This window comes from Bidens hawaiensis, unplaced genomic scaffold (assembly GCF_021521415.1).
Source record: "Bidens hawaiensis isolate Kalapana, Puna unplaced genomic scaffold, B.hawaiensis_p1.1 tig00038211_1, whole genome shotgun sequence".
Taxonomy (NCBI): domain Eukaryota; kingdom Viridiplantae; phylum Streptophyta; class Magnoliopsida; order Asterales; family Asteraceae; genus Bidens; species Bidens hawaiensis.
In genome coordinates, this window is record NW_027496716.1 from 13,471 (window position 1) to 77,381 (window position 63,911).

General features: G+C 34.0%; 3 protein-coding genes and 2 long non-coding RNA genes across 6 annotated transcripts; 3 read left to right on the forward strand and 2 right to left on the reverse strand.

The window, feature by feature from the left end:
• The first annotated feature begins 507 nt into the window (after positions 1-507).
• On the forward strand, positions 508-1,275 carry LOC143590215 (uncharacterized). The gene is made up of 4 exons (XR_013145431.1): positions 508-561; positions 682-732; positions 850-909; positions 1,191-1,275. It is a non-coding gene; the product is annotated as an uncharacterized LOC143590215 (long non-coding RNA).
• A 3,123-nt stretch (positions 1,276-4,398) lies between these two features.
• On the reverse strand, positions 4,399-4,894 carry LOC143590216 (uncharacterized). Its single transcript, XR_013145432.1, has 3 exons — positions 4,802-4,894; positions 4,631-4,681; positions 4,399-4,513 (listed from the first exon to the last, which is right to left on the reverse strand). It is a non-coding gene; the product is annotated as an uncharacterized LOC143590216 (long non-coding RNA).
• A 20,206-nt stretch (positions 4,895-25,100) lies between these two features.
• Positions 25,101-30,661, forward strand: LOC143590217 (putative HVA22-like protein g). 2 transcript variants are annotated; one of them, XM_077070766.1, is made up of 7 exons: positions 25,101-25,251; positions 25,408-25,475; positions 25,582-25,680; positions 27,696-27,752; positions 27,857-27,920; positions 28,002-28,199; positions 29,430-30,661. In XM_077070766.1, the coding sequence occupies exons 2-7, from the start codon at positions 25,444-25,446 to the stop codon at positions 29,676-29,678; spliced, it is 699 nt and encodes a 232-aa protein (XP_076926881.1). In that variant the 5' UTR covers positions 25,101-25,251; positions 25,408-25,443; the 3' UTR covers positions 29,679-30,661. The 2 variants fall into 2 exon arrangements, with proteins under 2 accessions (XP_076926881.1, XP_076926882.1); XM_077070767.1 differs by having other exon boundaries at positions 25,169-25,475.
• A 2,946-nt stretch (positions 30,662-33,607) lies between these two features.
• LOC143590218 (2-Cys peroxiredoxin BAS1, chloroplastic-like) lies at positions 33,608-37,754 on the forward strand. Its single transcript, XM_077070768.1, has 6 exons — positions 33,608-33,896; positions 35,525-35,596; positions 36,131-36,364; positions 36,453-36,578; positions 37,269-37,382; positions 37,476-37,754. The coding sequence occupies exons 1-6, from the start codon at positions 33,702-33,704 to the stop codon at positions 37,590-37,592; spliced, it is 858 nt and encodes a 285-aa protein (XP_076926883.1). The 5' UTR covers positions 33,608-33,701; the 3' UTR covers positions 37,593-37,754.
• A 7,081-nt stretch (positions 37,755-44,835) lies between these two features.
• LOC143590219 (cytokinin riboside 5'-monophosphate phosphoribohydrolase LOG7-like) lies at positions 44,836-50,696 on the reverse strand. The gene is made up of 7 exons (XM_077070769.1): positions 50,540-50,696; positions 49,258-49,355; positions 46,734-46,764; positions 46,193-46,292; positions 46,023-46,093; positions 45,221-45,364; positions 44,836-45,123 (listed from the first exon to the last, which is right to left on the reverse strand). Exons 1-7 carry the CDS (start codon positions 50,648-50,650, stop codon positions 45,028-45,030), a joined length of 651 nt encoding a protein of 216 aa, XP_076926884.1. The 5' UTR covers positions 50,651-50,696; the 3' UTR covers positions 44,836-45,027.
• Between the last annotated feature and the right edge of the window lie 13,215 nt (positions 50,697-63,911).

The window sequence follows — 63,911 nt, forward strand, 5'->3', positions numbered from 1 at the left end:
TTGTGTTTGGCTGGGCAGGGGGTAAGCATACGTGTGTTGACCTCACTGGGGTGTCCCCGTTGGTGAGGCTGAGAGACAGTGGCTTCGTACCGGGACAGGCGGTTTTAAGAGCGGAGTCTAGGAAGGTTGCTAAGCATGAGACATCGTGTTTGGAGAATCAGCACGTGTTCATTCCATTTGCCTTCGACACTTTTGGATCCCTAGCTCCCGAGGCGGTTCGCTTCTTGGAGCGGGTGCAGAAGGTGGTCCACAGTGACTCGCAGAGCCCGAGGAACCAAGGATTTATATTTAGTAGAATAGGCTTTGCGATTCAAAAGGAGATAGCGGCGCAGCTTGTTGCTCGCTTACCCATTATCCAGATGTAGTTTGGTTTGTGTTATATATAAAAGGATCAATATTTTCACCTGAAAAAAAAATCTTTGGCTAAAACAAATGTTTATGATAAAGCTTCAAAGTATAGTTTAAAATCTTGTGATATTTACGTGATTATGTTTGATTTTTTTTTTGAAGGACTGGGAGCAGGGGAAGATGTTCACACTAAATGAACAAATTGATCACAAGGTAATCTTTCTCATATTTTTTTTTTTTAAATTACGATACGGTGTTTGGATAGTTGGCCTTGCTTTTGCCGTTTAAAACCTGAATATTGACATAATTAATTTTATTTTCTTGTTCCCTCAGATCAATTTCATTCACCAGGAATTACAAGCTCTTGAAGTCCCTCTTATTGTGGTGTGTTTATAGTTTATAATATACATATGAAATATTTTATAGTTTATAAAAAATGACACGTTTTTATTTCTTATTGCATCAACTACCTAAGACCGATACATCACATTTTCTTTACAGGTGGGACACTCGATCGGGTCGTATACGTCTTTGGAAATATTTAAACAATTTCCTGAAAAGGTGACCGCTTTTGAAATTTTCATTTACTTTAATGGGAACGGGTCAAATGGGTCGAAACTGGTCAACACATATGACCTTTTAAGTATTTTTGTTTAAAGATTTGGACTTTTGTAGTAATATGTTATTTGTAAATTTTTTAAAAAAACTGAACAAAAATGACCGCTTTGACCCGTTTTGACTGAACTCGTGACCCCGCCAATCTTGACCGTTGTAATATTTAAGGATGCGGTAATTCTTACAACTTACAAGCTGTCTTCTGGTGTTTTGAGATTATACAACAGGTCGCGTATTTTATAGCGCTATATCCATTTTTGGCAGTTGATAAAAGATCTCAGCAACAACCTATTATAAATAAATTGTCAAGGTAAAACAACTATTCACCGAGTTTATGGAGTTTCATTTTTTAATATGAATGTTAAGTAATTTATAATAAGTTAATAAATAGTGTTACAAAATATTTTTAGCCCAAATGTATAATTAACTAATCATTTATTAACAAAAAGATTTAGGCCCACATTCATTATTTCAGGCCTTTTTTTTTCAAAAACTTCTTAGCCCAAATGGTAAACCGAAATCAAAAAAATCGAAAACGTATGGTTTTCAAAACTCAAAAACTGAAAATTCAAACCTAATATCTGCTGCTAAAGTTTATTATTTTTATCTTATAAATATCTTGATTATGTGCTTTTGGAATTGATTATGTGATTATTGAATAATCAGGATTAAATAAATAATTTGTTTAAAGTTGTAATAATGTGATAATTATTAACTTTTTTGTTAATAATATGAAAACAATCCTGATTTTGAATAATCAGAATTAAGTAATTTGAATTATAGTAATCTAATAATAATTATTAAAAGAATTTGTTGATATTCTGATAATTATCCTGATTTTGAACAATTAGAATTAATAATCTGTTAATTATTAATTTTGTTTTGTTAATCCAGGTCCCGGCTTCTATCTAATATTATCAGTGACTTGAAACGTATTCTTCGCATATTTTACTTGTGTTCGGGGCTAAAGATTAATCTCCATAAATCAGTGTTATTTGGAGTAGGTGTAGAAGATGGTGAGATCGATATCCAAGCCGGTTTCATGGGTTGTAAGCCGGGTAGAATCCCGTTTACTTATCTTGGGATTATGGTTGGAGCTAACATGAATAGGGTGGTTAATTGGGAACCGGTTGTGTCCAAGTTCAAGAAGAGGCTTTCTAAATGGAAAGTTAATTCGTTATCTATTGCTGGTCGGTTAACCCTTATTAAATCGGTGCTGGATAGTCTTCCCACTTATTATTTTTCGCTTTTTAAGGCACCCAAGAAGGTTACCAATGATTTAGAAGCTTTGATGAGAAGGTTCTTATGGGGAGGTTCGGATGAAGTGAGGAAGATGTCTTGGGTGGCTTGGGAGGTAGTCACCAAACCTATAAAAGAAGGGGGTTTAGGTATCGCTCGTTTAGAGGTTAATAATCAAGCGCTGATTACTAAATGGCTTGGGAGATTTCTAAATGACCAGCACGCGATGTGGAGAAGAGTAGTGTTGTCTATTCACGGGACCTCGCGCTGTTGGGGGCTTGCTCCGGTTAATAATGGGGTTCCCGGGGTTTGGAAGAATTGTGTTATGTTCTGGAACAAATTTAAGGTTGATGGTGTGGGTTTTAATAGAGTGATCCGGGCCACAGTCGGGAATGGTCGCCAAGTTAGGTTTTGGACGGATTTGTGGTTGGGTTCGGCGCCGGTTATGGACAAGTATCCGTCCTTATATGCGGTAGAAAAACATAAAAATGTCTTGTTAGCTGATCGGTTGTTGGTCACTGGATCTTCTCGTCGCATTGTGTGGGATTGGCTTAGAGCTCCTTGCTCCCATCAGGAGGTGAGCGAGAAGCAGGAGTTGGAAGATCTCCTTCAAGGGGTGGTGATGGTTGACCGTGAAGATTCATGGTCTTGGGCGGTTGGTAGCTGCAAAGAGTTTGAGGTTTCGGCGATTAAAAGATGGATGGTGCGGTCCATTGTGGACGCTGGGAGTTCCAGTTTCCAATGGAGCGATTGGGTCCCGAAAAAATGTAATATTTTTATGTGGAGGGCCGTTCAGGATAGCCTTCCAACCAAGCAGGCTTTAGCTAGACGTCATTTGTATTGTGATGATCATAGTTGCGCTTTATGTGAGAGTAATGAGGAATCGCTCGAGCACTTGTTAACCGGGTGTTCCATTTCTATGGCCGTTTGGAATGCGATTGGTTCATGGTGCAACATCCCTAGACTATTTGTTTTTCATGTCAATGATTTGGTGGAAGTGCATAAGGTTTGTGGTGCGACGGGGAATAAAAGGTTGATTATTCATGGAATTGTCATCATTACTTGTTGGAGGATTTGGCGGGCTAGGAATGAAAAGATTTTTTCGGGCAAGAGCACTAACGTGGCAGAAATGGTTGCGGATATAAAATCTTTGGGTTTTCTTTGGTACAAAAATAGATCTAAGATAGGGGTGGTGGATTGGAAAAGTTGGTGTTTATTTGATGTAACGTGATTGTTGGTTTTGGTTTTTGGATTTCAGCGTCTTTCTCCGTCTTGGTGATAGTCGTTGGTTGTGTCTTTTTTTAATGAAAGTCAATTTTCAAAAAAAAAAAATCTAATATTATCAGTGCAATAGTGGCATTTTTGGGATTTCTACCAATTTCGGTGTCAAGATTTATAGCAAGAAAATCACTAGCGAAGTCGTGGTCTCGTACTGCTATCGATGCACTTTGTACAAGCACGCTTAAGGTGAAACTACTATATTGCAAGAATTCTAAAACTGGTATATAATTATTTATAATAAGACTTTGAAACCTGTTGCAACAAGTATAATAAGTATGTGACATATAAGTACCACTTTATATATTTAGTGTTGATTATTTATTATCTTCAAACATGTATATAATTATGCATCCAAATTTAGAATTATTGTGTCAGTTGGTATGGGTCCTATTTTCCTCTTGTTCAAGTGGTCCATTTAGTCCTTTCTGACTTCATTTTCAAAAGTTAATATCCACAAAATGCAATGTTTTTTTTTTATTTTATGTTTGTTAATAGATATATAATTAATTGCTCTTATGTTAACTATTGTTTATTAATGTTTCAGTATCATACGATGCGCAATGTGCTTTATATGGCCATGGCCGAGTTTGAAGAGGTATACAATCCCGAGCTTATAAACACGTATTTGATTTATTTGTAGTAAACTGTGGTTTTCGTCCCAGTGGTTTGTCTAAATATGCGGTTTTAGTCCAATAGTCCAATAACCCAGTCATGACGATACTTGAATCCCGGCAATTCCTTACAGTGGAGGGCATGCTCACCGAATCTATCCAAACAAGCTTTTAAGTTCAGTCAGAACGGGTCAAAGCGGTCATTTTTGTTCAGTTTTTTTAAAAAATTTACAAATAACATATTACTATAAAAGTCCAAATCTTTAAACAAAAATACTTAAAAGGTCATATGTGTTGACCAGTTTCGACCCATTTGACCCGTTCCCATTAAAGTAAATGAAAATTTCAAAAGCGGTCACCTTTTCAGGAAATTGTTTAAATATTTCCAAAGACATATACGACCCGATCGAGTGTCCCACCTGTAAAGAAAATGTGATGTATCGGTCTTAGGTAGTTGATGCAATAAGAAATAAAAACGTGTCATTTTTTATAAACTATAAAATATTTCATATGTATATTATAAACTATAAACACACCACAATAAGAGGGACTTCAAGAGCTTGTAATTCCTGGTGAATGAAATTGATCTGAGGGAACAAGAAAATAAAATTAATTATGTCAATATTCAGGTTTTAAACGGCAAAAGCAAGGCCAACTATCCAAACACCGTATCGTAATTTAAAAAAAAAAAATATGAGAAAGATTACCTTGTGATCAATTTGTTCATTTAGTGTGAACATCTTCCCCTGCTCCCAGTCCTTCAAAAAAAAAATCAAACATAATCACGTAAATATCACAAGATTTTAAACTATACTTTGAAGCTTTATCATAAACATTTGTTTTAGCCAAAGATTTTTTTTTTCAGGTGAAAATATTGATCCTTTTATATATAACACAAACCAAACTACATCTGGATAATGGGTAAGCGAGCAACAAGCTGCGCCGCTATCCCCTTTTGAATCGCAAAGCCTATTCTACTAAATATAAATCCTTGGTTCCTCGGGCTCTGCGAGTCACTGGGGACCACCTTCTGCACCCGCTCCAAGAAGCGAACCGCCTCGGGAGCTAGGGATCCAAAAGTGTCGAAGGAAAATGGAATGAACATGTGCTGATTCTCCAAACACGATGTCTCATGCTTAGCAACCTTCCTAGACTCCGCTCTTAAAACCGTCTGTCCCGGTACGAAGCCACTGTCTCTCAGCCTCACCAACGGGGACACCCCAGTGAGGTCAACACACGTATGCTTACCCCCTGCCCAGCCAAACACAAGAACATCCGCAGGACACAGGGTAGATCTTCCCTCACGCGGATCAGTCAAAAAGTTAACAGGTGTCTCTTTCTTGGCTGAGATCCCGGCACGTCTAAGCACATCCCATAACACATCTCTAACCCAGTCATGACGATACTTGAATCCCGGTAATTCCTTACAGTGGAGGGCATGCCCTCCACTTGCAACCCCTCAATCAAAAAGGGTGAAAAACGATTTTAGGTTCAATTTAAGCAAAATTAACAATTGAAATTGATCGATTACAAAGAAGAAACAGGTGGTTATACCGCAGCCGCCTAGGGTTCCAAAATGGAACCCTCCGTCACCATGATACACCACCTCTACAAACAGCCGCAACGCATGTCGACCAGCGACCGTCGCCTAGTTTTCCGTTTTGGAGCCTAGCAACAGTCAAATCCTCGCCGTTGCCCAGGGTTTCCAAAATGGAACCCGGCAACAGACGAAATCCAACACCGAGTTACTTCTGCTATCTCGATACATCGCCGTCATAAAAACCGAGTGTTACCTCAAGGACAACGATACACCGCTGCCATATCACCGTCCACCGACGGCCAGTGATACTCACACAACAGAGAGAGAGAGAGAGAGAGAGGGGGGTCCAAAAATGTCTGGAAAACTTGTGGAGAAGATGAAAAAGTGTAAACTAAAAGACATACACGTAAAATGATAGAGAAGCGGTGGAAGGACACGTCCCTAAAACGTGGATGCATACAAATTTAGCAGCTGGATCCCACAATTTAACTGTTAAGAAAGCTGAATATACACTACCCATAGCCAAAGGTACAACTTATACAGCCAAAGTCACCATCCTTCAAGCATTATGTACAACTTTCTTTGTTAAGAAAGTTGTCTTTTTATATATACTAGTTGGGTGCCCACGCAATGCAGCGGGGGCGTGCGCAACTCTGCATTGAACTCATAGTCCGTGTCGGTACATACGTCATCTGGTGACAGTGGACGCGTAACTCGTGCAAAGCCAATTGCATGTAATTGAAGATTGAACACGTGTAACCAGGCGTGAATGCACGTTACCGACATTGAAACATGCTTAACCAACACCACGTGTGTAATTCATGGAGATTAACGGTGTAGGGTGTTGGATTGAGTGCTTACCAATATTGGGCTATGTGCGTTACGTGGTGTTGGACACATGTTTTTCGGCCCCGATATATGTAAACAACGGTATATGCGTAAGTTGTAACGAAAATCCAAAGGCAAATCTAAAAGATACAGTAATTTGAAATAAATCATTTTTTAAACCAACCCCCTGTTCCAACTCGACAGCGTTCTTACTTGACCCCTTTATACTCGAATCCGAACCAAATTAACCATTTTTTTTCTATCGACTCATTCCGAACCTATTGTACTTTTACAAATGACATGAGCTCACCCGACTCGACCCGTAACCCGGTTTTAAATGGTAAGCGCGCAACATGCTAACTTTTTAAAGTTAAAAAACTATATCAATATCATACTCAAATTAAAGGGAATAAAATGCTCGTTTTTATGATGTAATTTATTTGAAAAAACATTAACGTATGAAAAAGTTATTACCGTTAAAAAGTCGTGGGGTAGTTGGTTTTGAATTAGGGGCATATATGTAACTATTATTAAACTTGACAAAAAAGGTAGTGAAGTTGAGGGACCATAATTGTAAGTATAACATTTGTGAGTAAAGACTTAATTATCCTTAATTACTATATTTTTTATGCATTATAAGTTGTATATAAAGCATTGAGTTTGGTACCTCTTAAAATTTAAGAGGTTTCTAACTCATGCTTTATATATAGTATAGATATATAATATAACTAGTTTCACCATCATCATCGGAAATGAAGTGATTATTATTATTATTGTTATTATTATTATTATTATTATTATTATCTACCCGTATTATTATTATTACTATCATATTATATTATTGTTATTATTATTATTACTATTATTATTGTTATTATTATTACTATTATTATTATTTTGGTTAGGTGCCCTATTGCTTGTGTTTTGGTGATTAGTTGCAATCATAGAGCGTAGAAACCATGACTATTACTTGAGACCATGTCCGGAAACGAGGGGTGTAGGAAAGGGTAAAGATAGGGAGTATATATTGCGTTCGGCTCCTTAGAATGTAGGAACACTAAATAGTAAGCTGCTAGAATTGGTAGATGTGCTTAAAAGACGTAGGGTTCAGATAGCATGTCTCCAGGAGACTAAGTGGAAAGGGCATAGAGGGGCTGAGTGTAATGGGTATAAGTTGTGGTACTCGGGGTCTGATGGAGCTAGGAACGGAGTGGGGTTTCTAGTGGTTAAGGAACTACACACTAGTGTGGTGGAGGTGATAAGACATAATTACAGGATTATGGTATTAAGATTAGTTCTAGGAGAGGAAGTAGTGACAGTAGTCTGCGCCTACGCGCCTCATGTAGGCTTAGAGGATCAGGAAAAGAGAGAATTTTGGGATTGCCTAGACGCAGTGGTAGGGGGCATACCTAGGGGTGAGAGGATCTGTATAGTAGGTGATTTTAATGGACACATTGGTAAGGTTAACGATGGTTTTGAAGCTGTTCATGGGGGTTTCGGTTTTGGTGATAGGAATGAGACCGGAACAGATCTCCTAGAGTTTGTGGTAGCCCACGACCTAGGTATTATAAATTCTTATTTTAAGAAAAAAGATTCTCATTTGATACTTTTAGCAGTGGTGGACGAGAAACGCAAATTGACTACCTTTTGATGAGGCAAGGAGACTGACGTTGGTGGAAGGACTGAAAAGTCATACCTGGTGAGACAGCTGTGGCTCAACATCGACTGCTGGTAACAGATATAGGCTTTAGAGATAAATTGACTGTACGAGAGAAAAAAGGTATACCTAGAATTCGATGGGGAAATTTGAAGGACGAAAACATCCAACTGTTTAAGGATAAACTCATACTGCAGACACGAGCTAGACTAAATGGGGAATCAACTCATATATGGGAAGCTATGGCGACAAAGATCATTCAAGTAGCAAAGGAGACTCTAGGGGTCACAACAGGAAAGACAGGTGGGCATAAGGAGTCTTGGTGGTGGAATGAAGCAGTACAAGACAAGATAAGGAACAAACAAGGATGTTTTAGGGAGCTTATGAGATGCACGAATGAGGAGGAGCGAGTGGAGTTGAGGGAGACCTACAAAACGGTCAAGAGAGAGGCGAAGAAGGTAGTGGCGGAAGCAAAGAACGCGGCATATAAACGGATGTATGAACGTTTAGAAACAAAAGAGGGGGAACATGCTATGTTTAAGATTGCCAAAGCCAGGGAGTGTGGAAGGAAAGATCTAGGACCTGTGAAGTTCATAAAGGATGCCGATGGGCATGTACTGGTCAAGGAACAAGACATCAAGCTAAGATGGCAAACCTACTTCCACAATCTTTTAAACAATGGGAGATCTCACCAAGAAGAATATGACAACACAACCTTCCAACGACAACCGAATAACTGCTACTGTAGACGGATCACACCAGAAGAGGTGCAAACTGCACTTAAGAGGATGGGAAGGGTTAAGGCGGTTGGCCTAGACAACATACCCATAAAGGTGTGGAAGTGTCTGGGAGAGGAAGGAGTATGGTGGTTAACTACTCTGTTCAATATTATCCTCAAATCTGGTAAGATGTCAGACCAGTGGAGGAGCAGCGTTGTAGTTCCTATCTATAAGAACAAAGGAGACGCCCAATGTTGTGGTAACTATCGAGGAATCAAATTACTAAGCCATACTATGAAGCTATGGGAAAGAGTGATTGAGGTTAGACTTAGACGGGAAACTTCGGTTACGGTGAACCATTTTGGCTTCATGTCGGGGCGTTCCACCATAGAGGCAATACACCTTATAAGAAGATTAATGGAAAACTATAGGGAGAAGAAGCGTGACCTGCATATGGTCTTTATTGACCTAGAAAAGGCTTACGACAGTGTGCCACGGCAGTTGCTTTGGGAATGCTTGGAGGGTAGAGGAATACCGACGAAATATATAGAGATAATTATGGATATGTATACCAGGAATGCAACAAGTGTCCGGGCGCCCATGGGGGATACTGATTTCTTCCCCATAGAGGTAGGTCTTCATCAGGGGTCAGCGTTGTGTCCGTTTCTTTTTGCAGTAGTCTTGGATGAGTTGTCAAAGTCGATTCAGGGGGCGCTTCCGTGGTGCATGATGTTCGCAGACGATATTGTCTTAAATGCTGAGGGAAAACAAGATCCAAACATGAAGCTAGAGGAAGAGACAAAAGGTTTAAGAGTTAGTCGCTCTAAGACGGGGTACCTACACTGTGATTTTGGTGGGGTAAATGACAATGAAGACGCACAGATCACCATTGATGAGCAGCTGGTTCCGCAAGTAACGAAGTTCAAGTATCTAGGATCATTTGTTCAAAGCAATGGGGAATTAGACAGTGATGTGACCCATCGAGTTCAGGTAGGATGGTGTAGATGGAAAGCAGCCACAGGTATATTGTGCGAGAAGAGTTTTCCAACTAAACTAAAGGGAAAATTTTATAGGGTCGCAGTTAGACCTGCAATGCTATATGGAACGGATTGTTGGGTCATCAAGAAGGCACAGGTGCGGAAGATGGATGTAGCAGAAATGAGAATGCTACGCTGGATGTGTGGGCACACAAAGTTAGACAAAATAAGAAACATTGTGTTTCGAGAGAGATTAGGGGTAGCGAACATATCAGACAAGATAAGAGAGTGGAGATTGAGACGGTTTGGACATGTGAAGAGAAGACAGACGACGAATCCGGTTAGATCCGTAGAAAGCATTACTATAGAGGGGAGGAGGGGTAGAGGACGACCTAAATTGACTTGGGAGAGAGGATTAGACATGATCTGATAGACCTAAACCTCTCAGAGGACATGGTTGAGGATAGGAATTCTTGGAGAAGTAGAATTAAAGTTAACGATTTTTAGAGAGAAATGAACACTTTAGGGCGTCTATTAACCTTATTCTTGTCACACACAATAATGGTATTTTCTTCCCATATATATTATTATTATTATTATTATTACTATTATTATAATTTGTATTATTATTATTATTATTATTATTATTTATTATTATTACTATTTACTGTTGAACTTTGATTTCCTTATATTGCCCCATACATATTAGAGCTGAGGGTCTCTCTGGAAGCCACCTCTTTATCCATTTGGATACAGGTACGGTGTGCCTACATCCCACCCTCTCCAGTCCCTACTTATAGCTTTGATGCTGGTTGGATTTCACTGGGTATGATTGATTGATTGATTGATATATAACTAGTTTTAGAAACCCGTGTATTACACGGGATAAATTAATGTATAAATTACAATAAATAATATAATACAAATAAAAAAAGATAATTAAGTCTCTTTATATAATGTAAAAAAATGTATTACAAATATAGTCGTTTTATATCATTACATATATTTGAATTTTAAATCGACAATGAGTTGTTCCACCATCGATATACAATAATGAAAGAATGCCACTAGAAACAACAATTAAAACAATGAGACATTTCGATGTGAAAGATGTAGCTAAAGTTTTTTTTTACAAAAATGTTATATATTCCATACCCGGCCATAGACAAAAAAGACTAACAATTTTTTTTAACAGATTACATGTTGTCCTTATAACAGACTATTGTTCAACAATCACAATAGTCTTATACTAAATATAAATAATAAAAAATTTGTCTATGATTTTTAAAACTAAATATTTGTAAAAAGGTTAAAAAAAATTATTATAGTTTTCTATAATATGAAAATTTCTCAAAAAATTGAATATTAATGTACTCTTTAAACATAAACTCTTTTATATATACATTTCGGTTTTAAAGAAAATATAATATGTTAATAATTTTTTATATTAAGTATGTTTAGAATATAATTTATAGCATTAATAATTCAATCAATTGAGATTGGCCAATTAATACGCAATGTTGAATTTATAATCAATGCTATATTTAGAACCAATATTTTGTCCTTTTCCATCAATAGAATAAAAGTGATTTTGACGGGAATTTGAAAGTGAGAATTAATCTCAGAATGTCATGCGTCAGAATTATTTTCTTTTATTAGTATATAGGTAGAGGTAGATATGTTGTATTAAAACAATATTACAATAACATACCCTTATATTATTAGAATATATATCAGTTTCGTTACAAAATGTTTACTATCAGAGTTTGGTTTCCATTAATTACACAATTACATCATTAAACTCTACTTCCAATTGCATCTATATAAAAGAATAAAACTTAAGCATTTTAAGCACAACCAACTCAATCCTACCTACCTTAGTAATCTAAATCAAGCCATGGCTCATGGCATGAAAACATACATGTTATGTTTGCTAATTCTTTTTGCACATTCCTTGGTCGACACAACAAATGGTATTTGTCCTCAATTAATCTGGGATATGGGAATCATTAATGGCCTCCAAAGCGGCGCACTTGTAGTCTACCCTACAGACAAAGATGGTGCCGATTTAGGACCTCACAACTTAAACCCGGGTGAAAATTATGGTTGGGAATTCTGCGAGAAGTTTGCTGGAAGTACTCACTGGTATACACTATTTTATTGGCAACCAAACCAGCAAAATTATACTGTTTTTGATGATACAATCCGACATGAGTGTTTTCGTCATCGTGGATCAGAAGCATGTTATTGGCTAGTGAGAGAGGACGGTTTTTATATGAATCCTTGGAACGATCCATATCCAAAGGGTTGGGTGAAAAAATATGATTGGTAACTATGTGTAAACGTTCTTAATCTAAGAAATTACCTTGCTATAATAATGATATAGTTTGATTTCAGTTCACTACTTGAATCACTAATTAATCATAATAAATAAATTATTGGTTTAACCAAGCAAGTAGATTTATGCATGTAATTTGACTCAAATTTTGGATATCGTCTCTAATGTTTAAAAATTACATCTACTCTCTCCAGCTACGTTCTTTGGTCTCATCTTTGTTCAAAATGTTAATTGGGTTGAATTTTGCTTTTTAAGTTAATTGGAATTTACCTTTTTTACTCTTATTTTTATAAAAGATAATAAAATAAATGTATATAAGTAGAACTCACAACCATTACTAAGGACATGTGTAATGGCGATGATTTGAGGCAATAAGTGGCCAAAATGAGCGACAACACCGCCCCCTCGACGATAAATGGGGTGACAAGTGTGGGGGGGGGGGACGGTTTTTGTTGCGTGTTGTGTTTGCTGGTTTGTTATTATTATTATTATTATTATTATTATTATTATAGTATGTGTGTATGGGTCTCACCAAACCCAAATAGCCCGTAAATGTGTTATAACATCTTATTGAATTAAAAATTAATCTCATAAAATATTTGATATGAAAATACTATAAAATAGGGATATACTAAATATTAATATCCGATTTTGTTTAAAAAGATATTATTTATGAGGGTTGAGTTATAATAAGAATATTAGTTTTTGTAGGAATGATAGGAAATAATCTTGTCCATTCATTTTAGACTTGAATTGTTGAGATTGGATTAGAGAGAAAATAAAGTGTAAAACAAGGGTAAGGACATAATATGGATAACACATTTGTTGACTTTCTTTCTCCACATGCAAAGCATGTGTCAAATTCCCCCATCATTTTAAAACGTCCATAACTTTTTTATACGACATTTTTTTCCAAAACAATTTCACCTTAATAACGAGTGTTTTTTTATCTTTTATACGAGAACAACATTGCTATATAAAAATAAAATGAAAATCGTGGGTTTTTTTTACAAATTGTGTTTTTACAAAATTGTGTTTTACAAAATTGTGTTATACAATTGTGTTTTATTTTTTCATTGTGTTTTTTAAATTGTGTTTTTCATTGTGTTTTTGTCATTGTGTTTTTATTTTCATAGTGTTTTTTACATTGTGTTTTTTCATAGCGTTTTCCATTGTGTTTTTTCCGGTGGCCATTTTCGGTTGATCATTTCCGGTAATTGTTTTCGGAGATTTTTCCAGTGAAATTTTTCGGGGATTGTTTACCGGTGACTTTCCGACGAATTTTTCGGTGAAATTTATGAAGACTTTTCCGGCAAGCTGGTGGTGGTGGGCAGTGGTGGTTGTAGGAGATGAGTGAAAATTTAAGTGAGTTTTTAAGATTAAATAAATGGGTTTTTGAAATTAAATTAAGTGAGTTTTCAATATTAAGGTAATAGACTAAAATACTCTCCTTCCTAGCCTTCTTAGAGCATTCTCAGCCTATTCTTTAAAGTTGTCAAACCCATATAATTTATGGTAAATTTTGAGAAAATCATCAAAATCACATCTCTAGTCCATTCCTTATTATATGGATGATTTATATGAGAAATAAAGTAAAAACCTAAATATAGGGACTCACTTTGATCCACACCATATAATATATCAACTATCTTCCAATCACCATATACTATATAACAAAGATAAAAGAGAAAAAAATAATAATATAAGAGTTTATGGAAATGAATAAAGAATAGAATGTAGAAGATTTTTGAAAAATGATAGATAAATTTATGGAATAGTGTTTTTTAACTAAATTATAGGGAAAAATATATGGAATGAGCTGGGAATGCTCTTAGAAAAATCAAACTTATTATTTGAACATTTCTCTTATTTATGATTAAGAAACAATTTTGAAGTTGGGCGACGGGTTTTTGTCGCTTGCTGTTTTTTTTGGTTTGTTGTTGTTATTATTATTATTAGTATAATTATTATTATTATTATTATTAGAGCAATAGTTGTCACAACTTCATAATGGAGAACAACTTATGTTTGATCCTTCAACTATTTTGATATTTGGTCATCAGTTCTTTGCAAGACTCAACAATCTCTCCTTGAACCGATGATGCCAAAACCATTTATTATTTTTTCTCAATTGTCTTATTTCACAATCTTCTTTAGGTTAGGCTGAGTCTTTGATGAACTATAGAAACTCAATGTCGAGACTGTCATCATCTTCCATATCTAATGGAAGGTCTAGTAATATTTTTAACATCTCTTTTTCCAGCATGGGTATATCTTGCAGATCAACCCTTTGTGTATTACCATAATCAAATTCGAATTTTACAAAGGAGCAATTTTTAATTTTACTCCATTTGATAACCTTCAGACTTGATTGGATTTTAGTAGCAACAGCAACCAATGTTGGCAAAGAAGTTGACGAAAGTGTCAAATTTATATCATATAGAAATCTGTAAGGCCCCGTTCCCGGTAGCCCTACTTTAACGTCGGATTTACTCATAAACGCAGTTCTACAAATAAGATTTTATTAAAACTTTCGCGGAATAAAAATCATCAATCATTCGTTACAAAACATTTCGTCTTTCCTTTAAAACCGTAACATAAAACATCATAATTAAAACATCATTTCTTCAATCTTCAGATGCCAGCCTTTCAATCCATGCCATGTGTCATCCTCATGCCATCACGATAAACATATATATCTGTGTGCATACTAAAAGTCAGCTACGCTGATTGAGTTCTAGTTAATCAAGCAACTTGTCATACAACCACTACATACAATATATACGTATCCGAATACACATAGTCCACTATCTCACCTGTTACTGCTTAGCCACTTAATTACCCCTACAGCTTAGCCGCTTAATTACCCCTACAGCTTAGCCACGTAATTACCCCTACAGCTTAGCCACTTATGCCACTTTATGCCAGTTCATAACGATTCACGTTATGCCACTTTGCCACTTTAATAACGAATAACGTTATGCTACTTTGATACCCTTGCTAGACCCCTATCCACTTCTATCACACACTACATCTACTCGTCTATAACCCACTTTCTAGCATAACATTATTTACACAATAATAAGTCACATCATAGCAATCGTACACACTATTAACCGCTTGACAGTCACTATCCTTGACGATACGTGCAATATCCGAAGATCGTTTACGCAACGACAAACATTCATTCATAGCATCATACATACTATCACATCAATCATTATAGCAAACACTTACCACTTAAGGTAAGTGTATTCACACATCACATCGAGTATGCACACAGCCCCGAAAACATAACAAGGAAATGGGGCTAGAAACTCACCTGAACTCGGTTACTTCTTCCGATAATGGTTACTCCTTTCTTGAGTTGTGCGCGTCTAACTATTTAATAATTGAATATCAAATACCACTCTAGTCATTCTCATTGCTACTTAATTAGTCTTACGCATCTAAGCCGGTTTTACTTCATTGAATCATTACCCGGTTAGTTAATCTTTACTCGTTAACCTTTAAAGGCATCTTTCATAATTAATCAAAGTCCAAGGGCTAATATGTAATTATCTCATTCTTACCAAGTCCAGGGACTATTCTGTCATTATATCATACTTCTAGTTCGTTACAGTCCCTTAACGAATTGGAGTTCATTCGTTACTTCTATCTCTGGCTAATTCGTTACTTCATAACGAATTGACCTTCATAACGAATTGAACCTTATAACGAATTGGTCCCTTGACGAATGGCCCTTCAGTAACGAATTGAACCCTTCTAGTTCGTTATCTTCTTTTAACGAATCGAGGCTAATTCGTTATCATTTTCCCCTAACGAATTGGATACGAACTGAGACTAGTTCTCTAAGCCTTCTTTAACGAATCACCAGACGAATTACCCCTAGTTCGTCAACTTCCCGTTAACGAACTAGGGTTAGGTCAGAGAATGTCTGGAACATTCTCTGACATTCCCTTTCCTCGTACCCACATTCTCCGGCGCCGCCTTTCCGGCGCCGCCATCGCTGGAAAAACGTATTCCAGCACCGTTTTCACTGTTTTTCGTCCAGTTCGATCCAGATCTAAGCTAGGGTGACCCCTAAGTTCATCTTAGGTTCGGTTTATACCCGATTCCACCAGGATCTCATGACTCTAATGGTTTAACGGTGTCGTCTCGTCGTTTCGTGACTAAATCTAACAGGTTGAGTATAAACAACATCATACTATCATTATCTCGGGTCGGAAATCAATTCTTCTTCTTCTCCTTGGTTTCGGCTAGAGAGAGAGAGAGAGTAGGATGAGAGAGAGAGCTAAGTGTGTGTTTTAGTGGTGTATGGAGTATGTGTGAAATGAATGGAAAATGGAAATTAAGGTTTATATAATTACGGATCATGGGCTTAAGCCCATGGTGTCTTCCTTCTTTCACAAGTCCATAACCCATATCCATTACCAACACTAGCCCGACCCATACTAACTCCTACTTTATTTATTATCTCCCCACTAACCCGAGTAAACTTTCCCACTAATTTTAATTAATATAATTAATATTATTCTTAGAAATTTTGGGACGTTACAAGTCTTCCCCCCTTAAAGATGTGACAATCGTCAATTTCAGGTTAACTCCGTTAACTCAACTCCGTCAATTCAAACTTTAGATTTATTGAATCTATAACGCAAACCTCATTACATTTAAACTAGGGTTTAAATGACGCTTAACACTTACTACATGTGTAGTCTTTCGGGATTTGCACCGAAACGCAAACAAGTCGACGCAAACGATTGATGAATAAACGAAAAACGTCAAGACACTAATTATGTGATCATTGTGTGTTAGGATTATGTGTTATGTGATAACATTATTGTAATGTTAACTTGATGTGCAAGTTATGATAGAAGGTTCTAGTAATGTTAACTTGATGTGCAAGTTAACATAGAAGGTTCTAGAAAAAAAGTAATACTTAGGAGTTGAGGGGCCAAAGTGTAACATATTAATCTATAAATACATGATAACCTAAACCCTAATCTCCTACTCCCATACCCTAACCCCAAATCGGCCAGCCATCCCCTCTCCCCTCTCCTTGTGATCGATCAATATACACACATACACAATCAAGATCTTTCAAGTTTGATTGAAGATTAAGGTGCTAGGAAGGTATAAACAACTATTCTATGCATCCTCTATGTTTAATTGTTAGTTTTATTGGGTTAATTGTGAACCTTAATGGCCGATTGATAGGAGTTATGATGTCTAGAATGTTCTATGAATGATTTGTTGTATATAGATAGTTGAACTGCTGAGTTTGGATACAAACAGTTTCTGGACAGATTGTGTTGTTGATGTTTGAATGACTGTAACGGGATGTAAAAGTGGAAATTGATTGAGATAATTGATACTACATTAAACTAGGTTGAGTCTAGTTTCTAAAGAATATAAATTTGTAATTTTTGGACATGTGAAGGATAACTTTTATGATTTTACAAAAACGTGGTGCAAAGCTGAGTTGTTAGACCTGCTGTTAGGCTGTTTTGTAAATATTATATCTCATGATCTACGAGGCCAATTGGGTTGGTTCCACTTCTGGAAGTTGACTTATTGAGTTAGGAACCAAACCCAAGTGGTCTTGCATTTATTGGATTTTTCGTTTAACGGGAATTGCAAATAACATTCTGTTGTGCATGAATCTGACTGTTATGAGTTTGCTGTAATGATTTGATGATTGTGAGAAAACTATGTGGAATAAAAATATGATTAAATATGTTCTGGAAACCTAAAACATATGTGCTTCTGTGATGATTTTTGGTAAATTAATTGAGATGCTATGATCGGTGAAATAGTACAATCTTTCTAGTAGGATTTCTGTCTCGGTGAAACTAGCTGCTGAGTTGTGTAAAAATGCATGAAATATGATATTTGTTATATAATTGTTATGTTTTGACCAAAATACCCTTGCGGGGAATAGTTGCTAATTGATTGCCATGATTTGACCAAATTGCCCTTATGGGGAATAATGGCTAGTTAATTGTTATTTGTTGACCAAAATGCCCTTACGGGAAAAATTGCTAGTAATGTACATTATGAATACATGACACATATATGATTGCTTACACATGTGATGTGTCACAAAAACACTTGTTAAAGTCACACACGATTCACGAGCGAAACACGAAACATGTTATGTGCATAGGTATTATGTGCCGGGTCTAGAGACTCGATAATATTCCGACACTTAGAAAAATCTCTTTGTTGTTTTAGAACGTTAGAGAGAGTTTTTCGGTGACGCGCATCTTGGTGATTTATTTTGGGAAATTCTTCGCAAACAGTGAGTTTCACTTTCCCCTCTTTAAACTGTTTTCAAACGTTTTTCACTTGGGGGAGATAACATACTCCACAACGCATTTAAGATTTTGTTATAAATTATATATCACTTGTAAAGGCTAAGTGGAAAACGAAACATTTGAAGTCCTACACATCGAACCGGTTAATATTTATAATAGCGAGTCACTGTTGAGTAGTACTACTGGGTTTGACAAACCCCACCCAACGCTAAACTCGACTGGAGGTCGAGCGGGTGTAATTTTGGCTAACACGTACCATGGTCTGGAGGACCTGGTGACAAGGCACTTACTAAACGAGTCAGCTTCGGTGTCGAACACTTAGTAATACTTGTTGTATAGATTAGCTACCTATCGATATATAATTTGACATAACACTATCTGGTAACGCAAAACGCCGTAACGTGGTTACGCAAAACGCTTAAACGCCGTAACGTGGTTACGCAAAACACTTAACGTAAAACGCTGAACGCAAACGCTAGACGATTTATTTTATATAACTTGTGAACTCACCAACCTTGTGTTGACACTTTTAGTATGTTATTCTTAGGTAGCCGAGGCGGGCGCGCGGTTTAGGAACATGCATTGTGTGATAAACTCTTAACTATGCAAACTTGTTTTTAACTGTTATCCTTGATTTTTAAATCATCCTGCGTGACGTAACATTGTTCTATGGTTTTACGCTTCCGCACTTATTTTCATTTAAACGTTTTTATGGTTTGATTATAACTGATGATTCCGATCCTGTTAGTTCACACCCTCTGACGGTAAAACTCCGTTAGTGGATTTTGAGGGTGTGACAAAAGAGGTTTCGTCCTCGAAACCTAACTTATTCCTTGTAAAAGGAACACTTCTTATATTCACACACTTTATTGAATCGCTCCCGCTTTATGGGTTATCCTTCTTACTTCTGACTTGCAGTCATCGAGCGGTGATCATGTGTTTTAGCTATTAAGGTAGTTTGTCCATGAGGCCCTCGACGTACCAAGTCTCGTCTTGTCTTCCCGAGAAACTTGTTTTATAATAACGCTAACTCCTAAGGCGACGCATTACCGTCACACAACTTTTTATCATAACCAGCATGCATTTAAGATAATTCCTAATTCATTCATACAAAAATCACAAGAAAACACTACTCATTCATAAAATCAAACATAAGAAGGAAATCATTCAAGCTTGCTAAACAAACATATGTTCAACTGTAACATAAAAGACCACTTAACAGCACTAACATAAAACAACTGTGACAAGCCACTTATTCCTCTGCAACCTTCTCAGTGACCGATAAATTTTCTTCTCACGCGTCTCCCCTTCTTCCCTCCACCGCTACAGCTTCCTCACACTCCCTAGCTATGTGACCTGACTTTCCGCATCTGTAACATTTCTGGTCCTCGGTGCATTCATGAGAGATGTGTCCCTTCTTCCCGCATCGGTGGCATTGGTTTGGACCAGCCTTGCACTCTCCCAGGTGCATTTTCCCGCACACCTTACATGTCTCCTTGTCTGCCGTCTTCTGTGTCTTATTCCCCGCATGCTCTACGACATCTGCATACCGTTTGGTTCCTTTCCCTCCATCCTCATCTTCCACTTCCACATCACCTGCTGCCAGATCATCATAAACCACTTGTGCTAAGTCAACTGCAGAATCAAAGGTAGCCGGTTTGCTAGTCTTGACTAACGTGCGGACCTTCTGGGGTAACCCCCTGACGTAGCACTTGATCCGTTTCGCCTTAGTGTTCACCATGTCAGGCACCAGTCTAGACATGCGGTTGAATTCAGTGGTGTACTCGCGGTGTGTCATCTTGCCCGCATTTAGATTTAGAAACTTCATCTCGGCCTTCTCAACCTCGGCATCAGCACAGAACTTTTTCATCACTAACTCCTTCAGGTCATCCCACCTCATTGCCTTAATCTCTTCTCGAGTCTTCTTCTGCTCCACACTCTCCCACCAGTACATAGCTTCATCTCCTAATGATTGAGTAGCATAACCCACAACTTGGTCGGGACGACACTCGCTAATTCGGATAATCTTGTCCATGGTGGTTATCCATTGAAGAGTAGCGATTGCGTCTCCCAAACCAGTTAGCTTCGGCGGGTCGCATTCTTTGAAGGACTTATAGTTGCACAACCTCGGCCTCTTCTCCTGTCATCGTCTTTCACCGACTTAACCCCACTCGAGGCCTCTCCCTCTCCTTCACCATCCTTCCTACCATCACCACCCGCCCCATTAGCAGTTCTCTCACGGCTTCCAGCAGACCCTCCAGGAGTCATATTCTTCACAGTAGTGGCTATAGCTTGAACAATAGCTGCTTGGATTGCGGGATCCAGTTGAACCCCTTCGTTGTTGTTCGGGTTTCCTCTCGCCGCGCTTCCTTCCTCTCCGGTGTTGGAAGCTGCTTCGACCGAAGGTTGTCGGACGAGATGAGGCCTGCCAGTGCGGTCTCCTGCTCCAGCAACTGCCCTAGATCCAGCCATCATATTCTAAAAAGGAAAACACAAACGTCATCACTCGAGGAATTATTTAGCACATGGTTCGTAAGGAAAGTAGTTAATGACATTGATCAGGTGTAATTAACTATTTGCATTACTCCTCAGGTTCTACATACTTTCCTTTATGATTTCACTTGTGCTAGTTTCTACTTTCAAACAGCTAATCAATCAAACAATCAATTAACCCTATCCCTAACCTACACACATTCTTTCCTTAGCAGTTAAGCTAACATTAGCATACTTTACTTTACCATATATTTTACCTTTACGGAGCATGCTTGAGTGACACATGGCTATATTGAACTGGCATCTTCTTTATTTCTCATTTAAATCACATTCTCTATTCGAGTCTAAGCATGTAGGATGCTTAAATCTCTTGAACTTTGCTCTGATACCAACTTGTAAGGCCCCGTTCCCGGTAGCCCTACTTTAGCGTCGGATTTACTCATAAACACAGTTCTACAAATCATAGTTTAGTAAAACTTTCGCGGAATAAAAATCATCAATCATTCGTTACAAAACATTTCGTCTTTCCTATAAAACCGTAACATAAAACATCATAATTAAAACATCATTTCTTCAATCTTCAGATGCCATCCGTTCAATCCATGCTATGTGTCATCCTCATGCCATCACGATAAACATATATACCTGCGTGCATACTAAAAGTCAGCTACGTTGAGTGAGTTCTAGTTAATCAAGCAACTTGTCATACAACCACTACATACAATATATACGTATCCGAAGACACATAGTTCACTATCTCACCTGTTACTGCTTAGCCACTTAATTACCCCTACAGCTTAGCCACGTAATTACCCCTACAGCTTAGCCACTTATGCCACTTTATGCCAGTTCATAACGATTCACGTTATGCCACTTTGCCACTTTAATAACGAATAACGTTATGCTACTTTGACACCCTTGCTAGACCTCTATCCACTTCTATCACACACTACATCTACTCGTCTATAACCCACTTCCTAGCATAACATTATTTACACAATAATAAGTCACATCATAGCAATCGTACACACTATTAACCGCTTGACAGTCACTATCCTTGACGATACGTGCAATATCCGAAGATCGTTCACGCAACGACAAGCATTCATTCATAACATCATACATACTATCACATCAATCATTATAGCATACACTTACCACTTAAGGTAAGTGTATTCACACTTCACATCGAGTATGCACACAGCCCCGAAAACGCAACAAGGAAATGGGGCTAGAAACTCACCTGAACTCGGTTACTTCTTCCGATAATGGTTACTCCTTTCTTGAGTTGTGCGCGTCTAACTATTTAATAATTGAATATCAAATACCACTCTAGTCATTCTCATTGCTACTTAATTAGTATTACGCGTCTAAGCCGGTTTTACTTCATTGAATCATTACCCGGTTAGTTAATCTTTACTCGTTAACCTTTAGAGGCATCTTTCATAATTAATCAAAGTCCAAGGGCTAATATGTAATTATCTCATTCTTACCAAGTCCAGGGATTGTTCTGTCATTATATCAGACTTCTAGTTCCTTACAGTCCCTTAACGAATTGGAGTTCATTCGTTACTTCTATCTTTGGCTAATTTGTTACTTTATAACGAATTGACCTTCATAACGAATTGAACCTTGTAACGAATTGGACCCTTGACGAATGGCCCTTCAGTAACGAATTGAACCCTTCTAGTTCGTTATCTTCTTTTAACGAAGACTAGTTCGCTAAGCCTTCTTTAACGAATCACCAGACGAATTACCCCTAGTTCGTCAACTTCCAGTTAAGGAACTAGGGTTAGGTCAGAGAATGTCAGGAACATTCTCTGACATTCCCTTTCCTCGTACTCACATTCTCCGGAGCCGCCTTTCCAGCGCCGCCATCGCCGGAAAAACGGGCGATGGCTAGAAAAACTTATTCCATCACCGTTTTTACCGTTTTTCGTCCCGTTCGATCCAGATTTGAGCTAGGGTGACCCCTAAGCTCATCTTAGGTTCGGTTTATACCCGATTCCACCAGGATCTCATGACTCTAATGGTTTAACGGTGTCGGCTCGTCGTCTCGTGACTAAATCTAACAGGTTGAGTATAAACAACATCATACTATCATTACCTCGGGTCGGAAATCAATTCTTCTTCTTCTCCTTGGTTTCGGCTAGAGAGCGGAGAGAGTAGGATGAGAGAGATCTAAGTGTGTGTTTTGGTGGTGTATGGACTATGTGTGAAATGAATGGAAAACGGAAATTAAGGTTTATATAATTATGGATCATGGGCTTAAGCCCATGGTCTCTTCCTTCTTTCCCAAGTCCATAACCCATATCCATTACCAACACTAGCCCGACCCATACTAACTCCTACTTTATTTATTATCTCCCCACTAACCCGAGTAAACTTTCCCACTAATGTTAATTAATATAACTAATATTTTTCTTAGAAATTTTGGGATGTTACAAAATCCCATCTTGGTATCTGTGCGTATACCTTCAATTGCTTGTAGTTCTTCTTCTTTAGTTAACTGTCTTCTTCTGGCTGGAAGAGCTATTTGTCTTGCAATGCAGAACTTGGAATCAGAGCAGTTGTTTTAACAAATCTTTGCCTTTTTGAGAGTTTGATTGTTGACAAAGCTTTGGGTGCAGGAAACTTACTTGGATTCTTCTTTCTTTCTTGTACAAGATTTCTATAAGTAACCACTAGCTTTTCAATTCCCCATCTGGATTCTGGCAGTTTCTTTTCTAGAATTAAAATTAGCCTCAACTAATTCAATTGTCATCTTTAAGATCTCTCTTTGCTTTTCTTCTGAGATCTTGAAATTGACTACATCCCAGCCAGGTTCAGAATGATCTTGACTAGGGTCTTGTTTGAGAAGCCTTTCAATCCTTTCACATTCGGCTTGTAGCTCTTCACAGGTACACCCATTGAATTTGTAGAGGGTCAGTTTATATTTTGTGTTATCTTTCAACCAAATGAGAGCACTTTTCTTGGCTTCCATCCTATTGTCAGCTATTGGTCTAACTAAGACTCTTAAGCTTAGCGCATAAGCCTCTTGTTCCAAGTCTCTTGTTTTTAAAAGCTCTTGTTGATAAACTCTTGTAGCTTTTTCATCAGACATCATTTGTGATGCTTCAGTCAAAACTCTTGTAGCTTCTTGTTCTTGTTGTAAGATCAAGTCATCATCATTTTTAAGCTTGAATTTCTTGGCAGGTGGAGTTGGTGGTGAATCTTCCTCTTCATGAAAAATAAGTTTTATTCTCTTCAAACTAACGTCAGAGCCCTTTGTTTGAGTAGGCTTAGACTTCAAGGTTTCGACCAACTTTGGAATAGTAGTTGATTCTTGTGTTACCTTGGGTGCATCAACCGTCTCTGAAACTACTGTTGGTTCTTGTGGAGCACCAATAGTTTGGTTTGTAGCAGCATCATCCGTTTTGGTAATGGCTAGTCTTGAATCAGCTAAAGGTGTAACAACTGATTGATCAACAACTGATTGATCATCAACAGTTTGATTACCTGCTGGTATGTCTTCAGATTCATCAGTAGTTTGTTTTATATTATTTGTTCTAATATTTATTTGTTTTTTGAATTATAATATAATTATGGTTTGATGATAAATCGTTTCACAAATAGATAAGATGTTTTAACCCTGTTTAAAAGCTTTATGGGTTTGATGAGACCCAAAACTCGTTTATTTTATTTACTATAAAAATGATTTTTTAATTTAAAATAATATATATCTTTTTTTGGAATAAATCAGATATTAATTTTTATTATATCCCTACTTTATAGGATTTTTAAATCAAATATTTGGTGAGATTAGTTTTTAATTTAATGAGACGTTATAACCTGTTTAAAAAATATCTGGGTTTGATGAGACCTATACACATGAATTCGGGTCAAATGCATGAGAAGCCCCCATTTAAAAACTAAACAAATCTGGTGACTCCAAAAAAAAAAGGAACGACCATATAGAGTTTTACGGTTTCGTTTATATATATTATAGATAAAAACAAAAGTATGAATCTCCAAACCAAATAAGCATCCAAACAATTTATGAAAAAGGTATGCAATAAGAAGTAAAGGATGCGTTGGAGAAAAGTAAACCCCACTTCCCAACCGCTTTCTTTCTCTTTTATAAATACTCACACATGTTACTACTACTTATATTATATTAACCTCATTCTTCTTCATCACTTCTCATTATTATTATTATTATTATTATTATTATTCATTAGTATTATTCAAGTTCATCATACTAATAATATCTTCATATTCTTGGATCTTCATCTGTTACCCAAAGGTAACTAACCAGCATGTTCATGTTAATTCGATTCGGTTCGGTTCGATTTGAATGCTTTCTGTAAAGATTTTTTATTTACAAAAAGAATTATTCTTTGTTGACTGCATCAATCTTTACACCTTTTGTATAACTGAAGTAACACTTGAATCCAATCAGGTTAAATTGGTATCAGTTTTTATTAACTAGAAGAAGATGTTGGGTGAGCTCATCACAAACAGTCTTATGTAAGTGAATTTGATTTTGATTATAGAATATTGGTGTTTGGACACATGGGGTTTGTGAAATTTGTTAGTTTTTGAATGTTTATACCTTGTTTGTATATGGGTGTAGGTTGATTCTTGGATATGCTTATCCAGCTTTTGAGTGTTTTAAGACTTTGGAGAAACATGGAGTTGAAAATGGTGAATTGAGATTTTGGTGTCAATATTGGTGAGTTTTTAGTTTTTACTAGGAGTGTTTTTCGGGTTTCAGGTTTTTGGGTCAGGTTTTTGGTTGGGAAAAAGTGATTGTATAGCCGACCCATTTAAAGTTCGGATTGGTCGAGTTCGGGTTATTCGGGTTCGGTTTGTTCGATTTTTGGGTTTAGATAATATCATCAAAATTCATACATAATTTGACAACACGATATGATAATATTCAAAAGCCCCAAATAAATTATAATCCTGCAACTCAATATTCAAAACACGTGTATAGAAAAACAAATAATAAATGTTCAGGTTTTTTTCCCGGGTTTCTGGGGTCGGGTTGTTTGGGTTTTTGTTGGGAAAAGGTGACCCAGTAACCTGCCCTGTTAAGGTTAAGGATAGTCGGGTTTGGGTTTTCTAGGAATTCTTTAATTCAGATTCGGTATGGCTTCGAATTCGAGTTAGTTCTAGCCTTCTAAGTTTCGGGTTAAAATAACAGCACAACTTTTTACCTCTTATTATGTGTAATAACTAATAAGTTGGAAGTTCAATTATTGGGAGTTGACTTAACTGGGTGTTTGGTCAACTACTTGGTTTATAGTTGAAGAAGGTCAAAATTGGGGGATAAATAGGTAATTGGGTTTGAAAACATTCATGATTAGAGACAGAAGGTTTGCAAGCTACCTTTTGTTTTAAACTTTTAATGATTGAAAGAGACATGATTGGGTTTGGGTTGCTTGTTCATGTCATAATCAACCAATAGTTTTCTCAAATTTTTTAAGAATAATATTTTTCAAATGTATCGAAATGTTATGTTATCATTGGACAGTTTATATGTTATTATAAGATTGTTATCATTTTAATAAATATTTAATACTGACTCCACTATGAATTGTTTTGGTATTTATAGTGTTGTACTCTTTGATAATAAAATCATGTTTTACAATTAGTTTTTTTCAGAGAATTATGGTTTTCGTCTTTATGGTGTGATTAAATTTGTGGTTTTAGTTCATTAATTTCAAATTTACGGTTTTCGTTCAATAGCTTTGTTTTCTATTGCAATTAAACTGGAGCATATTTGTCATTTATAGCCCAGATAAACCCCAACACTAATTCTCAAATACAATTTTCATCTTCGTCGTGAGAATAAAAGGATAAAATAACACTGATGGTTTAACGACCAAAGTTAACGGAGCTAGTGGGTTCGGATTTAATTGCAAGTGAAAACCAAACTATTGGAGGAAAACCGCAAATTTAAAATTATTTAACTAAAACAACATATCTGGTCAAATCATAAAGACGAAAACCACAATTCTCTCTTAGTTTATGTCTTCTCGTACTCAATTAGTCGTTAATAGTCGGGTTTACGTATGTCTCGCGACTATCTATTGGATCTCATTTGTACCTTTAGGTGGTTAAAATTTACATATTGAAATGCACAATACCCGAAACTCGATATCAAATTTATCCAAAAGAAATGTTAAATATTAAATGTATAATTTTAGCTAATAATTTATTCTAGGAAGTCAATTAAAATGACCAAAATTGAAAAATATTCAAAGTTAATTTACTAGTTTATCTATTTATTTAATAAGATTGACCAAGATGAAACATTTGAGAAAGTTGTTTAGCTATTTTATCATTTTAAGACTAACTATTTCTTTTATGTGACGTGTCTATCGGTTAACCGAACCTTAATTTTAGTGACAATGGATATGTACGCATTTGCTTTTACTTATGTAACAAAAGGGGCCCACTTGAGTCATGCTCTTGGGTGATGTTTTGAGTGATAATCATGAATGACACTCACATGGAACATGTTTGCTTCTATTAACTTCTTTATTGTGTCTTCTAACTTTAGCAAGATGTATAGCAATCTTCAATTCTATATTCTTGCTTATTTCACAAGATATCCATCCTTTTCAACTAATTATATAATATTTTTGCATAAATTTTGCATTTTTCATGTAACGTTTTAAAAGATTGCGTGCTATTGGACCTTATTGGTTATGTGTAGAATAATTGATTGATATTTTTCAGGGTAATCGTTGCAATACTCACTGTTTTTGAAAGAATCGGTGATATGTTCATCTCATGGTACAATTTTTGTACACTTCAAAACATATATTTCATATTTCAAAACTGCGTGAACGTTTTATTTAGGACAACGAAAATAACCGAATTATGTAAAATTTTTGTAGGGTGCCAATGTATGGTGAGATGAAGCTAGCTCTTATTATCTATTTATGGCATCCTAAAACTAAGGTAAAAGAGCATCAAATTGGGTGGTTAATGGTTATACTTTATGCATTAAAAGGTGTACTAATAAAGGAAAGTTGTATGTAGGGGACCTGGTATGTATATGAAGCAATGTTGAGGCCTTTTATAGAAAATCATGAGACAGAAATAGAAAGGAGTTTAAAGGAAATGAGGGCTAAAGCATGGGACGTGGCAATTTATTATTGGCAGAACTCTACAGAATTGGGTCAAACAAAGTTCTTTGAGATTTTTGAGTATTTGGTCTCTAAGCCTTCAAGACCTGAGGTTTGTCATCTTTTAACTTTTCTTTTTGAAAGCACTTTTTTTAAGTCGATACCAGTTTCAATAATATTGGCACTGGTGTCGATCGATATGAGTTTGGTTTGTCATTGGTACTGACACTTGGTATTGTTTACGATAGCAAAAAATATCTTATTTCAGAAACCATAAAACTAAATATCGACACCGATGTTATTGGGTCATATCGATTTGGTTCAGTAAAATAATTTGCGTATTAAAAATTTTTAAAAAGTTTGTTTACAATTGTTTGATTGCATAAAAGTTGGCTCCTGTAACCAAAAGAACAAAGTCATGATATGCTTAAAAGGATATCAACGTGTGTGTTACATCGATTGAAAACCGAAAAACTGAATGCAGATATCGGTTTCGATAATACCGCCACCCGTACATGTTCGGTCGGTATTAGTTCGGTGCTGTCAAGGTACCTCCACCAGCATTCGTTATAGTTGACGATACTAAAACAAACTTTATTTCGAATATAACTTCATGTTTTCATATCGGAATATTGAGAAAAACAAATTAATCCCAAACGAGTGTTTAGTTTTGTTTTTTAAATTTAACAGACGTGAGTTATTAAAGAAAAATAAAATCATTTGTAAGTATAATTGTATAATTGGTGAAATTGAAATTTACAAAAATTATAATAAAACAAAGTATAATAATTATTTCGTTGTGTTATACTGTTATAGATGATAACTTTTTGAATGGTAATTGTATCAGTTGAGAAAAAGTGAAAAACAATTACTTGGTTACATATGTAAACCAATCTTCATATTTATATTTTTCATAAATAAAGTGTTACATGTGTTAAAAAAAATTGTTATAAATTTTACAAATAGCAAATTGGTTTTCACTTATGATATTCTAGAATTTAAATATTTGATAACATTTACAAGACATAAAAATGTAACTGAACTTTTTCTTTATTCAAATTAGTGAATATAATTTTAATGCTTAACCGGATCTTTTTTAGTAATGAAATCAACTACACTGTTTATAACAAAACAAATACATTATGCAAATTTAAAAACCAAACCAAACATAAGTCACACATGGAGATGATATAATCAACTAAATCAACACAAACTACATTTCTATTTGCATAACCAGCATAAAATCACTAACTATTGTTTCATCTATGCATATTTTGCAACATTATTTATTAATGCTAGAACACAGTATAAAAAAATTCATAACCATTTTTCTATTGTGCAGCTTCTACATAACCATCATAACTCCGGTGACGGACGTCCGCCACCACCACCGGTCAATCCAACATCTTTTTTCCGATCAGAGCCCGCAGAAGACACGTGGGCGCCCACGGCGCCCCCGTTACCAAACACCACTCGCCACCGCAATGACCGAGCTGTATACTTAGAGGATCTCCACCTTCCACCATCACCAAATCGATCTAGTTCCCGAGAAACGGGTTGGTTTAGATTCAAACGATCCCGGGGAAGTTGATTAGTTGAATAGGTACTAAATTGTACAAAATGTAAAAAAAAACAAAGAATATAGGAAACTTCTTTATTCAATCAAAAGTTCAAAACAATTTTTTTGTTCATACGAATTGGTTACGATTATGTTATCTCTATGTGTGAGAGAGAACACAATCGAAGAGGGTGGTTATGAGGTAGAGGGTGTCAGAGAATTGGGCCCACATGCGACGAAAGAATGTGGGTCCATTGGGTACAGGGGAGGTGGACATGGGCTTCAGATAAGCCCATGCTGCATGTTTCACAAGGGGATCTCTAATCAGAATTTCGTACCCTGAATAGGCGACGGGGTTGGGAGATTTTGGGGGCATGATGTCGCTTGTGGGCGTCGGGAGGATGTCTTGAAGGGAGGTGTAAGAAGTAGGTTCAATGGGGACGAGCTTAAAATCCGAGGAAGTATCATAAGTTGGCGATGTTGTGGTGGTGGTAGTGGAGGGAAGACGACAGGATTTGGCGTTGCCGTTCCGTCGGTTGATGATGGAGGAGGTGGTGGTGGTGGTAGCCATGGTGGAGATGAAATTGATAAACTATAGAATTGAGGAAGATTTTATAAGAGAAACTTAGAGATGAGATGAAGTTATTATAAGAAAGAATGTTTGTATTTGAAAATCGTGATGTGTTTTGAGTAAAGCTAATAATTGGCGTATCTTGTTGATGTCTTAGCATCATTTGTATTTCTTCAAGAATTATTAAGATATTTGTTTATAAATATATGCAAATGGACCGAATTTAGGTAATTAATTATTCATATCGACAATATGACAGTTGTTATCAGATACGATGCTTCTATCGTTATAACTTATAATCGATTTACACTTTATTGTCTCACTCGATTATGCTTCCATGAATGGTTATGACATTTTTTCTTATAAAGAGATCATGTTGACTCGAATTTAAATATATGATAATTATATAAGACTGGTAAAAGTGAAAGTTAGAAATGTCATAAATTGTTAGTGTAAACTAGCATTAGCTAATATATGTTCTATTAATGCTATATCACATGCTATGTATTTGGAAAAAGATTTATTTATTAAATCTATAGAATTCAATGAAGAATCACCAATTAAATTTCACAGCTGTAAACTGAAAAGAATTAAAAGTGAAATTGAAATTGATTCATGAATTAAATTGAACTTATTATGTATCTACCTTTTCATAAAAAATGAACTTGTTTTGTAACTTGTATAGTTGTAGATAGGCTATTTCTACTTTAATGGGGTGGTAAAGTAGTTAAGATGTGAAATAATGATACTCTGCTTTGAGATAATGTGAGAAGCGTGATGCCTAAGGTTTGAACCACGCATGTGCCAAGAATTTCACGGGAACCTCTTTGGTAGCCCGCTTTGTTTCCAACAAGTGTAATAGTGTATGTCCCTAATAGGCCAGAACACTATTGTTTTAAGATTCAAACTATGATAAGATCGATTATACGCGAGTGTTATTTTGAAATTTTCCGACAATTATTAGTTACACTAAAGTTGTTCAAAAAAGCTATAAGTAAAAAGGTAAGCTTATATGCATTTACTTTAATTTAATGATGTATTCAAATTTAAATCAATAAAATCATTTCCTAAAATCTTATAAAATTACACACACTTTTTTGAACGACCAATCTATAAAAAACAAAAACAAACCAAAAATAGACTAAATACGTATACGCCCCCTTGTGTAAATAACTTAGAATTTAATAGTATAATAAAATTTCAATTGTGCAATGAATTTTCAATAATTATCAAATCTTATTCTAAATTAATGGATGAAAAGATTCGTATAATGTATTCGGATTTTGACAAGGCCGATTCCGAGAAAGGAAAAAAAAAATTTTGGTCGAAGACGAAAATTTTTTGGGCCTTAAGTAAAAGAAGTATTTTGTTGGGTTTAAACAATTTAAATTTATATGGGTTTACTTTGTTATAATTTGGATTGTGTAAAGAACTTTTGTATAAAAAACGGATTAAACATGTGTCAAATGCGACTTGAACTCGTAACCTTTTGGTTAGAAGTAATACCATTTGCCACTAGATCAAACTATTGGTTATGTAATTAAGTTTAAACACTAAATATACATATTGTATTTCATGAAAATACAATATAAATTTTTAAAAAAAAATCCGGACCTAGATGGTGTCGGGCCTGTGGCCGTCGACCACCTTGCCTCACCCCAAGGCCAGCCCTGGATTTTGATTATTTGGTCCTACATTATACTAAGTGAGCGTGAGAGGGGTGAGCGTCACACCATCTTATGCTTGCGTCAATACCATGTTGTCCCTCCTTGACTCTTGCGTGAGTGGTTACTCCGTGAGCACACGACCATGAAGCTTCATTTTTTAATTTTTACCATTAAAGTTGGATTGACCGGTGAACAACAACTATATATATTTTTTAAAAAGATAAAAACTCATCAATAAACACCTCCCAATCCTCTTTACTTTAAACAAAGATCATTTACTAATGGACTCATCATCATCCTCTTATTACGATTAGATTTCATCACACTAGTTATAGTCGTAACACTATTATCAGTACAACAAGCTCAAAGCTCGTGTCTTAGAACAAGAATAGCTAGTTAAGCTAGAACGTTCATGAAAATTTTTCTGATGACTATATCTACTAAATAAATGTTTAGGTGTTGTTTCGAATGAGCCTTCAACTATTCCGACAAATAGGCAACAATTTGCATAGAGACATATCGTGGTTTTAATAAAAGTATGATGCGAGAGGTAGACCGGGGTTTTAGTCCTTTACAAAAGCGTGCATCCGGAATTCATCAAATGGCATACAAAAGTAATCAGATGAATTCTTAAAGATGTCTGAAATAACTACACTGGTCACTATTAAATTTTTTTGTAAATGTGTGACTTTGTAAGTAATCTTTACGATAACAAATGCTTATGAAAACCGACATGAAGTGAAATTCAACTATTATATAAGGTGCATGAAACCAAACATGTCTTTCTTGTATGCTTGGTAATATTGGTCAAGTCGTCCTAATGTGTGATGAGGCCCGTACAAGTGGGGTGATCATCTACACCCAACGACAATGTTTGAAGTTGTGGCATCACATAAACCATGGACTAGCATTTATTCTTTGGGGTTGTCGATTCCAACAATGATATAACTGTTTTGGATCAGTCCCTAATTTTTGATAACGTCATAGATAGAATTTCACCCGAGTCTTGATTTATCTTACATTGTGTACAAGCACATGTATTATCTACACGATGGAATATATCCCAAATACCCTACATCTGTTATGTCATTTACATCTCCAAAAGATATAAAAAGGTTTGAATTTATGCGTAGTTCAAGCAACGGCTAGAAATGATACCTAGCGGCAGCGTTGTAAAAATCCCGAACATGTGTCAATTAATCTCCGATTAATTGTTAGTCTCTAACCACCAATTAATCTCTAGTCTCCACCCCACCAACTTGTACCCGATAAATCCCCATTTGTCCAAAATCAGTCAAAATTAAAAACTTTATATGTAAAATTTGGAATATATATATATATATATATATATATATATTTGAAAATTTACATATAAATTCCAATCCGATTAATGGCTAGTCTCTACCTCACCATCCGACTAGCGCCTAGCGATTTTTACTACATTATATAACGATGTGCAAACAGGTCAAACCCTCGAGACCCGACCTAACCCGTTTAGTGGTATTCTCAGGACCCGGGACCCGACCCTTATTGCAATTAATCAAAGTCTAACTAGTTCAGGTCTCACAGATCTTACCCGATTTAAATAAATACAAAACAGTCATACGTATTTTTAAGACCTGAAACCTATCCTATTGTAAATAACTAGGTGTGATACCCAGATCTCACACGGGTCTTACCCGGTTTATACATTAAACTCATATCAAACAAGCCATAGTAACCAACCCCCACAAAACCCCTTATCTTGTTTTATCCTTCAAACCAATCAACCAACCAACCAACAATCACACAACACTTTGAGAACTCACAAACACAACAATGGCTGCTGCTTCATCTGCTTTTGCAGCTGTCGTTTCATCCACAAACCCCAGGTCTTGTTATTCCAGTTCACCCAAATCTCATGCCTTAAGCTTCTCTAATACATCTTCTTTAACCTTCCAATCCAAATCTCTCCGGTCATCATTTTCTTGCCGGCCGGTAACTGCCCGCCGGAGTTCGTTTGTCGTTAAAGCTGTAAGTACTCTCTGTTTATGTTAATTGAATCTTAATTGCTTGCTAATGGGTTTTGATGGTGGTGTTGTGAATTGGGGGTTAAATAATGTTAGACCCTTGTTCATTAAATACTTTTTAAGACTGACAAACGGGTCGGGTCGGGTCGGGTGGGTTGATTAAAAAAAGGGTTGTTTTGGTTCGTGTCAAAAGGGGTCGGGTGAGTAATGTGGACCCTAAATAGTAGGACTGGCAAACGGGTCGGGTCGGGTGGGTTCGGGTCTTAATGAGTTAGGGTCGGAACGGGTCGATTCAAAAGGGGTTATTTTTGGTTCTGGTTGAAAGGGGTCGGGTGAGTAATGTGGACCCTTATTCACCAAATAGTTAGGACTGACAAATGGGTCGGGTCGGGTGGGTTCGGGTCATAATGGGTTAGGGTCGGAATGGGTCAATTCAAAAAGGGTTATTTTGTTTCGGGTTGAAAGGGGTAGGGCGGGTTCGGGTTGAAATGGGTCGGTTAGAACGGGTTCGGGTCGGGACGAGTTTCGGTTCAAAATGCGTTGGGTGGGTTTCAGGTCATAACAGGTTTGGGACTGAACAGGTCAATTCAAAAAAGGGTTGTTTTGGTTCGGGTGGAACATGTTTGGGTAATGTTTTTTTTTTCTTTTTTAAATTGTGTGCATTTCAGCTTTGCTTATGGCCTTATGGGTATTGAATAATGTGGACCCTCTTTCACCAAATAGTTCGGACTGACAAATGGGTCGGGTGGGTTCGGGTTATAACGGGTTCGGGTTGGAACGGGTCGATTCAAAAAGGGTTATTTTGGTTCGGGTTGAAAGGGGTCGGTTAGAACGGGTTCGGGTTGAAATGCGTCGGTTAGAACGGGTTCGGGTTTAGGGTGAGTTTCGGTTCAAAACGGGTTGGGTGAGTTTCGGGTCATAACGGTTTAGGGTCTGAACGGGTCAATTCAAAAAAGGGTTGTTTTGGTTCGGGTTGAAAGGGGTTGGGTGGAACGTGTTTGTGTCAACACGAGTTTCTGTTCACAACGGGTTGGTTTAAAAATGTATTTTTTTTTCTTTTTAAATTAGTGTACATTTCAGCTTTGCTTTTGGGTATTGAATAATGTGGACCCTTATTCACCAAATAGTTAGTACTGACAAACGGGTCGGGTCATAATGTGCTAATGTCAGAACAGGTCGACTCATATAAAGGTTATTTGGTTCATGTTGAAAGGGGTCGGTCAGAACAGGTTCGGGCCAAGACGAGTTTCGGTTCAAAACGCGTTGGGTGGGTTCGGGTCAAAACGGGTCGATTCAAAAAAGGGTTATTTTGGTTCGGTTCGAAAGGGGTCGGGTCAGAACAGGTTTCGTGTTAGAACGGGTTTGGTTCGGGGCGAGTTTCGGTTCAAAACAGGTTGGGTGGGTTTCAGGTCATAACGAGTCGATTCAAAAAGGGCTATTTTGGTTCGGTTCGAAAGAGGTCGGGTCAGAACAGGTTTCAGGTAATACGTGTTGGGGTCGAGATGAGTTTCTGTTCAAAACGGGCTGGTTTACAACTTTATTTTTTTTTATGTTAGTATCGCGAGTTTGAATGCTTGATTACAGATACGTGAATTCGGTATTGGATAATGTTGATCATCTTTTTACTTGCAGGGACTGCCACTTGTCGGAAATCAGGCCCCGGACTTTGAGGCGGAGGCTGTTTTCGATCAAGAGTTCATCAATGTAACTAAAAGTTTCAATGTTTACTTTATAAATTTATATTTAGGCATGTAAGCGTTCGGCAGTAAGTTCGTTTATTTGAATGGACGAACATGGGAAGTCCATGTTTCATTCGTTCATGAATGCTCACTTTTATATATCCGTTTGTTTAAGTTTGTTCATTTGTGTCCGCTCGTTTAACTTATATAACTATGTAATTTTATGGGTTTAAAAAACTAATAAAAATAACTATATTAAGTAAATGAACGAACATGATTTAGCAGTTCAAAAAAATAAATACAAAATGAACGAACATGAACATGAACATGAACATGAACATGAACATGAACATGAACATGAACATGAACATGAACATGAACATGAACATGAACATGAACATGAACATGAACATGAACATGAACATGATCTTGTTCTTGTTCGTTCGGTTCGTTTACATGCCTATTTATATTATTTTAGTGAGTATCGTGCACCACCAATCCACTAATGTACGTTAAGAAATTGAAAATTTTGTAACTTTGTAAAAAAATGTCGTTGCAGGTTAAGCTTTCGGACTACATCGGCAAGAAATACGTCATTCTTTTTTTCTACCCTTTGGACTTCACTTTCGTTTGTCCAACCGGTGAGTCAACTCATTACTTGTTACACATATTTACTGGAATATCAAATTTACAAATTTTGTTTTGTTATTGCAGAAATCACGCATTCAGTGACCGATATGCAGAATTCGAGCAGATTAATACTGAAATATTGGGCGTTTCTGTAGACAGTGTGGTAAAATTTCTATTACTTTTGACATTTTCTTGCATAAGTAATATCGTTTTCGTTTCAAGAATATTATTATTATTTTATACGTTTGCAGTTTTCGCATCTTGCGTGGGTTCAAATAGATAGAAAATCTGGTGGTCTTGGTGATCTTAACTACCCACTGGTTTCTGATGTCACAAAAGAAATTTCAAAGGCTTTTAATGTGTTGATTGAAGATCAGGTACATATTTATAAATGATTTTTTGTTAGGGGTGTGCAAGAAACCGAAAAAACCAATCCGAAACCGAAAAAATCGAAAAATCCAAACCGAAAAACCGAACCGAAACAAAAATCGACGGTTTGATTTAATATTTTATAAAAACCGAACTTGCGGTTCGGTTTTGGTTTTGCATATAATAAAACCGAAAAAACTGAACCTAAACAAAAATCGACGGCTTGGCTTTATATTTTTATAATAACCGAACTTGCGGTTCGGTTTTGGTTTTGCATGTAATAAAAACCGAAAAACCGAACTGAACCGAATTTCTAGATTTTTATTTTTTTATTCTAAGTAATTTCTAAGAATTTAATAAATATGTAACTCATATATTTTTGGCCAAATGTATGATAGTCAATTAGTTAATTATTAACCAAATTGTTTTATACCTAAATTAATTATTTCGGCCAACTTTTTTTCGGCCCTTAAATTTTCAAGCTCAAATGACAAAAACCGAAATCAAACCGAAACTAAAACGAAAAACCGAAACAAAACGGTTTCAAAAATCCAAAAACCGTAGTTTTGGTTTTTGGTTTGGTTTTAGCCCAAAACTGCACCGAACCGCACCACACACACTTCTATTTTTTGTTAACTTTTCGGCTATTTGTGTAATAATTATTTACTATGTGACAAAATGTTTGTTTTTAATTTCAGGGAATAGCATTGAGAGGGCTTTTTATTATTGATAAGGAAGGTGTTATCCAACACTCCACAATTAATAATCTTGCGATCGGTCGAAGCGTTGATGAAACATTGAGAACACTTCAGGTAAACGTTGACTTGACCCGTTAAAGATAAAAGTATCGGTTTTTTAATATTTGAAGCTTATTGGTTAATTATATTTTCATGTATGTACCTTAGGCGTTGCAATTTGTACAAGAGAATCCGGATGAGGTGTGCCCGGCTGGATGGAAGCCCGGGGAGAAGTCAATGAAGCCCGACCCGAAGGGCAGCAAGGAATACTTTGCAGCCATATAATTAGAAACCGGTTTTGTATTGAATCAAGTTGATTTTTGGGAAAAAAAAACCCTTGTGAAGTCTGGACTGAATTTGTTAAAAAATATTGTTGTAAGCATGTTAAAAGCTCGAAACTTTCGGTGAGTATTTTGATTACAATAAGAGTATGTTCGGTTTCACAAATGTGTGTTAAAAGATACGTCGCTATCGATTTGTAGGTTAGTGCAATTGAAACCAAATTAACGATAAAATTATATTGAAATAATCGACAGTTTGATTTTGGTTATACCTTGTTTCGAATTGGTTCGCACCGAGTGTTTGTCATTCGATTATGGTCCAAAACATGGACTATGATCCATGTTAGGGGTGGCTCTGCCAATAACATCTAGAAGAGTGTATAAAATTATTATTTGTAAATGGTAGATTTATAAGAATAAATAATTTTATAAAAATCTTATGTTCTTGTATTTATAACAAACTGAAGACATACAAAGTTATGGCAATAACAGTTATATGATTTAACAATTGAACGTATCGTTTAGTAGTAGAATTATTATTTGGTGCATAAAATTATTATATATATACATAACACCATCATCATCATCGTACTTAGTATATCCCACCAATAGCAAAGCTATGGTAGGGTCTGAGGAGGGTAAGATGTAGGCAGTCTTACCTCTACCCCCATAGGGATAGAGAGGCTGCTTCCGGTGAGACCCCCGGCTCGATAGTAGTTTTGCATCAAGCCTTGGACATAAGGCACTAGCACTCAATCATCGGGACACCGGCTGATCGGTGCATGTACCCTTATCTTTCAGCTATCAACGCCACTACATGATGCCTGATTAACCGTCCGTCACTTTTAACGTTATTTTCACAAGATTAGTAAAATAACGTCAAAATTAGTGCAATTTCACTTTTGCCCACCCGAGGGTTCACACATATATACATCATATGTGCGCACCGCAAGCAGGGCTAATATATATACATAACACCAATGGTAAAAAAATGCAAAATTGGTGCAATTAGCATGTGCTATTATGCAAAATAATGTTACAAATAATGAAAATAAATAATAAATCTAATACAAAGATAAGAAACATTAATAACAAAAACTTCATAATTGTGACAATCATTTTTGTTAAATTCTTTTATCTTAGAATCTCAAAGGGAGACACCACCAATAACAACCTTCTTTATTAATGTACATTTCACATTTGTACACAAGTCAAGCCGGATTCACGAACAATATTACAAAATGGCAATTAAAAAAATTATAACACTCTTAAAAAAGGTAGGCCCAAAGGCCTAATCAAGAAAAAAATAAGCCCATGACTAATGAGGCAAGTTTTTGGGCCCAGTGCTTAAACTTCTTTTGGGTTACATTCTAACAAAAAGGGGCTTTATATTTTTCGGGGTCCTAGACTAGGCCTTTTTTCTACATGTTCATTAATTTGTCCCAAACAGTTTACCATAAATTTGTAGTGTTTGGAACTTATTCTCGTTGTTTCTCTCTCAAAGTTACATGAGGTTAGGGCTTAGTTGACTCATCATTTACATTTTTATTTTGAGGCGTTTGATATATATTTTCTTTATTTACGCTTTTTGTGGGACTAATCTAGACTATGCAATCAAAGATAAGTCGTATCGATAATGACCTCTTAACCACTTATTAATCTCTTTTCTGAGATTCAGAAATGAATCGATTCAATAAATCTATGCATGCTCTTAAATGAGAGATTTATATAAAAATGTTTCATTCCTACAAATAAGTCAAGGTCTAGCATATAACCAAAATTCTTTTTATCCGGTATTAACTTGGAACCACATGCATCTAAGCACCCTTTATTAACAATAAAATAATTCAAAGTATCGTGCATAAATTTATTATTTTGGTCCAACTTTTCAGGCCCGAAAAGTTCAAGCCGAAATATAAAAAAACTTAAAAACCGACATATAAATGAGCTTAACAAATACTTAAAAGTACATGCTTACCACCTTAGATTTCTGATCGTTATCTTCACATCATATTCTGTTTATAATCTTTTTTCTTGGTTATATGTTATTATGTTATGAGCTTATTGTTAAGGTTTGTGTGAATGATAGAGCTAACTATCTGGTTTCTTGAAATATCAGTCAATTTTATATGTATTGTATTATATGAGTATAATAACAATATTGTAACATGAGTACATGACACAAGATGATTTAATAGGTTGTTAAAGTATTTAATTTAAGCGTTTAATTTGAGAGAATGATTTAATGACATTTATTGTTCTAGGATTTTTGGCCGGTTAGTACTGTATGGGTTGTTTAGTGTTATTTTAAAAGATTAGTTAACATGTGTGCCTATTAAATTCATTAGTTCAAGTCAAGCAAGATAATATCAAATCAATGTCCTCCAATACGATCATGTCATATGTAGGATTTTATTTAAATTATAATCATAAAAATGTAACATCATAAGATTAAGATCAAGATCTTAACAACCAAGCATTCTCTAATCATTATCGTTAACAACAATCGAATCAACATACTAAAATTTGATCTCTATGAATGTACTACTTATATTGTAATTACTAAACATTAAGTTTATTGATCAAGTATGAACTAATAAAAAAACCTCAACTATATGCATTTAAAAATTTAAAATTGATCAATGTAGTTATAAAACAGTAATATTAATTAGTGATTAATTTTGAATTAAAATTTAATAAAGCAGAACTCTAAAGTAATATTTGCAACTCCGTGTATGACTTTTGTAATGAAGTAGTGAACTCTATATTATATGTATGTAGTGTGAATTAAAATAAAGAAGGATAAGTGTGCTACATGAGCACAATATAAAAAGATTGAGGGATTTTATTGATCAGATGGTTGGTGGCCAACAGAAGCATGAAACATGAGGTTTGGAAGTTCTAAAATAAGTTGCTAGTTGGTGTTGGTGGATGCCCAGTTGCCCTTCAAAATATTCTAAAAAAAGATTAACTTGTTTGATTTTTTTTACTAAATTCTATATAATTCAGATGCATTAGTTCTATTATTTTTATTTTAGAATAGTGAATTTTTTTTTGTTGAAAAAATAGGGATTTAAATATTTTTCCATACCATTTTTTTTAAAGATGATAGCTATAGGTAGCAACAACAATTTAAATCAATGAATATACTAAGTTAGTTACTCGTGTTACACACGGTGAAAAATAAGGAAAACGTAATATATATGTGTATTATACATTTTAAAGAATTGTTAATGACATATTTATAAGAATAGATAATTTTACATTAATTATAAGGTATTATACTGTTGTTTTTATTAAAAAAATATATATATAAGACAAACAGAACAAAATAACAACTTAAAATATCTTTTAGCATAAACCATGAAACCAAGAAAATATATTAATAAAAACTACATCATCATAAAGTCATATGTTATAGCCAAAAAAAATGTGCAACATTAAAAAACTCTTGTTTCTTACACAATCACTGAAATAGAAATAATCATGTTACAATTTTCTATATATGCGCCGAAGAAAGTTAAACTCACCACAAAATCAAAGTCAGGGTATCGAATTCAAACAATTTTGCCGAAGGTTAGTACTCATTTTAAGAGCCCGATTTGAAACTATCTATCCCTCATTTTTACATTCTATGATTCCATTCGGACCGCACCACCAACAAAAACACTAATAAAACTCAAAAGACATTGTTATACTTCATTTTTGGCATTTATTTAACAGTTGGCAATCATCATGTAAAAAATATAGTTAAAAACAAACAACCAAAATTATGAACATTATCATTTCATCGATGAACACCATTTCAATGAAGAAGTCTTTGGTGAGAAACCAATGATCATAAACAGACGAAACTATTGTAACTCGAACCTTAATAACATAATCATTGTGGAGTACGTCGATCTCGTTAAGCATGAGACTGTTCTTAGATGCTCCTTTGACCTATGGTCAACAAACAAATGCGTAATCAAATAATTATTGTTTTGCTTTGAGAGGAATTTTGTATTTGACAAAATGAGATAAATAACTTACGATATAATATACAATTCTTTTGGACCATAGATGTAAATGAAGTTCGAGTAAATAATGAGTTGAGTAAGTTATAATCTTATATAGGGATTAAAATTAGAATATCATAATAGTAGGATTAAAATTATAAGAAATTATGGAAATCGGTTTTTAGTTATAGATTGTTTTAATAATTTTATTAAGATTATCAATTAAATATGATGTTATATTATTTTAATCCTATACGTGATTTGAAACTTATTGAAACAACTAACCAAATAAAATCAATGTTATAGTTGCATTGTTATTATGATGAAAATAATAAATATCAAATCTTACTATTAATAATAAAAATAGTGAGATACGAATAACAAATTCAATGATATACACTTAGATATAATAATTATACATTAGAGTAAAGTAGAAAAACATTTCATGTATCATTACATAATTATAAACATTTCATGTACGTATTATATAATAATTGTAAACACTGTTTGATCTTTACGAATTTACTAAATTAAAGTTGATATAGTGTTAGTTAACTAATTTTTTTTTCTCGTTCATTGATATTTATATCTACTTAAAATAAAAATTTAAAAATAAATTTTAATTCATTGCCAATATAATTCAAACTAAAAATTAAAATGATAAATATGTAACAAAATTCTTGGAATATAAACTTAGATAGCAAGAATATCGAATTACAGGAATATCTATGGCATATGTGATATTATTTAGTGTGGATAAAATGATAGTTAGAAACACACTAAGTTGTTTGCTATTAATAATACTTGTTGTCTATGAATGAAGTTAATGCTGATGGATAACATCGTACTATCTATGGGCGAGATTGAAGAACACATTAACGTTGATGTCAAGTGAGTATTGCAAAGTCATATTTATGGACAACTTAATATGGGTTGTAACTTTCTTATTACTTATAAATAATTTGTTACTGTTAAAAAAATTATATTGTGTAATTATCTGACTTTATACGTAATTAACGACGGACAAAATCACCCTTCTTTCGCATGCCACGTGTCGCCTCCTAGTGGCCACATACACTTTGTAAGTTAATGGTCATCTTTATGTTAACTTACCCTAATTTTTTAATACTCAATTTATTACGTTACATCAAAAACTTTGGTAAGAAAAATTAAGACGTTACCACTTCATGACTTAGTCTCGTAAATCTGAATGTAGCTCAAATTGTACCTTTTTAAGTTCCTGTCATAGTTAGCTTATTTGTTTCTATATAGTTGGTCAAGTATGAATCAATCAAGTATGATAGCGACATAAGAGGCAAAAGTTGTGAAGGATGGTGATTGTCACACTCACATGATGTCGATGGAGATTGTGATATCGAGTCTTGATGAAGATCGTATGTTATTATTATTAGAACTAAATTTAAAATTCGCTTAATCACACTTTCAAGTTTCAATATAACTTGTTAAAATAAAAATACAAGCCACTTCTAACTCCCTAGATCGTGTATAGTGTGTAACGCCTGTATAAGAGCGTTCTGCGTTATGTGACATCACATTATCGTTGAGACATTATACACAAAAGGTGTATATTGGATAACCTTATTTCAATCATTACATCATTATTATTTAATTATAAGGGGGTGTTTGGAATTCTTTATTTTACCTGCTTATAAGACCTCCCGTAATGGTAGTGCCCCCCCCCCCCCCCCGGCATTTTGGGTTGGCGTTTTGGATGGAGCGTTTCCTAAAAAACGCTTAATATGTCACACACTGTCAAACACTTTCTTGAACATGGGTTTCCGGCTGGTTCAAGATTCAATTTTTGAACATGGGTTTTGATTATCTTGGTGTTTAGAGATGGGTTTTGGATATCTTATCTGTAGTTGAGAATGCATGTGGAAATAGTGAGATTTGTGGTCGCTGGAGATGATGATGAAATAGTTTTTGCCGTCAGCCACCGGCCGGCCGCACCGCCACCTTCTGTCGTCGGATCTTTTGCACCCTTGTAGTTCAGCCATTTCTGGAGATGTGTTTTGAATGGTTTGTTGAGAAATTGAAAGTTGAAGTTTTTTAGTTGATTGAGTTGTGAGGAAGAAGGTGAAAGTTGGGGGTTTAATATTGGTGAAGGTACATTTAATACAAAGATTACATGTATTGTTGGATTGTAGTTGTAAAAATAAAAAAAGGTGTAAAAGTAACTGAGTGTCACGTGGTGTAAAATGCCATAGGATGGAGAGTTATGACTTATGAGTACGCCATCTTTTTGCAAAATTTAAAAAGCTGACTGGGTGTCACATGACGCAAAATGGCCACATATGAGGCATTATGACTAAACATGGTCAAAATTTTCCCATAAGTTAATAAGTTACATATCATCTCACAATAACACATAATACCAAATATTTTTTAACTTTTTCAAAAATTAATAAGTTATAAGTTGCTTAAAATAAGCAAATCCCAAACACCTTATAAATAAAACATAGTAACACATCCACCAAACATTCCCCACCATTGACCAAGCCAATTAATCACCATCAAGCAACACCACTGTTGTAGGGGACCCCCCCCCCAAAAAAAATAAATAATAAAAAAAAAAACTCTCCACGGCGCCATTGTGGGGGGGGGGGGGGGGGGAAGAGGGGGTGGGGTGGGTTATGGGTGGGAAGATTCCCACTACGGGTGGTCCCACCGTTTCACATTGCTAACCAAGTTGGCAACAAATTATAAAGTTCTAAAAGGTATTATTATGATAGACTGACAGTATGTTGATGCATTTGAAAGATGAAGATAACGCGATTGGTTTCAAATATATTGGAAGACATTATATCCTTGTCGAACTTATGGATTAATAATAGGTCTTCGTACGAAGCTCTAAATTAGAAAGATTTGTGTCTTTATTTTGCAATTGGTTTATTCTTTATTTTTTGCTGTAGTTTCTTGCTAGTTCATTGTTTTAATGAAGCTATTATTTGATAAAAATAAAAAAAAATTATTAAAATTCATGTATTCTAAAACCAATAATTGCCGTTCCAAAAAGAATATATTCTCTCCACATATGTAAACAACTATGTAACCACAAATTTTCAATTATATTAAATCGTTATTACATTATTTTATAAGATAATAGAAACAATAATAAAATAAAAAAATCAACTAAATCAAATATAAACATTATAACATTATATTATATACATCAAGAAACAACCAAACAAGATATTAGAAAACAAGACAAATATTAATACCCATTAATTAAACTTGCAAAAGTTAAGATCAAAGGTATCATCTCCATAATATCATATACATGAAAACCAAAACAATCACTACCTTAGGAGATGTACCATTTCATAAGTGTTTCTATATATATCTATATATAGATCATTAATATATATACCCCCATAGCATACTAACTTCACCAAAAATAGCCATCATCAAACCGCAACTTCACGTCTGAATGCCTGCATCGGGTACATAATTAAGTCTATCCGCCTCGTCCCACGTCAACTTTGCCACAATTTCATCATATTCCGGGACAAATTCCTAAAAACAAATCAGATGACTTTCAGTGACACTTTCAGTAACAGGCAGACATAAATAACTAAATGTATATAAAAAAAATAATATGTACTACTCTAACCTCTAGCTGTCGGACCAACTGTTTGGCGGTGGGGGCGGAGACAATGATCCGACGAGCGGTTGGAGAGATAAAGCCTTCATCAACAGCCTTGTCTATGAAAGACAACAAAGAGTTATAGTAGCCCTCCACATTCAAGAGACCAACCTGGACATGATCCACAAAATAAGATGACAGTTATTAAAGTGGGGGCCACTATGCTTTATCTTTGGAGCACAAAATATATATAAAAAAACAATATTGAAAATGCAGGATGATGATGCAACAAATCTTCTAAAAACATCTATCCACATGTATTTGATTCTTCTTCTATGCTCTACCAACATTTGACCAAAAAGATGCCATTTTAAATTCTTCCATATTTGGTTTCAATCAAAATCATTGGATAACAACCTTTTATGCATGATTGTACAACTTATAGGTGTTGGTCAATGTTTTCTTAACAAGATCGGGTCAGCGAACCAACCGCCTTACCGCTCTCACTAGTCGAACAAGTTTAAAAATTGGATGATGTTATAAACAATAAAAAAGGATCAAACATATATACACATATACATACAAAAACTAAGTAAAACCATAACATGATACAATTTTATCTTTTGTGTGTGCATGAAAATGTTACAAAATATAAAGTATCCTATAAGCAAAATATGCATACTAAAAAAGTAACTAATTAGTAAATTAGACTTTAAAGAAAAAAAAAACTTTAGAAAAAAAAGAAGTTAGAAATCCGGTCTAACCAGTAAACAAACGCTTCAAATTAAGACGGTTCAAATAGGCTCAACCAGACATTTTTTTTACTTACAGGTTTATGGTGGATTTTGAGCTGAGCCCATGTGATGACTTCTAGCAGTTCTTCAAGGGTGCCATAGCCACCTGATTAATCATTCAAAATAATCCATCATGACATATTTTTCAAAATGTTTTCAAGATTTTAAATCTTTATAATTTATAAACCATTTATATAAATTATACCAGGGAGAGCAATAAATGCATCAGCTTGACGAGCCATCTCAGCTTTTCTTTCATGCATATCCGCCACGGCCCTCACTTCACCAACCGGCTCACCAGTTATCTGTTAAAACACAAAATTAATTAAAAATATTAAATTTCACAAAAGAAATGGGGCCCACAAAATAAAAACTCTAAATCCTTAAATGGGTGTGTAAAAAGATAAAAACTTTGGGGTTCTTTGTCAAGATTTCAACAAAGTTAACTAATTTAGTTAAGTGTAACCAGCAACTAACTTATATAGAAATAATAAGTTGTTTTATTGCATTTTTAGCTCATAAAGTCAAGAAAGACAAGTTTTAGAAAATGACATGAAAAGGGAAGATGATTAAATGCAGTTTGCATCAAGACATGTCAAATCAATATTAAGAAGGCAATACAGCTTTTATTAATCGCTAGTGTACAACTCTTGCAGCACAATGTACAAGTCACTTTAGCATTAATATAATTTTGTTACTTGACACTAAAAGAAGAAAAACTTTGATATGAAGGTTCATGAATATACCTCTCTGGGCATCAAAGTCCTTGGTATAACCCTGCAAGAAACAAAAAAGATATCCAATTATGATGGAAATTTGAAATACCCATAATACCCTTGTAGCAGTAACTTGTTTTAGTGGAATTATAAGGGTAAAAATATCATTTTGTCAGGGTTTTTTCAAGAAAGTTGGGAGAAACATGCTTGAAACACTGTCTAAAAGGTTACATACTTTTTGAAAAAAAATTATAACTTTTTACATGATGTGTTTTACCTTTCTATGTACAAAAGGCTTAATATGGACTGACAGACCAATATGTATGTATGTTTTTGTCTTTGATAAAATCATAAACAAAAAGATGCTTCATTAAATGGGTTCTGTTAAATATACCAAAAGTATACCAAAGTCATTAATGATGTTTGATTCCAAGAAGCTTTTTTGCTCAATTTCCAAATTTCACAAAATTCAATGACATAACTTTGGTGAACCAATCATGAACACATCTCCCAAAAATTCAACTTTTAATTATTAAGTGTATTATTTATTTTTTTATTAACTAATATATTATTAACTTTTTATTATTAAGTTTTTTATTAACTTTTTATTATTAGGTGCATAATTTATTCTTATTATTATTAACTTATGTACACATGTTTTTATTAACTTTTTATTATTAACTTATATATACATGTTTTTATTAACTTTTTTATTATTAGGTGTATCATTTATTCTTTTTTATTAACTTATATATACACATTTTTTATTAACTTTTTATTATTAAGTGTATTATCTATTCTTTTTATTAACTTTTTATTAATTTTTAGGTGTTCGGGTCCCATGAAGAATTGATGAATTGGGTACAAAACTTGGCACGCTCTCTTGGTGTTGTCGTCGTCACTAAAAGATCGAACAAATATCCTAATGGGTTCGTGTATAAAGTTGTAATCATGTGTGATCGTGGCGGAAAATATAAATTTAAGGATTCAAGTAAAGTTTCTGGCACAAAAAAAAAACTGACTGCCCATTCGAATTAGAAGGGAAATATTCAATAGAAGACTAGTAATAATTCATAATTGTATAATAAAATATTTAATATACTATTATTAATACTAGTATTGCAAAAAACTAATTACAATAGTCTTTAAAAAACCTAATTAAAAAATATATATTAGTAGTTTAAATAATTATTATGTAATGATTAGTAGTTATATTTAAATAAAATAGAATAAAAATGATGATTGATATGATTAGTAGTTGATTGAATGATTAGTAGTTGATTAATAGGGTTGACTTGGTATACCAAATAAAAACTTTTGGTATATTTAAAGCCCCCCCATTAAATCTGTGTAATCAAGAAACCTGTATTATTTTATATACAAAACACCATGCTTTTTAGAGTGTGGGACTATGTTTTCAATCTTTCACAAACTAAAGGTGTCAACTTTTTCAAGAACTTGATGTTTATGTTCAGTTTTCAACAGGAAAAAGGTGAAAAATAGCTTGATTAAGTACAACATCAGAGATTTTAAAGCATTTGATCCCATGATGTCTGCAAGAACTCATTTTGCATTGAGTACCGTGAAACATGCAAGATTACCTTTGTGTAATCTTTGACTTTACCCGGTCAAACTTGCATAACCTAAAGACTTGCTACCAGTAAAAAAACTTCATCTTTAACCAAAATTTTTCTTACATTGAATGTATTTTAGTATTTGAAGATGAACCCACTTTTCTTTTTAAGAAATTTAACTGTATGGTGGTTAATTTTATTTAGTAAAAAATGGTCAATTTGACCATCTAAGTCAAGAAAAATAAGCAAACCAACATCACAAAAGGCAAGAAAACAAAGAATAATGAAGTGAAACTGTGAAAGTGATGTTTGTCTCTCTTGGAAACTTATATTTTAATAATCTTTATATTTAATTATACAAATCATCAATCTTTACTTTCCATGTCTTTTGGAAAGATGATATATTTTTAATTTTTATCAAATAAAATAAAACTTGATCCGTTTTGCTATCCAAGAAGGTTTGCAACGCAACTTATTGACCGTTAACATATTAAGACATAAAAAAAACTTGTTCAGTAAGATACGTTTTGCTATTCAAGAAAAGTTGTGACACAACTTATCACCCGTTTACATATAAAGACATTAAAAAAAACTTGTTTAATAATAAACTTTTACAAAACTTAAAAGTAAAAAACTTGTTCGGTAGGATACGTTTTGCTATCCAGAAAGAGTTGTAACGCAGCTTGTTGTCCTTTTATATATTAAGACATTAAGAAAAACTTGTTTAATAATAAACTTTTACAAAACTTAAAAAGAAAAAACTTGTTTATCAAGATACGTTTTGTTATCTTGACACAACTTATTATCCTTTTACATGTTAAGACATTAAAAAAAAGACTTGTGTAATAATAAACTTAAACAAAACTTGAGTAATATTATATGAATTTTGGCCTTAAACTTAAACTTGTGAAGTACTCAAAATACATATAGGTTGCATAGAAACATTTAAAACTCTAGAGAGAGAGAGTGAGTAAGCATACCCTAGAACATGGCGCCCACCATCATGAACTGCCTGAGAAACAAGACCCATCAGACCCACGCTGCCACCTCCATAGACTAGATCAATCCTTCTTTCCACCTTCCAATAAAAATATTTATTAAAAAAATGACACGTGTCACACACCCACTTCACCATTTCAGAATCAAGAAAATTAACACATCATTATCACATTGTAAACAATAATACCCTTTTTTCAAGATTCATTTTTTTTTTATTATAACATCAACTGATTTCATAAACCCCATGAACTAAAATGATGATGGAGGCCTTTGATTGGTGTGAAAACATGCTTAGCAAATGGCCATTATACTAATATGGCACGTTTGGTTCCCCATTCATAGGCACACACACAACATTTTATTTTGTTTGTTATTTTTAATTTTTTTTTGTTTTACACTTGTAAATTATATTTTAAATATAATGTTAACGTTAAGAAAGTTAAACAGAAGGCAAACAATAAACTGCGTTGCAAATCTATTTTATATGATGAAACTTAATCTTTTTAAATAATTTTTTTGTTTTTTACAACCTCCCACCATAAACTTTAGATCATGCAAGAAGGCTGCTCAACTGACAGCATGTTACAGCTAGCAGTTTCTCTCTCTAGACACACACACACTCTCTCTCTATCATGCCAAACATAAACCCTAACTTCCATTCTTCATTTCCCACCAAATAATAAAATAACAATAATCTTGAATGAAAACTAAAATGGCCAAATGGGTATAGTTTGGATTACTTAAAAATGGTGAAATAATGTAGAATAAAATAAAATCTTGTAATAAAGCAAGAAACTTGCAAGAAATAATGGTGGGGTTTGATCAAGAATGGTGGTATAAAAATGGGTTCTTGAAATCTTTAAATGGTGTAATAATGTTAAATAAGATAAAATCTTGTACTAAATCAAGAAAATTGCAAGAAACATTGGTGGGTTTTGATCAACATTTGTGGTGTAAAAATAGGTTCTTGAAATCTTGAAATTATTAAATAATGCAAAAGAAAAGAAAATGTTGTACTAAATCAAGAAACAATGGTGTGTTTTGATCAAGAATGATGTATAAAGATGGGTTCTTGAAATGGTGAAATAATGTAAAATAAAATATAATCTTGAACTAAATCAAGAAACTAGCAAGAAATTAACTAAGGTGGTTTTTGATCTTGAAATATCAAAAGGGTATGCTTTATATATGCACACACACACATATATGCAACATATATGTTATTTTTTTTAGATTTAAGGATATATATATATTTATATATACCAGTTCTTTGCCAAGTTCAATAGCAGCTTCCTGGTAACTTGGTTTCTTTCCTGAGCTGCTTCCACAGAAGACACATATTCTCTTAAACCTTGATCTTGTTTCACCTTCCATATCTTACTTTCTCTCTCTATATCTCTCTTACTTTCTCTCTCTAGAAATATTATTAGGAGTTAGAAGAAGAAGATGATATGCTACCTTCCTGGAACAAGGGAAGAGGATTTAACTATATAAGAAAGAATGAAGCCAATTTTTTTATTTTTATTTTTATTTAAATATGTAAATGGGTTTAAAGAAATGAAATGAAAACACCACTGTCCCACCTCCCTCACGTTCTCTTAACCCCGTGGACAAGTGAGATATTTTGTTTAATATATTGAGTATTGTAAACAATTTATTTGTTTATTTAAAAAAATTGTTAGTTTGATAGCGGTTAAAAATAATAAAATATAAGGGGTACTTGCGAGAGCACCGTCCCGCTTGTCTTGGTACCGCTCAAAACTTGTTACGCTCGGGTGTTACATCCCGAAGGTCATCCTTGTTTGTGTATTCTTTTGACTTGTTCATTATGTATTCGATATTATACATGGTACAAAAAAAGATGGTTCATGGATGAGAGTGTTGAGAAAAAAAATTCCAGTTAAAAATTGTTGATGTTTATGAGCTTGGTCAGACAAAGTCAACATGTGATTACTAAGTTCAGGGACTGGTTATGACATTCGGTAATAGTTCATTAGACTGTTGCAGAAGTTATGTCTAAAGTTGAACATCTCGTGCAACCTGAAGGACTAAACTGATCATTCTGAAAAAAAAAAAAAACTACTTGCTTGACGTTGTAGTGTCAAATTAGTTTTTTTTGTTTGCAAATTTATTTCTTGTCGAACAAAATTTGAGAGAGAGATAAATAATGTACAAATAAAGGGATGACATTATTTTGGATAAGATAATGAAGAAAAGATTGAGATAGTTTGAGAATGTAAATAAAGATAGGTGATGATTCTCATGAGAATCGTGGAAACTTGAAGTGTTGAAGGGAAAAATTTAGGACAACCCAAGCTGACATGATACATTTGCACCTCTCGAATGATATGATCAAAGATAGGTGCTCATGGAGATATTGTAGGGGCTTTACATATACTTTATTGTCTTAGATTTAGCTTGAGACTTGTCATAGTGTGTGTTGGGAGTATAGACATTTCCGTGGTTAGGTTAGTATTCCTTTTGCATGTCTATATGCTCTTTTATAGGTTGTTAATGGTGATTTACATTATGCATGATACTAGTCATGTATAATTGTGAGCTATGATTTTCTTTAATTTGTGTACTTTTAGTGACAACCAGCTCTTTAACAAATGAAAAGTGATGTAGCTCACCAATCAGTTATTATTATTATTATTATTATTATTATTATTATTATTATGCCTTTTTATATCCTACACCATCGCTAATTAAAACTAGTTAATCCACAATGCCCAAGTAAATGGGTAGACTACTAAAAACCCTTTGGCTCTGTGAAAGTGACGTGACCTTTTAAATAGTACATCCTTACTGGTTAAACCACAACATACAAATTAATGGGTGAGCTAGTTAAAACCACCCTCTGCTGATATGCTAGTAAAGTGACGCTTTAACATACCATGCTAGTTAACCATAACACATAGCATGATTATTTCATAGTTGGTATGCTTTGCAAGAGTTTTGTTTTATATTATAACGTACATAATAATAATAATAATAATAATAATAATAATAATAATAATAATAATAAACATTGGGAAATTTTTTTTAGAACCGGGGCCTTAGCGGGATCTAACTTATTTTATCCCATGTGGTAGATCAATAAATGGTCTATGAAGATTTAATGAGTTAGCTCTTACGTGATAACAAATGGTCAATGCCTTTAATTGAACAATACAAAATTAAAATTCGGAAAGGGTATGTGTGGGTGGGGTGGGGGGGGGGGGGGGGTTGATTGTGTTGTTTGTTGTTTCATAATATTTATAAGGCTATGTGTTCCGAGAGTAAGAGTATATTCAAGTCTCATATTCAGTTGAATCATATCTAATACGTTTTTGTTGAAGCAAAAGAAAAGAGCAAGATATAGCCAAAAACTCAGAATATATTTTAGGATTTCTATTTATATATACGCTGTGACACCTTCAAAGAAATGTGTAGATATATTTTATAAATAATTTATTGTATATTATATTTGTTTTAATTTTTATGCTTCAAAATATTAATACGCTATAATACATAATATAAATTAAAAATTAGACAATAGTTGTGTTAATGTTCAAATTTTATTTCCTAATAAAGGAATAACATCACTTGGGAAAGAGATTTCGTTCTCTTTTGGCTCTTTATGACCTATGTATATATATAAATTCAATATCATATGTTTAAATTGACGAGTTTTTACCGGAAACTCATGTGAGAGGGGGTGTGAACTCAATATGTATGCAAATTTTGACTGAAAACACTTATATATACACTACCGAGCAAAAAAAGATGGAGGACCTGAACCATAAGAAAGCTTCGTCTATGATGTTCAACATCATACTTTGACATGTGACTGTCAAAATTTTGAATTCAAGTTGATGATTCCCGAAATTGTGCAATGAGAAATCAACAAATCTTCACATGATACTTTATGTTCTAAATTTTATAACCGGTGTTTATAATATTTCCTATAGATTGCAAACTTACAATAAGAAGTTTAAGGGCCAAAATGCTGAAACTAATAACTCGCATAACCAAAAAAAGGAAAAGAGGTTATGATCAGAACATCCAACTATTTAATATCGGGACTTATGTAATATTTTGTAACCTATTTCGTCATTATTATTTTTCTTAAAAAGCGTTTAGAACCTCTAATACCAGAGAGAGTCTTTCCGATATATAATGTCAACTATTCATACTGATTTTGAAGTCTTAGGCCTGACTCACTCAAGATTACCATCAAAGAGAAAACTTATCACTGTGAAAACCCATTTAAAAGTTAGGTTTCGAACTTCGAACCATAAGATCCAATCCTTAACCATCATCACATGTCATTAGATCAGAAGACCAACTGCTCACATTCATTATTATTATTTACTATAAATAATTAAATATAAGACTTTAATTATTTATTTCAAAGAAACAAATAGGCAAACAAGAAATTTAATAAACAATCCAAACATCCCTAATATGTAATACCCAAAATAGTTTCTATAATATATACAAACGAAAACATAAAAATCTTACGTGTCGCGATATGGTCGTTCCCTCTTTTTTTGGAATCATCAAATTTGCTTGATTTTTAAATGGAGGCTTTTCATGCATGACCCGAATTCACGGGTATGGGTCTTACCAAACCCAGATACTTCTTAAATGGGTTATAACATCTCATTAAATTAAAAAGGGTTCTGCTAAACGTACCCCCTTCACCATTTTTACTAAATATACACCCCCTTAACTTATTAGATAAATCAATATTACCTCTTAACATTATTAATATACATTTTAGTCCCTACAACATATTTTCACTTAATAATCTCTACTACATATATCAAATTAAAAACTATCAAGTATTACTATTAATTTATTTTTTTAGTATTAATATTGTAAATATTTATAATATTTTTTTTAAAATTTTCATAGTATATATATATATATATATATATATATAATATCCTTATTTTACCTCTTTATCTTTTACAAAATAAACCCGAAACTCGAAAACCTAAAACCCTAAACCCGAAATCCTAAACCTAAACCCTAACCCCTAACCCCTAAACCCTAAACCCTAAATACTAAACCTGAAAACCTAAACCCTAAACCGAACCCTAAACCCTAAACCCAAAACCCTAAGCTTGAAAGCATAAAAAAAGCAACTTGTTAAAAAAAATATAAAATTCTTATTTTTGTGCTAATTTGGTAATTATATGATTTCAATGGGTAATATGAAAGTTGGTTTTTTCAGGGGGGATATGATAAGCAACCAAGGGAGGTACATTTAGCCTGACCCTATTTTCTCACCAAATTATTGATGTGAAAATCCTATAAAATATATACTAAAAATTAATATATGATTTTTTTTGAAAAAATATTATTTATAATTAAGAAACAATTTTATAGTAAAAAATAAGCGGGTCTTGGGTCTTACCAAACCCAGATAACTTTTAAACCGGGTTATAGCATCTTAGTTATTTGTGAAACCTTTTTATCATCAAAATCCAAGTATATTATAAATTTCATTACAATAAATAAAATTAAACCCAAAAAAGTATATAAATATTATAAATGAGTAATGTAGAACAGCCCTCGTAATAGGGGGATAAAAATTAGTTATATTATATATTATTTTATAAACCTAAGATAATTTAAAACTTCAATGGATTTTTATAAACCTGCACAAAGTTTTATGACTAAGTTGTTATTTGTTAATATTTAAACAAAGCAAAAAAAAATGATTGTTGCAAATCAACAAAAATAGAAACCTAGATTTTAGACAAAATTTTAACCTTAAACTTAGAAAAAGGCGAGATTAGTGTCAACTTTACCATGTGACAAGGATATACCAAATTATTTAGAAACATCATGTTCTAGAAAAATCTAATCCCATAAAAGACATAAGAGGGGAACTAATTATGTTGAGAAATATTCCCGTGTCTTGCGTCGCATGTACATGTCGTGCTTCGCCCACATTTTCGTATACCCAACAAAATAATTTTCATGTTCTCTTTTGGAAAAATCTCATAATATATTTTTTTTCTATTTTCTTTCTTCCAATTATATGATTATTTAAAATATTTGTTGGTAAGTTTTGAGTTCTTATAACGTTTATTAGTTAGTATTTATCTTGCAAGTATCAATAAGGAGTTTATTTTATTTTAATTGCTTTTGAAACTACTCTCAATACCCGGGTAAGCATTCATAAGTTGGGATGCTAACCTTTTATATTGTTTTTGACGCTCAAGGCATGATACAACCAGAAACACCATCAAACCCACAACTATGGGAAACCAATAAGGAGTTCAATTATAAATTTAACAATTAGACCATCCGTAAAGGAACAACGTTGTTATCCGGCGAAGGCGCCGGGTGCACACCCCCTGGGCGTTATGGGTAGGCGTTTCCTACAAAACGCAAGGGTGACGCGAATTTTGATAAAATTGTGTGTGGGGAGGGGAGAGAGAGAGGAATATATGTATTATTGCAGCAGAGTTGTGACGTTTTGACTAATTACGCCACTTTTTACAAAACTCTCTGTTGCTGACGGGGATGACATATAGCGCAAAATGCCAACGAGTGAGGCGTTTTGACTAAACATGGTCTTATTACCTGTTTTTAAAAATTTTCTAATAATTTTTTATTACAATTTATTTTCTAATGTTATTCTTTCTTACTTTTCTTTACACCAATAATAGTTACATTTACAAGATAATTTGTTTTGGTATTTATTACAAACTTTCCTTCTTCGATTATTAAACAAGGTTTGTGACGTATTTATTGTCGTTGGATCTACTAACAATTGAAGTTTTGGTTTCATGAGATTTTTTGGTGTACAAGACCAGCTCATTCAAAAACCACGATCCGTATGGTTGGAGTCTTGCTATTTGTTCACGGATATAGCTTTGTTTGATCGACTTGTATGTAAACATATATTAGCGAAAATATTCAACAACAAAAAAGAAAATAAGTACTCAAGTGAACGAGATTAACTATGATAAGGGTTAGATGTTCATGGGACAGATCACGTTGGGTTTGGATGATTCTTCATTTGTAGTATTGGGTCGAGTAAATAATGTAAAAGTGTAAAACACTAAAAACGATACCCTATGCATATGTGTGAAATTTTAATTTGTTGTGTGTGAAGACTATAGGTCCGGTTTCAAGTCTAGTAGTGGGTGTAACAAGTTCAAAATTAATGAAAATAATGAAACTTATATTGATAAAAATTTTGTGATCAACGAGACGACATGGTTAAAAATTGACGGTTTACAATTATCAGCTTGGTCTGCCAACAAGTACAAGAAGATTGTGGGGGTTACAGGGTGAATGTATGTTCACGAACGAAGACAAAAATGAAGGTTTAGCTTCTTGTTTGTTCTTACTAAGAAAAGCGAATGTATTTTAGAGACGGTGATGATGGAAGTTGACGGGTGTGTTTATGATGTAAGGGTCAAAGAGTGGCATTGACCTTGGATTCAAGGGATTCTTTAGATGGAAAATTTGAAACAGTGAGTGAGACATTAAACCATGTAGAACAACCGTAGTTTGAGGTTTGTAAATCTGATCCATTTAGTTTGTAGCATATTATAGTTAAAGGAACGTATGAATAACTAGTGATTAGGGGTGTGCAAGAAACCGAAAAAAACCAATCCGAAACCGAAAATACTGGAAAATTAAACCAAAAAAACCGAACAGAAACAAAAACCGACGGTTTGATTTTATGTTTTTTGTAAAAACCGTACTAACAGTTCAGTTTTGGTTTTGTACGTAACAAAACCGGAAAAACTGAACCGAACCGGAATCCTACATTTTTGTTTTTTTATATTTTATATTAAGTATTTTATAAAATTTTAATAAATACGTAACTTCTTTTTTTTTTGTCAAAAGTATAATAATCTATTATTTTACAATTAACAAAATTATTTATACCTAAATTCATTATTTTTTGTCAACTTTTTTTTGCCTAGAATTTTCAAGCTCAAATGGTAAAAACCGAAAAAACTGAAACTGAACCGAAACCGAACGGTTTCAAAATCTCCAAAAACCGAAGTTTTGGTTTTCGGTTTGGTTTTAGCCAAAAAGAGCACCGAACCGCACCACCCACACCCCTGGTAGTGATAACAAACTCAACGGATACAAAGAATAGTGATAACGAGTATGGGGAGCATGAGTTCTCCTTGCCTAAACCTCTAGGATTTGGAGGTCAAAGGTTTTAAGACATGGGTATATATACTAATGTATAATCAAAATGGTGATGATGGCTGTGGATTGATTGGCAACCAACTATATCATGTGGATGAAAGAGTTTTAAGGGGACAAAACATGTTAGGAGGTTTTAGTCCAGTCTCAAAGTTATACAAGCCTAAGGTAAATAATTCAATGGATGATACTCTGAAAAGTGGTATAGATAGAGTTACTATTGATATTTCTTTAATAAATTGTATGACACATTGTTACGAAGTAGCAAAGGCGTCATGTAAGAAGATAGAAAGAACTAAGGCGGTTCTTGAGAACCTGCTTGACGGGTTTCGAGTGTATTTATAAGCAAATGTTAGTAGTTAATGAAGTGGGAAGTGAGTTCCTTTCAGGTGCGATGGTTACAACTTTTGGTCTTGTGGGTTCAAGAGTGCATATAAGATGTTAAGTACGTGTTTCCCTTTTGGATCGTTTTCATAGGGATCCTTTTGGCCGTTTATAGTTTTGTTTTGTTCTTGTAATCGTTTTTTCCCTTCCCGCCTAGATGTCTGATAGTTGTTTTTAATAAAATTTAGCCGTTTCAAAGTCACGGTCGTAAGTTACCTTCTACTATGACTTGATTTATTACCTTACACATGCTACTTCACATAGATATATATTGAATAACACTCTAGTCATCAAACATATATGACTTTTAGCCTAACCGGCATAGCAATTCTTTTAAATAATAAATCTTTAATTTGCATGGTATGAAACAATGATTCATAAGGGGGCCATGGCAAATGATTACTATATATGTGGGACGAAACTTATGGAATATTATGTCTTTTTCTATGAAGTGGACTTACCTATGTGGGAAATCCCAACGTAACATCTAGACAACTAGTATACTGTTCCTTATATGATTGTTGTAAAATAAAGACAAAAGATTGTAAGATGTTAAAAACATCAAGGTGAATAAAAGATATAGTACATGTGAATTATGATAATAGAAACAACATTGAGATGATAACATACAATAAACATGAGCTCAATTACATGATATACACGACTTTAAAACCTTACAATAAATTTAGATAAATATTGCATAAATCATACGAGGTAAAAAGGAATTAATGTTTTAGAAATAAAACATTTGGTAAAATTTATTTATCAGTAAAATGATAAGATTAATTTGTTGGAAATTATGTCCTAATTAAAGTCATTACATTCCTTGGTATGTACACAAATTACTAATGAAATGAAACATGCCATTATCTTTTCTTTGTTTTATTTAAATAACGTTTGGAACCACCCAAATACCCGAATGAGTCTTTTTAAAACGGAATATCAACCGTTTATACTAGTTTTGACACTTCAGGTCTGACTTAATCAAAAATACCATCAAAATAAAACCTACCACTATAGGAAAGTCTCTTACTCACCCATTCCACTATATAACTAATCAAAATTTGTTTTTTTTTAAACTTTTGATGTATATTATTCTTGTTTCTTAAAAAACTGCGGGCCAGCCTTTATGTTTTCTAGCCCAGAACTATCTCACTTGCTGTTGGGTCTCTTCCTCTCATAACTTTTGGTTATTATGATCTTTATGTTTACACGAATAATAAAAACGATATAAAGAATGTTATATTTGACTTTTTTAAATAAAAATTTTTTATACAAAATTTATAACAGGAGAGAGACATGAAACAAAAAATTAAAGAAAAAATCAAAGAAATATGCATAATTGATAACATAGAGAGACGGAAAAAGAATGGTGAGGTAGCTACCGAGAGTGACATGTGACAACACGTTACCCTTTTATTATTTAGATAAAATAAAGAAGCTTTCAAGGAGGGCAGGTCTGCAGGGCGGTCGACCAACACCGGCCCGATCCCTGCTCGGCCCGAAAACTAATTATATATATATATAGAGAGAGAGAGAGGAAGGATTAAGAGAGAACTCATTTTTAGAAAAAGAATTAGAGAACTGATATACTAAGGGGTTAAATATGTAAAAGTTACCCAAAAGATCAATTTTCCCCAATTCCTTATCCATTCACGATCTTACAGTTCTGTTAGCTTACGATTTATTCAAATCACATCCATGTTTATCTCAATCGTTTCTATATCGAAAACTGTCTTTAATTAGGGATCGATTTCTATTCTACATGATCATACATCTCGAATCCGACCTAATTATGGTGATTGAAGGTACTAGTATATTAATAAGATTAGGTTAAAATCGCTCAATAATTTGGCTTTGATTTTTGATCGTTTTCGTTGTTTTTTATTAACAATCGATCCATCTGAAGGCTCCTCCAACAATATTGCAACGATTGATGCTATGCGTGTTCAATGGGCTGATTCTATGTCAAATACATGTATTACTGCAATGAACGATGTTGAAGAGGTTGGAATATCTTACTATGTTCCGAAAACAGAGGCCAATCGATCCATTAAGTCACATCCGACGTCATCTACAGTCGTTGCTTCAAGCTCGGGGGTTAGAAACGGGAATATAATATGTTGTTGAACATCGAGGTAATAGATGATACATGTATTGCATATATGTTATGTAATATTTCATAATGTGCAACACATATCTTTTATATCATGTAATACACATATGTACTATAACGTTTGGTGTTGTGCTTACACTTTGTAGGGTGCCATAATTGTTAACACATAGTCATATGTATTACAATCACGCAATCTAACTGACCATTAACACTCTGTTATATGTAATGTGTATATGCTATGAGGCTACCCATGCTAAATGTGTTATCACTCTGTTAGATATGTATACTACATATATGCAATACTCTGTCATGTGTACCGCACATATGCAACACAACCCAATTGTACTGCATATTAACCGTTAACACAAAGATATCGTCCATGGTATAGTTATTTTTTTATTACGTCTATCATTTGGCATATTTCACTTATGCAATGCTTTTACCCTGTTAACAGATTTCTGGAGTGGAACTTATTCATCACATCCTCCACCTTTTGAAGAACAACGGAAGTTGATTATGGTTAATCTACATTTCAGTGACCATCATTGGTTGAAGATTTATGATATCAATAAGCTTGTATTACACACGTGTGTTATGTAATATGCGTTAAGAATTACTTTGATTATATCACGTATGCGTATTTTTCACATTTTTTACTCGTGTTTAAACATTGCGTTTGTGCAACGTATTATGTTTCGTATGAGCAATACATTATTACATATATTCAATAGCCACGAATAACATGGGTATTACATATTATGCATTAAAGTGTTGTTATTACTCATTCAATGTTTTTGTCGAATGACCAATATGATATTAAAAGACGATGGTTAGAAAAAACTAACAAACCATCACAAAACCAATTATCATTGCTCTAATTGTGTTATGTGTGTGTTTTTACAGGTTTTAAACACTGTGTATGTGCATTTCTTAACATTCAAGTTCATCAAACATGATACATACATGTTGTATAATGCATCCAATATTTAATGTACACATAGAGCATTAAACTATACTTATACTAGTATTTGTATGCATGTTTTCAAGCATTATGCTTTGCCACAAAACGTATCCTGGCATCATGCTTTACAAACAGTATAAATTAAATTTTTAATGTGCAGTGTACATGATGTCATACTTATATTCATGTACATGTTTTTTTCAACCATCATATACTGCCATAAAACATAACATGATCAAATGTTACCACAAAACTTAAATTGTATTAAACATCATGTCTCTACAATATATCAATTGCCCAGTCAAGATGTCTCAAATGACACTTCTGCAAATGTACATGCTTTTTTCAAACGTCATACTACCACAAAATATAAGATGATCAACATTAACACAAAACATAAACCTTGTTAAACATCATGTTTCTACAGTGTCCCAAATGACCAATCAACATGTATCAAACAACACCTTTTTAATAATATCTTTTTCTGATTTACTTGCCCAATCTCTCACGTCATTTATCACCTCCTCTTTTAAAGTATTAGTATCCGAAAGAAAAGTATACACGGTGTATTTCATTATGAGATGGTATATTTACTCAGCCTTCATAAGATTCTCGGTGGTAAAATCATAGTCAACCACTTCATCAACTCTTTTATAGCATTCCATGTGCCGCATTGTAAATACACCGCAATCCGTCACATTATATTTTGTTGCCCGACCTAGTTTCAACTTCTTAGGCAGTGCTTGTCTCATGTCTGCCATCTTCGGGTCACTCATCGATTCCAGGTAATCGCAAAATATGTGTTTCTGTAATAACAAATAAATAACAATTGTTGTAACAATAAATATATTACATATATGCATTATTTAATATAATGCACGTATGTAATACTACTGAACTTTATATTTAGAGTTGCTACTTTATTACGTATATGCATTATTTAATATAGTACACGTATGTAATACTATTGAAATGATACATTTAGTATTACTACTTTATTACATATATGCATTTCTAATGCAACATATGTATGCAATATGACTGAAATTTTATATTGCATATATGCAACACACCGTGTCTGCGTAGACGTGTAATGCACCAACGATGAATATGTGTAATGAATCTATAATGCATATATCTATTATAGATGCAGCACGTATTTAATACATATATATATATATATGTAATATATTATTAATGTATATGCCAAATCAATAATTGTTGTTACTTATAAGGGGCAAACCGTTCATTGGGGGTGTAATACGTATGCACAATCAAACAAATATGAACGAGTATCATCATATCGTACATCTATTTACACAAAACACACACACAAAAACAGAGTATATTGCGCCGATTCCATGTAATACGAACGAAATCACGTGAATTGTGTACTACACATTTGCAACTGGACATGCATGCACTGGCATCAACATGTTGTTATTCGATCTAAAAAACACATAAAAACTAAAAAAACCTTCATATAACCATCATAGTTGATCATCAATATCACTAATATGTATTGGATATATGTATTTCTAACTACACAAATAGCCGTAATGTTATCAACATGTTTTTTGAGATGTGTTACATGTATGCAGTACAAAGAAATGTACCAATATACAATACCATTACAATGATCGGCAATACATATGTGTATTATAACTATGAATTGTGCACTAATATACACCATTAATGTATTGCATCTGTGTAATATTTCGGTAATAATGTAAATTAATATGCTATCATCAATATATTACACTACATATGCAAACAACTCATAATCGACACTTATAATACACTTAATCTGCAATTTATTCACAAATCGTTCGGAATTGACGTGATATGTGTCTAATCATCGCTTACAACGAGCCTAATCGACTCTATATGCACAAAGAGTTTAGGAATACACACGATATAAAACTAATCAGAGGTTGAAATATATGAAATCAAGTATTACGATTGTTTACCTGCAAGTGATCTTCTGTTTTGTGGTTGATTTTGCCGTCTAATTGCTCGAATTTTGAAAACCCTAGTTTATTGTTGATTTGGGATATGAGGGCAGAGTAAGAGATAAGGTTGGTGCAGGTAAAAGGACATTTTTTTAATTCCTAAATTACCCTCAACCATTTAAAATCACGCCCCTGTTTTTTCTCCCCTTCAACCATTTTCATCCTTTGATGAGTTAGATCTAATGGTGTTAACTGGAGTTCTCAAGTTCTCTCTTTAAGAGGAGTTCTCTCTTGATCCCACCTATATATATATATATATATAAATTATAATTTTAATATTTAAATCCAATTACTCATCTCATTTGAGCCTACTTTTATAAACACATTTTTTTGCACAACCCAAATAATAACCAATAAAAAATCCAAAAAAAAATTAATTGTTTAAATCCAACAAAGAAACCTTTTACTTAAGGCTCAAAATTTTTTCATCTTCAGCAGAATTTTTTTTTAACAATTCTCAGAGACAGCCCTAAGAATAATATAGATATAGATGGATTACTTTTGTCAAAATGTTTATAGACATAAGAGATGTTAAAATATCTTATATCCTGTTAAAACAGAAAGTTCTAATTAACGAAGTCAACGATGGTAAAAAAAATTAAGGTGTGAAGTTGTCATTTCCTAAAGTCTATAGTACTTTCTTAAAGTATTTAGTTACTAAAGTTACAGGGACTAAAGATGTTAACCTTGAAAGTGATGTTAATCATCGTTTCAATTTTGTATTCTTGTTAAACTGTTAATTCGTAACATACAATATACGTTATACCCAAGTACATGTAGGAAACCCAACATATATTTAACAGATAAGATTAATTTGTTAAAAATGATGTCGGAATTGAAGTCACTACATTCCTTGGGATGTACACAAATCACTAACGAAATGAAACATGCCACTATCTTTGTTTTTTTAATAGCGTTTGGAACCACCCCGATATCCAAGTGAGCCTACTAAGCTGGGATCTTAATCGTCCATACTGATTTTAACGC

Excerpts from the sequence above, each read along its gene's own strand:
- LOC143590217 (XM_077070766.1), top strand. The coding sequence starts at position 25,444 with ATGTTGGGTGAGCTCATCACAAACAGTCTTAT. Across the intron at positions 27,921-28,001 it reads TATGGCATCCTAAAACTAAG|GGGACCTGGTATGTATATGA; the intron begins GTAAAAGAGCAT and ends AGTTGTATGTAG. Across the intron at positions 28,200-29,429 it reads CTAAGCCTTCAAGACCTGAG|CTTCTACATAACCATCATAA; the intron begins GTTTGTCATCTT and ends TCTATTGTGCAG.
- LOC143590218 (XM_077070768.1), top strand. The coding sequence starts at position 33,702 with ATGGCTGCTGCTTCATCTGCTTTTGCAGCTGTCGTTTCATCCACAAAC. Across the intron at positions 33,897-35,524 it reads GTTCGTTTGTCGTTAAAGCT|GGACTGCCACTTGTCGGAAA; the intron begins GTAAGTACTCTC and ends TTTTACTTGCAG. Across the intron at positions 36,579-37,268 it reads ATGTGTTGATTGAAGATCAG|GGAATAGCATTGAGAGGGCT; the intron begins GTACATATTTAT and ends TTTTAATTTCAG.
- LOC143590219 (XM_077070769.1), bottom strand. The coding sequence starts at position 50,650 with ATGGAAGGTGAAACAAGATCAAGGTTTAAGAGAATATGTGTCTTCTGT. Across the intron at positions 46,765-49,257 it reads GGTGGGCGCCATGTTCTAGG|GGTTATACCAAGGACTTTGA; the intron begins GTATGCTTACTC and ends TGTTTCTTGCAG. Across the intron at positions 45,365-46,022 it reads TCAAAATCCACCATAAACCT|GTTGGTCTCTTGAATGTGGA; the intron begins GTAAGTAAAAAA and ends GATCATGTCCAG.